The 72,089-nt window shown below is 38.6% G+C and overlaps 4 protein-coding genes and 1 long non-coding RNA gene across 7 annotated transcripts; 2 read left to right on the plus strand and 3 right to left on the minus strand.

Annotated features, from left to right (window-relative positions):
- The first annotated feature begins 2,243 nt into the window (after positions 1–2,243).
- LOC137071882 (Fc receptor-like protein 5) lies at positions 2,244–24,638 on the plus strand. Its single transcript, XM_067440124.1, has 11 exons — positions 2,244–2,256; positions 2,514–2,798; positions 11,962–12,205; positions 21,041–21,075; positions 21,170–21,454; positions 21,530–21,808; positions 21,896–22,159; positions 23,635–23,877; positions 23,976–24,083; positions 24,266–24,346; positions 24,583–24,638. The coding sequence occupies exons 1-11, from the start codon at positions 2,244–2,246 to the stop codon at positions 24,636–24,638; spliced, it is 1,893 nt and encodes a 630-aa protein (XP_067296225.1).
- A 272-nt stretch (positions 24,639–24,910) lies between these two features.
- LOC137080277 (uncharacterized) lies at positions 24,911–26,912 on the plus strand. Its single transcript, XR_010906151.1, has 4 exons — positions 24,911–24,967; positions 25,217–25,270; positions 25,458–25,517; positions 25,637–26,912. It is a non-coding gene; the product is annotated as an uncharacterized lncRNA (long non-coding RNA).
- A 10,061-nt stretch (positions 26,913–36,973) lies between these two features.
- On the minus strand, positions 36,974–38,662 carry LOC137079815 (histone H3). Of its 3 annotated transcripts, XM_067447540.1 has the most exons (3): positions 38,558–38,662; positions 38,145–38,150; positions 36,974–37,301 (listed from the first exon to the last, which is right to left on the minus strand). In XM_067447540.1, exons 1-3 carry the CDS (start codon positions 38,660–38,662, stop codon positions 37,002–37,004), a joined length of 411 nt encoding a protein of 136 aa, XP_067303641.1. In that variant the 3' UTR covers positions 36,974–37,001. The 3 variants fall into 3 exon arrangements, with proteins under 3 accessions (XP_067303641.1, XP_067303640.1, XP_067303639.1); XM_067447539.1 differs by lacking the exon at positions 38,145–38,150; XM_067447538.1 differs by lacking the exon at positions 38,145–38,150 and having other exon boundaries at positions 36,974–37,306; positions 38,557–38,662.
- Positions 38,663–39,172: 510 nt separating this feature from the next.
- Positions 39,173–40,127, minus strand: LOC137079916 (histone H2A-like). The gene has a single exon (XM_067447546.1). The coding sequence runs from the start codon at positions 40,107–40,109 to the stop codon at positions 39,723–39,725; it is 387 nt and encodes a 128-aa protein (XP_067303647.1). The 5' UTR covers positions 40,110–40,127; the 3' UTR covers positions 39,173–39,722.
- A 439-nt stretch (positions 40,128–40,566) lies between these two features.
- On the minus strand, positions 40,567–41,190 carry LOC137079576 (histone H1-like). The gene has a single exon (XM_067447522.1). The coding sequence runs from the start codon at positions 41,188–41,190 to the stop codon at positions 40,567–40,569; it is 624 nt and encodes a 207-aa protein (XP_067303623.1).
- Between the last annotated feature and the right edge of the window lie 30,899 nt (positions 41,191–72,089).

Below are 72,089 nucleotides of genomic sequence, written 5' to 3' on the forward strand. Positions count from 1 at the left end.
GTGTGTGTCCCTTTTACCTATACAACATTTGCATTGCTTTGTTTAGATTGTCTCCTCCTCTACTGTGTAAATCCCTCCCCCTGAAATGTGGATACAGTACAATGTGTACTGAATTATGAATTATGACGACTGCAGCCACAGACGGCACGTGTGTTTCTCAATAAAGAGGAACGCCTGCCCGAGAGATATACCCCAGATCTCCTGTCTTCACTTCTGAGTCTCCAACAATATCAGAAATTAACATTGTTACTAAAGTGACAATCAAATTATTGATATTGAATATGAACTTGTTACTAGTAATAATTCAATTGTTGATATCAAGAATAGTTATTTGCACTAGTAATAGTGTAATTATTGATATCAGAAGTTCCCATTTTTACTAGCAAGAATTGTATTTCTGATATCTGAAATTGAAAATTCAACTAAGAAATCAATTCTTGAATGGCCGCCTATGATGGCATTTCACTGGTGGAAATACAATTCCTGATATCAAGAATTAGAGTTTTTACTAGTGGATATTAAATTATTGATATCAAAAATTTGCATTTTAACTAGTGAAAAATAAATTGTTTATATCAAGAATTAACGTTGTTACTAATGAAAATGTAATTTCTGATATCAAATATTGTTATCGTTACTAGTGGAAATCTAATTCCTGATATCAAGAATTAATATTTTAACTAGTGAAAATGTAATTATTGATATCACAAATACATATCCTGAGAATTAATAAAAGTCAAAACGGCTTGCAGGGTATTAATTGTTTTCAAGAATAATTAGTTCAAATGTAATTCTTCATATCAACAATTCGATTTCTGCGAGTGATGATCTAATTTTTCTAATTTCTGATATCAAAAATGTACTTTGTTGATTTTAAGAATATATATCCTAATAAAAGTCAAAATGGTTTGTCTTAATCCAGGTCTGTCGCTTAACTTGCTTAAAGGGGGGGTGAAACACTCAGTTTCAGTCAATCTCATGTCAATCTTGAGTACCTATAGAGTAGTATTGCATCCTTCATATCTCCGAAAAGTCTTTAGTTTTATCATATTAATAAAAGAAATATGGGCTGTACCGAGTCTTTCCGGAAAAAAACGAGCGCCTGGAGGCGTATCGTGTGGGCGGAGCTAAAGAATGACAAGCGCGCAAAGCGGTGACGTCCTCAAGTGTGGAGAAACCCATCTATCTCAGCTAATACAGATAATGATCCACAATCAAATCTGAGGCTGAAATAAACTGAACAGGAGAAACGGCAACATCAGGACGTCCGTCTCTGTGGTATGTAAGTTACTGTATTTAATGGCCTCTCCACATTTCTGTGTCTTTACTCGCAGTGTATGAGGACATGATTCGGTTTATGGACTATTGTATGCGACTAGACCTTAGAGGTAGCAAGCAGAACGGTTTTGCACGTCAGACTAGTGTAACGTTATACAGAACAACAATGGAGTAACCGTTAGCGCATTTGAATGACGAAGCACGCGATCGTATCGTTTACTGATGTTTACTCATGCGACGGTAGCCAATAGCAGAGACATTTGAAGTTGATTTACTCACCGGCATCTTCCAAAGCAGGACCGCTCTGTCAAAAACACACTTCTTTGGTATGATTTGGTGAAGTCCTGTGACAGCAGTGACCGTGGAAATCCACTTTTAGACGCGACTGAAGCGATGCCTTGAAGCTTCCCGTCATTTCTGCGTTCAAATCGGTTCAAATGCAGCGCTGCCTTCCCGGGGCGCGACATAAGTGTTCACGGACGACTGGATCTGCACCTGAGAGACTGTTTACAGCGTGCATTTCCTCTCTCTCCCTCTAGTCACGCGCACGCGCACCCTACCGGGAGAAGAGCCCGTACAGCCCATACAAGGACCTTCCGCTCTATTTAACGTCAAGTAGACCCATACTCGAAAAAAACTCGCCGAAACTTGTGAGAAACCGGAAGGAGTATTTTTGACACAGAAATACTCCATCAAACGTCCAACATTAGTTTTTGAAATTTTGTCTATGTTTAGGATGAGAATCCAAGTCTTTAACAGTGTAAAAAGCTCAGTATGCATGAAACAGCATTTCACCCCCCCTTTAATACTCTGAACTATAACTATCACATCACATCACTTTAACCTGAAGACATTTACAGTGACAGGCTGATCAGATCACAGATGTTTTCAGAGTACATTATCAGATATTATGAAGATATTAGAAATGAGATGGTCTCCTTCGTGTCCTACATCGCTCTCAAAAGATGAGCTCAAAATGTGACGCATCGTGTGGAGAAATATAAAGTATATTTATGTGAACGTTTACAGGCTGTTGTTGTTTGACTGACAGAAGTGCTCAAATAAACACGCTCGTCTGTTACACAAAAGGTTGAGAGCCTCTGGTGTAAATCTTCCATGTTCAGTTCATTCGTGAGCTGCTGTCCTTCAGATTATCAGATGAATGAAGCCGTCAGTGTAGAAAACAAACTCAGAGACTTGATCATCTGTCACTTTGTGTTTGTGTTTCTTCTCAGCTTTACCCAAATCTACAGTGACTGTGACTCCAGCCAGATCTGTGTTCACTGGAGAGACAGTCCATCTGAAGTGTGTGATAGCGTCTGATCTCAGTGACTGGAGATATGAGTGGAATACAGACAGAGTAAAGTTACAGACGTCTGAGCGTTACACTGTAGACAGAGACACTCTCACTATCAGAGGAGCTGCTGAGTCTGATCGGGGTCTGTACGGGTGTAGAGGACAGAGAGATGGAAGACCAAACTCAACACAATCAAGATCTCCTGTTTCTCTCTCTGTGACGGGTGAGTTGAACATCAGAGTAACTCTCTCTACAGGATTGAGGTATCAGACCTGCGTGAAGTTTGCCCCCCACCCAACGCAAAACTTCGGCAAAATAGTCTCAATCGTTTGTGCTGGTTTGTGCCGGTAAAAGTTCCGTTTGTGCTGCTTCCATTTTTTAGATATTAAAAAAATATTAAGGTTGTCATTCTGAGGTCACTCAGCCCCCCGACCTGCTCCAAGCTGACCTCAAATAGTCTCAATCGTTTGTGCTGGTAATATTTTCGTTTGTGCTGGTAATATTTTCGTTTGTGCTGCTTCCGTTTTTAAAATATTAGATTTTGAATTAAGCTCCAAATTCACTCAAAATAATCTTGTTTGTTTGGGCTTCGTTTGTGCTGGTTTGTGCCATAAAACATTTTATTTGTGCTGCTTCTGTTTTTAAAATATTAAAATAATAGGGCATTTGTTGGTTATTCTGAGGTCACTCAGCCGGTAAAATTTCCTTTTGTGCTGCTTCCGTTTTTTTAATAATTTATTTATTGAATTACAGACGATGAATTCACCAGCGGAATCACATAGGATTAAGATGGGCTAGCCTAAACATTTAGCAGAAATATTAAGAATATGTTATTTAAAATAACGCCTATAGGCCTACTCTCTGTTTGAACAAACTCCTGTTTTCCTCCATTTTAGTGGCAAGCGCGTGTCAGAAATGGAAAGTTGTGCAGCATCTCAATTCTCATTCATTCAATTAATTAAACAAAACCACTAAAACAATAAATATAAATAAATAAATTAAATAATAATAATAATAAAAATTCTATGGTTTTCTGCTTAAAAAAACAAAACAAAAAATAAGACAAATGAGAAATGGATTGTTGTTGGGTTTTATTTTTTATTTTTAAATATGCTTTTAGGCCTAGCCAGCCTATTATTTGTTTCGAATGTGTGGGTGGCCCTGGAACGCTCCTTTAACTTTGTGATCTAAAACAACACTGAGGAAAATTTTATTAATTTTATTTATTTTATAACCAAAAGATCTAGCCTATCTTAAATACTTAAAATATTATAGCCTATGATTTCTGATTCTTCTAATAAGAAACTTGTCATCCTCTATAATTATGTGTAGGCCTATAATGTAGGCTATTTTAAAAACGGAAGCAGCACAACAAAAAATAAATAAAAAAATACCGGCTGAGTGACCTAGAATTAGAGCCCTGCACGGGCCTCAAATCTAGACCTATAGCCCGGCCCGTGTCCGACAGCTTATCGAAATTCTCGAGTCCGACTTGAGCCCGTTTTTCTTTTTTCTTTTTTTGCAGATAAAATCCATAGAACACTTCAAGCATCACAATGTTAGTTAATTTAGCAGACTAATTCATTTATAATAATATAATATAATAATTTTCAAAAATGAAAAATCTGTCATAATTTCCACACCCTCAAGTTGTTCCAAATCTTTGACTTTGAATCCCAAGACTTTTATAAATGATTTTCAAAACGGATTTGGAAAAAAAAAAAAAAAAAAACATACACACAAAAAATGACTTATTTTAAATATTATATATTATATATATATATATATATATATATATATATATATATATATATATATATATATATATATAATAATAATAATAATAAACTTTATTTTATATAGCGCCTTTAAATGTTACATCTCAAAGCACTTTACATAGAAATACACATAACATTACAGGCATTAAAAAATAAAAAATAAAAAATAAAAAGACAGCAACAAAGTAGACAAATGAATCACATAAAAGCTATCCTAAAATAATATGTTTTGAGTGATGATTTAAAAACACTAAGGGATTCTGCATTCCTAATCTCAGAGGGCAGGGAATTCCACAACTTAGGAGCCAAAGTAGAAAAAGCCCTATCACCCATAGTTTTCAACCGTGCTGTTTGGACAGTTAAAAGACCAGCTTCAGAGGACCGTAAAGCACGTGTTGGTGTATAGAGAGTTAAAAGCTCACACAAATAATTAGGGGCCAAATTATTCAAGGCCTTATACGTGAGCATTAAAATTTTAAAATCAATACGAAAACTAACAGGAAGCCAGTGCAATTTTTGCAGGATTGGAGTAATGTGCTCCCTTGCACTGGTCCTAGTTAGAATTCTAGCAGCTGAGTTTTGTACCAACTGTAATTTATTCAGTGTAGCTTTAGAAACTCCAGCCAGCAATGCGTTACAATAATCAATGCGTGAAAAAACAAAAGTGTTGATTAACTTTTCTGCCACAGAGAAGGTCAACATGGGACGTAATTTTGCAATGTTTTTTAGATGAAAAAATGATGTTTTGACTGTGTTACGAACCTGATGGTCAAATGTTAAGTTGGCATCAAATATCACCCCCAGATTTTTCAGTTTAGTTTGAAATTGTAAAGCAGAGCCATCCACACTTAAGGTTATGGACTCTGCTTTACGCAACTGATGAGGTGAACCAATTAACATTACTTCAGTTTTGTCACTGTTTAGACAGAGAAAATTTTCAGACATCCATTGTCTAATCTCAGTAAAACATTGAGAAAGAAAAGACACAGGCATATTGACATCAGGTTTTGAATGTATATAAATCTGAGTGTCATCGGCATAAAAGTGAAGGTTAAGACCAAGAGTTCGTAAAAGTTGGCCAAGTGGAAAGATGTAAATATTAAAAAGTAAAGGGCCCAAAACTGATCCCTGGGGAACACCAGAGTGCACTACACCGACCTCAGACCTGCAATCACCCATCACAACAAACTGCCTGCGATCAGAAAGGTAGGACCTAAACCACTGTAATGCAGTTTCAGAAACTCCAAAGACAGTCTGTAAACGGGTGATTAAAATGGAATGATCTATAGTGTCAAAAGCGGCACTAAGATCAAGAAGAATCAGTAAAGACAGACGACCAGAATCAGAAGCCATTAACAAGTCATTAGTGACCTTAACTAACGCTGTTTCAGTACTGTGGAGTTTGCGGAATCCAGACTGTAGTGGCTCAAAAAGGTCATTGGAGGAAAGATGAGAAAGCATTTGAGAAGCCACGGTTTGTTCTAAAATTTTGGCGAGGAATGGAAGATTTGAGATGGGACGAAAATTATTCAGATTATCAGAATCCATGTTGTTTGTTTTTGGTATAGGGGTGACAGCAGCAGTTTTAAGTGCTGTTGGCACGACACCAGTACACAGAGAGTTATTAATGATTCTCAAAACAACAGGAGAGAGGGAATCAAAACATGATTTAAAAAGACAAGATGGTATAGGATCAACTCTGGAAGTTGAGGCTTTCAGTTTTGAAACCAAAGTAGAAAGAGACTGAGAGTCGTGAATAACAAAGTTAGAGAGAGAAATACCAGAAAATGCAGACATTTTTAAGGAGGAGGCAGCAGAAGTATTAGTGGAAACAATGTGGTTACGTATATTATCAATTTTAGTGCTAAAAAACTCCAAAAACATATTACAACGGTGAGTTGAAGCAGGAACATTAGAGACAGTGTGATTTTTGAGCAGCTTGTTGATTGAGTGAAACAGTTGTTTAGGATTTCTCTGGTTGCTGACAATTAATTGAGAAAAATGAACAGATCTAGCTGACTCAATTTCAGCCTTATATTCAAGTAAGCTGTATTTCCAGGCCTGGTGATGAACAGTTAAACCTGATATGCGCCACCTACGCTCCATTTTGCGACACAAAGCCTTCATAGCACGCAGATCATCATTGTACCAAGGAGCAGAGCGTGCAAAAGAGATGGATCGTGATTTCAATGGAGCCAGCGTGTCAAGGCCAGACAAAAGAACAGAATTCAGCACAGAAACGTTATCATCCTGATCATCAGAAAAAGAAACACAACTTAAAGAAGAGTCAATAAAGTCTGAAAAATCAGTGGGCTCAATAGATCTCCACTTGCGATAGTTAATGATACGAGAAGCATTGGTGTTTGTGACAGGTAATTCCATGTTAAAGAAGATAGCCCGGTGATCAGACAGACCCAAGTCCGAGGTTGACAACTGAGACACAAAGGCACCATTGCTAATCACAAGGTCTAAAATGTGGCCTTTGTCATGTGTGGGACAGTCCACAAGCTGGTTAAGTTCAAAGCACTCCAAAATGGACAAAAAGTCTTTCGTTATTGTGGAGTCTTTTATATCCATATGGATGTTGAAATCTCCCAGGAGAAGAACTCTTTCAAACCTGAGGCAAAGAAATGACAATATATCTGATAATTCAGATAAGAAGTCTTTATTTGCCCTAGGAGGCCTGTAGACTGTAGCCACTGCAGTAGAGAGGGACGCAGAAACACTCAAAGCAAGGCATTCAAATGAGTCTGTTTTGGGGACAGACACGGGACACATGTTGAACTGTTGACTATGCAACACAATGATACCCCCACCTCTACCAGAGGTACGCGGGAGATCAAATAATCCATAGCCAGCCGGAGTCAGTTCGTTAAAAAGAAGACCATCAGATTCTTTGTGCCATGTTTCAGTTAAACAGACAAGGTCGAGCTTTTGTTCTAAAATAATGTCAGATAAAATAACGGCTTTGTTGTTGACAGAGCGCGCGTTAAACAGTGCTGATTTCAGCATACATGGGCGAGCAGATGAATCCGGAGCAACCTCGGCACGCTTAAGTGCCAATAAGTTATGAAAATTAACCCCTGTAGGTCTTAACTGCAGTCTATGGGGTTTGCGCAGAAATCGCGGGTAGGCGACAGCTTTCGATATTGAGCATAAAAAACTACGCTTTGACGAGCGATGTATGTAACGCTTACGTCGCAGTATTCCAACATTACTGCAGAGAGCACGAATGTCACTCGCGACATCTAAATGACCGTTCAGGTTCAACAACTGGCGAGCAGTGTACCTGAGAGCCATTCGGGGAGGATCCACACCAACAGCAGCCTCACAGCGGTGTAAACAGTGTACGTCCTGGGCCAGGCAACAGTAGAGTATATTCCAATATACCGCACTCAGAGATAAAAGCAGTAATCCAGCATGCGATGCATAATTCCACATCACGAACGAATTAAATGACATTGGCTCATAAAAATAAACTACTAAAAACGAGAGAGAGGAGCGGCAACCAAACGCGCCAGCGTGCCCTTTCAACCGCAACCGGAAGTGGTTTAGCATAACATTGCGACCTCAGACACTTCAATTTCCTGGTCACTCGCACGGTCAGCGAGTGTCAGCGACTTATATATATATATAAGTCTTGGGCATGTCAAAGATTTGTAACAACTTTAGCTTTGATGCATTGTTAGTTTTTGTGCAGCATCAGATTTTTTTCTCGCTCATTTACTGTTCGTGGCTGTTTTTGCCCCATTGACTTCCATTATAGCCATGACACCATATAATCATGCATTTTTGATTGTTGGTGGTTTTCCCTTTTGGAAAGAGGTAAAATGTGTAATTTTTACAGTTGATAACCAGGTGGCACCATTAACCCTTTAGATAGGCCTGTGCTGAAGAAAAAAAAGAAGAAGCTTAGTTTCTGGCATTTGTATAGAATATAATAACTGCATATAAATGAGGGATTAAAAAAATGTAAATCTGATGCTGCACACAAACTAACAATGCATCAGAGCCAGTGTTGGTACTAATCTTTGACATGCCCAAGACTGTGATAAAAGGTCAAAAAATATCCAGTCCACAATCAATTTTTATATTGAAAATAAGTAATTTTGTGTGTATGTTTTTTTTTTTCCAAATCAGTTTTGAATCCGTTTTTGAAAATAATTTATGAACTTGGCAATTAAAGAGTGATAAGAGTGACAATGAAACAATGACAACAGCTCAACAATAAACATGGAATCAAGTAAACTTGCAACAGAACACATTTTAAATTATTTTACTTTTGATTATTTTATTTATTTCTGAAGAGCTCTTTAGTAGCCTGTATTGGTGTACTTTAAAGGGATAGTTCACCCAAAAATGAAATGTCTGTCATCATTTACTCTCCCTCATGATGTCCCAAACCTCAGAATGACCTATAAATGTTCTTTTAATATCTTAAAAACCAAAGCAGCACAAACGAAAATTTTTACGGCACAAACCAGCACAAACGGAGCACAAACGATTGAGACCATTTTGCCGAAGTTTTGCGTTGGGTGGGGGGCCAACTTCACGCAGGTATCAAACCTTACACAGAATGCAGACGTCTGAAAATACATTTTAAAGCTAAAGTATTTTTAGTTGAAGTGTGATCGTAAAAACACAACACTCATGAAGTGCTGATGAAACAGAGAACCGACACAACAGCTGAAGACGTCTGTCTGACACGTGAACACACACCTGGGGCCGTATTCACAAAACATCTTAAGGCTAAAAGTAGCTCCTAACTCGCTGATTTAGGAGAAACGCTTAAAAATAATAGGCATGTCAGTCCTAATTTTAGGACTCGTAAATTTTTACTCTAAGTGTATTTCACAAAGCAGTTTAGCACTAAAACTAGCTCCTAAATCCATGAAACGCTAGGAGTAGTGAAGAGGACTCGTAAGTCACTAAGACCAAATCACAAACAATCATAACGGCTGTCGCCTCAATCTGCCCAAAGACACTATACAACACTGAGATAATTAATGTATCTTTAATAAAACAAAATAATAATGTCAGATAACCTGTGGTGGTTGTTTTTATGATTTCACTTACACATTTTTGAATAAAGTAAAACAATATAAGCGTATTTGACAGGCAGACCGAGAGAGAGGGAGATGCAGAAAACTGTGGCGGTAACTAACGTTAGGCGAGTCGGCTCTCGGCTGTGTATATAAACCTCCTCTCGCGCCGATTAGATGGACAGTTTGAACGCTCCTCACAAACTTGGTTTATATAAAATCATTTTCGCTTGAATTCTGCAAACTCTTTGAGATACAGACATGTTAGAGTCTGACAATTAGGTGAGTAGGCTATACTAGTTTAATTAGTGACACTTAGCCTACTTTTTACATTTACATTACATTTACATTTAATAATTTAGCAGACGCTTTTATCCAAAGCGACTTACAAAAAAGGGGAGAGCAATAGAAGCAACGAAACAAACAAGGCCAACAACCTGTAAGAGCTGTAAGAAGTCTCAATTAATTAGCACAGTACACTTTTTTTTTTTTTTTTTAGCCATCTACAACAAAAACTCACTTACGCAAAATACAGAACACTGGATTTTGATAGCCATGATATAATTTTAAAATTTGTATTTGAATATGGAAACATTTTTATTTTAAAATCTTTATTTAAATATGGCAGTATTATTATTTCAAACATTTTATTTGAATATAACATCACCTCGCTCAACAAAATATTTGTATATTTAAATCACAGATAGAGAACCCTCCCCTATCAGCCAATCACTGTGGACATAGCGTGATGACATCATCCATAGCAACGAGGTCAACCCCGCCATTACTTTTAGCTTAAAGGGATAGTTCACCCAAAAATGAAAATGTTATGTTTATCTGCTTACCCCAGTGCATCCAAGATGTAGGTGTCCTTGATTTTTTAGTTGAACACAAATGAAGATTTTTTTTAATTCCAACCGTTGTAGTCTGTGAATGGGTAACAATTCTATGAGAGTCAAAAAAAAGAAAAAAGAAAAAAAAAACAGCTTAGACAACATGCACAAAAAACATTGATGTGTCGTCATGAGCAGCAGGGTTTTTGTGCATGTTGTCTAAGCATTGTTTTTTTTTTTTACTCTCATAGAGTTGTTACCCATTCACGTGCTTATATTCCTGACATAAATGAGATAGTCAACGCTTGCAGGTTCGGCGATTCCTCAAGTTAATTTTACTTTACCGAGCCGTTGTAGCAAAGGCTTCCACAGACGGCGCCCCCTTACAGCTCGCTCGGCGCCCTTACGTTACTTCGTATCAGCATAACGCCTCACTTTCCTCCTGACTTTTCATGAGCTTTATGTCATGAATATACATCGAGAATCGCTCGGAGCGGTCGACATCAGCATGTCTCCAAAAAAACATATTTGTGCGCGGGTGGGTGGGGGGGGGGGGAGATGCTGTTTCATGCATACTGAGCTTTTTACACTGTTAAAGACTTGGATTCCCATCCTAAACAGAAAGTTTCAAAAACTAATGTTGGACGTTTGATGGAGTATTTCTGTGTCAAAAATACTCCTTCCGGTTTCTCACAAGTTTCGGAGAGTTTTTTTCGAGTATGGGTCTACTTGACGTTACTAGAGCGGAAGGTCCTTGTATGGGCCGTACGGGCTCTTCTCCCGGTAGGGTGCGCGCGCGTGACATACGCCCATAAACACTCTCTCAGGTGCAGATCCAGTCGTCCGTGAACACTTATTCCCATACACTCCCGCCGCGCTCCACTTTATTCCTATCTGTGACATCAAGCGACTTCAACGCTTCAGCACAGCAAGTCACTGCTGTCAGGACTTCACCAAATCATACCAAAGAAGTGTGTTTTTGACGGAGCGGTCCCAGCGATAAAGGTTCGGTCCTGCTTTGGAAGCAGCCGGTGAGTAAAACTGCTTCAGATGTCTGTGCTGTCGGCTATCGTCGCGTGAGTAAACATCAGTAAACGACACGATCGCGTGCTTCGTCATTCAAATGCGCTAACGGACTTCATTGCTGTTCTGTATAACGTTACACTAGTCTGATGTGTAAAACCGTTTTGCTTGCTACTGCTAAGGTTTTGTCTCATACAATAGTCCATAAATCGAATCATGTCCTCATAAACTGCGAGTAAACACACACAAATGTTGACAGGCCACTAAATACAATCCATACCACAGAGACGGACGTCCTGCTGTTGCTGTTTCTCCTGTTCAATTTATTTCAGCCTCCGGATCTGATTCTGGATCATATATCTATTACCCCCCCCCCCCCCCCCCTCCCTTAATGAGTACCCTTAGTGTTTTCAATGATGTGCAGCTTATACATATCTGTTTACATCTCAAAAAGTGTCTTGGGGTTTCATGACCCTTTAAACATATTTCTGTATGAAATTACTTATTTGGTATTTGGACATTCTGAGAATCTGTGAGTCTTTATACAAATGCAGCTTCGCTTTCCAGACGATCTTGTCGTCATTTTGTAATATTATGATTTACAATTCTTCAAACAGTAGATTTAAGATGTATAATATTTTATACTCAGTGATGTACCGCAGCTGAACTCTGACTCTTGAGGATCTGAATCTGTTCTTGTTCTCCTGCAGATCTAAAGCCGAAGCCTGAACTCACATCAGATCCTGCAGGAGCTGCACTGACAGGAAACACAGTGACTTTGACCTGTGGCATGGATCCGTCCACTGGACACTGGGACTTTTACTGGTACAAACACACACTGAACCCTGAGACAGAGAAGACAGAAACAAACCCCTACAGCCTGAAGATTGATTCAGTGTCTGATGGAGGCCAGTACTGGTGTAGAGCTGGAAGAGGGAAACCAGTCTATTACACATGTAGCGCCTCTCTAGCGTGCTTAACTATAACGAGAGGTGGCTATCCTGAGTTCTTTAACTAGCTGTACTATCCAATAAGTGAGGTTTCACTAATAAACGTATAAATGTTTAACTTGTGTGTGTGTATTTACTTACTTATTATATTAAATACTTTTCCCCTTTAAATCACTATTTAAACAGTAATATTTACACTTGAACAGGAAATTAAATGCCTTGGACTTACTTTTATCCTATAAACACTTTCACATTTAGTCCAAATATACTTTTTTTCTGAATTAACTTAAAATATCAAAAGAATCAGAAACTGCAACTGTTTTATAAAAAAGTAAAACAGGATTTACTTAGGAAATGTTAGATATGTTCTGTCAAAATCACTTTTCAGATCACACATGCATTAAAAATCACATTGAAAACATAAGGGCCCAAAAAAAGAAAATAGCCGGCAAATCCCTAGCTTAATATTCAAATACACGTCAAATGTTCAAATGATGCAGGCCTGAATGTAGCTTGGGTGCGTTGTAGCCTTAAACCAAATGGCTGCTTCACCACACAGGCCAAACAAAAAAATACGGTACCTTTTACTCAATGTGAATGTAACCTCCCTCGCACAGGATCAAAGGCGTCAGCAGCAGAGGGCAGAACGAGAAGATTCACGCTGAAGAGAAAAGTCTGAAGAAAAGATGCACATGACGATCTCAGCAAAGTCCACCACTCGATAGCACTATCCGGCTCCGTCAGGGTCTTTGATCTTCATCGGTCGCACAGTTCAACACGGGCTTTACTAATCGAGGTCGCTGGTCGCTAACTTGTCAGCAAAGTCCATGCACAAACACTAGTCACTTAATCAGCGGCTAATTTAAACTTACTTCTGTCTTACAGTGATGAGTTTACCACTCACACAGACGGAACTATCACCACTCACGTTCTAAGAGTCCTTGTGGAACCCTCTCACTCACACAGTGCGATACATTCACCACAACAGTCTTTTCTTTACCGCAAACAAAACCACCTGCGTTCGTCTCTCTCTTCCTTGTCCCTTGACCTCTACTCTCATTGGCTCATACACATACTCGCAGAAATAAAATAACTTAACAAAGCATTTGTGTAACTTTATATTCCTATTTTTACAGGCATGTTTTAAAGTATTTTCACATATTATTACTCAACAAATATTTAACATTTTAAATGCTGTATTAGTAAACCATGAACATTAACCAATATGCATTTTTCTCATTGAGCAAAATCATAACTTCGTCACTGGTCAATGAATCTTAACTTTTTTTTTTTTTACCTGGTATTCTATTTATTAAACTATGAAATTATTTATTCAACTTGTATATCTTATACTAATAAATATATTTCAACAGGGTTACACCCTCCCCCTTTTAAATGTCTGCGTGTCCTCATCAGACACCAATAAACTATCAAAGGAGTCCTAATGGCATAATAACTAATGTATCTAGTGTTTTCCTATTTTAATGACTATCCCTCTGTGTACTATGGTCAAAGGCTCATCTCTTGATTTACCAGGCTCATCATAGGTAAGTCTAATAGTTGGCTTGGCAGTTCTCTTAGGTCTAGGCTCAAAGCTGGGCTGCCTTTTCACCTCCTGGACCTCAGATACTCCTTCAGACTCCGATCCAGCTTCACTTGTATCTTCCCGAGCTACTTCCGTATCACACTCATGCTCAGGTTCGGGGTCAGAGTTGTGGTCAACTTCTTCTGAGTCTGAATCATTTCCAGGAACATGTTCGGGTCTAGGGTAATTTCCCTGTTCATCTTCTAACTCAGATACAGGCCTGGCAGGATTTAGCACCCTTGGGACAAGCTCTCTCCAACTGACACAGTGAGGAACATAATACTCCATGTCAGAGGACGAATCAGAAAACTCCTGTGACTCTTGAGTTTTTGGTTGTGAGTCACTTTGACTTCTTTTTTGAGTGTCTGCTCTGGTCTTGGGTTTCTTAGGCGGATCAGAATCCTGGTCAGTGCATGGTATTCTCACCAGCTGTCCAATCGGAAGAAGGTGGTCTCTGTGCATAGTCTTGGTTCCTAGCCTTCCATCCTCCCGCTTGATCTTGAACACTGGTAGGTTTGGCATCTTTCCCACGACAACATACGGATCAGGACTCCACTTGCTTTCTAGTTTGTGCTTGCCTCTCAGGCCTAGATTCCGAAGCAGTACTCTGTCGCCAATCTCAATAGACTGAAAGGTAACTCTGCGATCGTACAACCTCTTATTTCTCTGGTGCCGTTTGTCTGCGGCATCAGAGGCTAACTTGTAGGCTTGCTTCAAGTCTTCCTTTAGCTTTGTTACATATCGGGTGTGAGACACCTCTTCTATGCCATCAGGGGATGTTCCAAAGCACAAATCAACAGGAAGTCTCGCCTCTCTGCCAAACATTAGACGGTACGGCGAGTACCCTGTGGCATCACACTTGGTGCTGTTGTAAGCATGGACCAAGTGTGGCACATGTTGACTCCACGTACGCTGCTTTTCTCGGCCTAACGTACCTAGCATCGATAGCAGAGTTCTGTTGAACCGCTCCGGCTGCGGGTCTCCTTGCGGATGATACGGCGTGGTCCGCGACTTTCGTATCCCCATCAAGGTCAACAGTTCTCGGATCAAACGGCTCTCAAAATCTCTTCCTTGATCCGAATGGATCCTTGAAGGCAGTCCATAATGTATGAAATATTTCTCAATCAGGACCTTTGCCACAACATGGGCCTTCTGGCTTTTAGTGGGGAAAGCCTGAGCATATCTCGTAAAGTGATCCGTTACAACCAACACATTACTTATGCCTTTGGAGTCAGGCTCCATGGAAAGAAAGTCCATGCACACTAAATCCATGGGTCCATGGCTTACAATCTGGTGCAACGGAGCAGCTCTCTGTATTGGGGTCTTGTGCGTGACACACTCCCCACAGTTCTTGATATATTCTTCCACTTGCATCGACATCCTAGGCCAAAAGAATCTACTTCGGAGCAGGTCAACGGTTCTTTCGTGTCCCAGGTGTCCCAGGTCATCATGCATTGCCTTCATAACCATCTCTCGGAACTCTCTCGGCAGGAGGAGTTGACTGATCACCTCTCCGGATGGTCTTTTGCTATACCGATACAGTAATCCATCTTTCATTTCCAGCTTTCCAGCTTCCCTTTTCAATCTGGACAATTCAGGATTCATGGTCCCCTCCTCTTGCCAACGCCCATGCTTGACTGCTTGTATGGCCGGTCCAATGGCTTCATCCTCTTCTTGGGCTTTCCTGAGACTCCGTTTTGACATGAGTTCCAGCGACTTTAACTCCAGGTGTGTGGGAAAAGCATACAGGTCAGGCACACAGTGGGGAGATGCTCCGAGCTGAGCAACACAGACAGATGTACTGCATGCAGACTCTGAAACGCAGATTCCTTGACATATGGATTTCACTCCAGACTGAGGTATAGTCACCCAGCCATTGCCATCCTCCTCCGGCATGTTCCTTGACAACAGGTCGGCATCAATGTTCTGTCGGCCTGGGCGATACTGCACATCAAATTCATACGTCGATAGGGCAGCTAGCCAGCGATGCCCCACCGCATTAAGCTTGGCTGTGGACAGCACGTATGTAAGCGGGTTGTTGTCAGTACGTACGGTGAATCTTGCACCATACAAATAGTCGTGGAATTTGTCGACTACTGCCCACTTGAGTGACAAGAATTCCAGCTGATGTATGGGGTAGTTTCTCTCTGCAGAGCTCAGTTTTCGGCTTGCAAAGGCAACTGGTCTCAGGCCTTCAGGATGTTCTTGGTAAATAACAGCACCCAGACCCTTCAAGCTGGCATCCACATGCAGGATGTATGGATGTTGTGGATTGGCAAAGGCCAGGACAGGCGCATGTGTCAGACAGTATATTATGTGATGAAATGCATCTGTACAGGATTTGTCCCATCTTTCCCCGAACGGCGCAGATTCTTTCAAGTAGACTTTGTTCACATTGTGGGTGTCCTTACTTCTCTTCTGAGTTGGAGCATACCCCTTTGTGAGTTCAGTCAACGGTCTAACAATTTCAGAATAGTTCTGAATAAATCGGCGGTAATAACCACAAAATCCTAGGAAAGATTGTAACGTCTTCAGATTTGTTGGCATGGGCCATGTAATGACTGCCTCAATCTTGTTTGGATCAGGGGCAACTCCATCTGAAGACACGATGTGGCCCAGGTACTTGACCCTTGGCAGACATATCTGGCACTTGTCCACTGAAAGTTTCAGCCCAACTTCACCGAGACGATCTAGGACCTTAAGCAGTCTCTCTTCGTGTTCCTCAAGAGTTTTTCCAAACACTATAACATCGTCCAGGTACACCAGTACTTGTAAGAGGTTCATGTCACCGACAGCCTTTTCCATCAACCTTTGAAAGGTTGCTGGTGCCCCGGTAATGCCTTGAGGCATTCGTTCAAACTGGAAAAATCCTAACGGACAAATGAATGCCGTTTTCTCTTTGTCCTCTTCGGACATAGCTATCTGATAGTAGCCCGAGCGCAAATCCAGTACAGAAAACCACTGACTCCCTGTTAATGCATTCAAAGCATCTTCAATGCATGGTGTTGTGTACTGGTCAGGTATGGTGCGGCTATTCAACAGTCGGTAATCTATACACATCCTAATAGCCCCAGTCTTCTTTCTGACTACAACTATAGGGGATGCATAGGGGCTTCGCGACTCTGTTATGATTCCGGCCTGCAGCAATTCTTGTAAATGCTTTCTCACATCTTCGATATCTGCAGGGGCTAATCGGCGTGATCGTTGACGGAAAGGGCGGGAATCAGAAAGTCGAATTCTGTGCTCTACTCCTCTTGCTAATCCCACGTCCCACTCGTGCATTGAGAATACATAAGACTTCTGAGCTAGTTTCTTACGTAATCTGTTCTTCCATTGTTCTGAGATAGGAGAGTCCCCAAAGTTGATCATGCTCTCATCAAAGTCAGAGGAAGCAGTCTCCTTAGGGGGAATCGTCGCAACTGAATCAATGTGGTACACACATCCAATCACTGTTCCCACCGGTATGGAAGTTTCTCTTGAAGAGTCATTTTTTAATTGTATTCTCAAACTGTTGACATCCAATGCCCCACTGGGCACAACCATGGGATGAAAAATCACATCAGCAGGTAAGGCAGCTGCTGGTGAGGAGTCTATCATCAGGATTTCTTGAGCAACAGGTTCCTTCAGCTCGACTTTGCACACAACCTGAGTCTCACCATCTGGGGGTAAGACTAAGGGACCAGGACCCATCCATCGGACACAACCAGCTTCCTCCTCTTGGACTGGAACCGCACCACCCTGTAGAGCAGTTTGATCTTCCTCAACATGAACACGAAGGCCTAGTGTTCGGGTGACATCAATGCCATTATCTTTGCATTGATTCACCAAACGTCTAACGTGGCTTGCATTCGTGCCCACGATGACCGACGTCTCATCTTCAGTCCTTGGATTAGGACATATGAGAGCTAGGACAGTTACAGTCTGACTGGTTCCTAACACCTCAGCTGGATATTCCACATCAACCACCACGTAGCCACGGTAAGGGTAACTAGCTCCAGACTCACTTAAACCCCACAGGGAAAGACCAGCTACTGGCTGAATGGGGATCTCAGACAAGTGCTTCAGGTACCAAGGTTCAAAAATGATCGTCACCTGAGAGCCACTATCTAATAGAGCAGTGCAGGGTTGTCCATTAACCTTCAGTGGCACCAGGCTAGGCGGCCCAACTAAACCTTCAGGAATAAGCACACCATCCGGCATGTCAGCTGTACTTTTCTCAACAGAACAGTTAACAGCATTGGTGGAGGCATCACTTGACGGCTGGTTGTTCTTGGACAGCTTCAAAGCTTGGATAAGTTTCTTGATAACTTTAGCCTGGTTTTCTGGGCTTTGGCACTTCCTTGCGAAATGCCCACTCTCACCACATCGATAACAGAAGTGTTCCTCCGATACTTTCAATGATCGCTGTGGGGAACTGGCTACTGGTTTCGAGGTATTCACAGCTGAAATGGCAGCTTGAGGTTCAGTTACTTTATTGGTTACCTTCTGTTGCAAGCGCTTCATTTGTTTTTTCAAAGCCGTTATCTCACTGTCTGAACTGCACTCACTGCATACTATATTTGAGGGAATTTTCTCACTGCTAACTGATGGGTTGTGGGCTGGCTTAGACACGACAGCAGCAACCAAGGCTTTAAGTTCTTTAATTTCAGACTTCAAGGTCTGAATCTCCGTCTGTTTCACCTCAGCATTCTGCCTTACATTTCCACTTTGCACGACAGGAGTAATCTTCTTTCGTGAGGCCTCATATTCCTCTTCTGTTCGAATCTCTTTTAAAAGCTGGAGAAAAGTCGGGGGATTTGCTCTCCTCTCTCTCAATCGAAGGTTAACTAACATCAGATCAGAGGTTATCGAACCACGTAACAATTGGTCAAGTCTTGCTCTATCTGCACATCTAAGGGGGAGACCATCTCTCTGCACCACCCTATTCAACGACTGTTCGAGACGTCTGAGGAAGTCAGACAGCTTCTCACCTGGTTGTTGCTGCAGTAGGCGAAATGCAAAATACAACTCTTCTCCTGACTCTGCTGTCCCAAAAGCATGCTCCAGGGCCTCTATACAGTCTTCGGGGCTCACATCAGGATCACTGGCTCGTACTGCCTTTACAATGTCAAGTGCCGGGCCTCTGAGACTTTCCATTAGTCTCCGCCTCTTCTCTTTGTGAGAACAGTCACACTCTTCCACCATGAGCCGTGCTTGACCCAACCAGTGGTCGAACTGCTCTTCTCCAGTTGGGGTGGGCAACAACCCAGAAAAAGTTCGTAGGCGGCGATAACTTCCATGCTCACTTGATGACTTGGATGTCTTGTCAAGTAAATCACTCACAGCTCGCAGGATTGCCTCTGTGGACTTGGCAGCAGCTTTATCTTCAGGGAACAATGTGCGAAGGTCTTCGGCATGTCTATCTGAAGCTGGTTGCGTTCCGGACATATCAACTTGTGTACTGGCTTGTGTAGCTGCATCAGCTATGATTACCGACCACGGGCTTCCACCATCAATAGGAAACACTTCAAAGGGAACAATTTCGCCTTTTACTACTTCCTTACATTCACACAAGACCAAGTATTGGTTTAGTTGGTTGTTGAAAATTCGACCTCTGACTCGCACTCGTCCCAAGCACTTCACAGTTTGCATTGTCTTTTCAATTGCACTTATGTCTACATCATCTCGGATGAGCACCATGACTGCATGAGCCTCGTCTAATGCCTCCCCGCGGCACCAGCCTTTTAATTCTGTTGCTAGCTCTTTCATGGGTTCCATATTGGCTTATCAAATAGCACTATGTAAAGCTTCAGAAGGCTAATTTTCAATAAAAAATAAATAAAATTAAAATAAAACGAGAAACCCACTCTAATTATCCCAGCGGTGCCTCCATTTTATGTAGCGCCTCTCTAGCGTGCTTAACTATAACGAGAGGTGGCTATCCTGAGTTCTTTAACTAGCTGTACTATCCAATAAGTGAGGTTTCACTAATAAACGTATAAATGTTTAACTTGTGTGTGTGTATTTACTTACTTATTATATTAAATACTTTTCCCCTTTAAATCACTATTTAAACAGTAATATTTACACTTGAACAGGAAATTAAATGCCTTGGACTTACTTTTATCCTATAAACACTTTCACATTTAGTCCAAATATACTTTTTTTCTGAATTAACTTAAAATATCAAAAGAATCAGAAACTGCAACTGTTTTATAAAAAAGTAAAACAGGATTTACTTAGGAAATGTTAGATATGTTCTGTCAAAATCACTTTTCAGATCACACATGCATTAAAAATCACATTGAAAACATAAGGGCCCAAAAAAAGAAAATAGCCGGCAAATCCCTAGCTTAATATTCAAATACACGTCAAATGTTCAAATGATGCAGGCCTGAATGTAGCTTGGGTGCGTTGTAGCCTTAAACCAAATGGCTGCTTCACCACACAGGCCAAACAAAAAAATACGGTACCTTTTACTCAATGTGAATGTAACCTCCCTCGCACAGGATCAAAGGCGTCAGCAGCAGAGGGCAGAACGAGAAGATTCACGCTGAAGAGAAAAGTCTGAAGAAAAGATGCACATGACGATCTCAGCAAAGTCCACCACTCGATAGCACTATCCGGCTCCGTCAGGGTCTTTGATCTTCATCGGTCGCACAGTTCAACACGGGCTTTACTAATCGAGGTCGCTGGTCGCTAACTTGTCAGCAAAGTCCATGCACAAACACTAGTCACTTAATCAGCGGCTAATTTAAACTTACTTCTGTCTTACAGTGATGAGTTTACCACTCACACAGACGGAACTATCACCACTCACGTTCTAAGAGTCCTTGTGGAACCCTCTCACTCACACAGTGCGATACATTCACCACAACAGTCTTTTCTTTACCGCAAACAAAACCACCTGCGTTCGTCTCTCTCTTCCTTGTCCCTTGACCTCTACTCTCATTGGCTCATACACATACTCGCAGAAATAAAATAACTTAACAAAGCATTTGTGTAACTTTATATTCCTATTTTTACAGGCATGTTTTAAAGTATTTTCACATATTATTACTCAACAAATATTTAACATTTTAAATGCTGTATTAGTAAACCATGAACATTAACCAATATGCATTTTTCTCATTGAGCAAAATCATAACTTCGTCACTGGTCAATGAATCTTAACTTTTTTTTTTTTTACCTGGTATTCTATTTATTAAACTATGAAATTATTTATTCAACTTGTATATCTTATACTAATAAATATATTTCAACAGGGTTACACACACAATACAGTGATGCACTGTGGGTAAATGTTACCGGTGAGAGAGAATGTGTGTGTGATGCAACATATACAGATCAGAGACCATATCTACACGTCTAAAACTATAAATGCAATAATCTGTGTTTGTACAGAGAGTCCTAAAGCTGTGGTGACGGTACGACCTGATGAACGAGTGTTTAGAGGAGAAACAGTCACTCTCAGATGTGATATAAAGCGGAGAGGAGACACTGAGTGGACATACAGATGGGAAATAGAGGAAAACAACAGCCGGTATAAAAACACTGTCAGACAAACCTCAACACAAGAGTTGATCATCAGCAGAGTTAAAGACTTTCACAGCGGTAAATACACCTGTACAGGACAGATGAAGACTCAACGCTCTCAGCGCAGTGATGCTGTTACACTGACTGTATCAGGTGAGTTTGTGTTTGTTGTGATCCGCTTCTCCATCAGTTTCTCTACGGCTCTGTAACTCATGATGTTTTGTTCAGCTGAAGCTCAGGCAGTCGTGCGAGTGTCTCCACAGCCGTGGCTGACTGAAGGAGAATCAGCGACTCTGATCTGTGAGGTTTCAGGCTCCTCTACAGGCTGGACGTTCAGCTGGTTCAGAGATCATGATCATCTGTCAGACAGCAGCAGAGGAGCTGGAGGATCTTACACTCTCAGTCCTGCGTCTCTACAGCACACAGGAGTTTATACGTGCAGAGCAGAGAGAGGACGACCAGCCTATCACACACACAACAGCAGCACACAGCCACTGTGGGTCACCGGTGAGGATTTGTGTTTGTGCTCGTCCGTATTTCTGTTTCATTGCAGTCTCTGTGTGTCAGTTTAGATTGAGATTTTGCTCTTTTCAGGAGTTTCTGCTTCAGTGTCTCTGGTCATCAATCCCAGCAGAAGTCAACACTTCTCATCTGAGTCTCTCGCTCTGAGCTGTGAGGATCAGAGTAACTCTGCTGGATGGACAGTGAGAAGATCCACAGACAAAGACACACAAACTTGTTCAAATCAAACAGGATCTTCATGTGTAATGGACTCTCTCAGCACATCTGACACTGGAGTGTACTGGTGTGAGTCTGAATCTGGAGAGAAACGTCGTCCTCGAAACATCACTGTACACGGTGAGTCCGGTTTATAATCACATAATCTGCTAATGTTATAATCTAAATTATAATTACAGTCTATACACATTTTCCAGTTTTCTGTACAGCTGATCGTAGAGTAGGCGGAGTTTCATTTGTGTGCTTGGGGGGGAATCTACCGGGCCGGCAGACCACGAGCTTAGATTTTTTATATATACCATATTCATATATCATACATTCTACATTTAAAATACATTTACAATGAACAGGGACTGTATACAAAGAGTAGTGTTAAAAATATATTGTAGCGCACAGTTAGGCTCTTTATAGTTGTAAAACTGCTGTTTCGTTTCGCATCGGCAGTGATAGGGTTAACACAGGGAGTTCAGAGGTGCGGGAACACAAGCGAGAGAGGGTGCGCTTGTTACTAGTCACGTTTACATGCACTTTTTTGTCATTCCGATTAAAATCATTCAGATTGAAAGATTTAATGGACTGTTTACATGAGACGTTATCTAAACCGATCTGGTGTTTACATGTGCTGACTTTCAATCGCAATCATTTTGTGACGTGAGTGCCGTATCAGAAATGTCCACGCTGTCCTCTTCAGCAGCTGATGGAAGTGTTTACTGTTGCCATAGCAACTCTCAACAACCACCAGGATTTATACGGTTTTATAAAAGCTATTTGTGTTTTAAAGTGTAATAATCATGCATACATTCTTCTCCGAGGCGCAGTTGAAGTAAAAAGAGCCAGGGACAAACGCTGTCAAGATGAGGGTGCAGCCAGGCTGTGTCTGTCATTATTCCAACATTATCTCCATAACTTCTTATGAAATAAAAAGTTTAACGTTACCCCTCAGAAAATGTATCTTTCTAGTCAACACTCAACAGTACTGGTGTGAGCGCGGCGCGCGAGCTGTATTATATCACACACACTCAAAAGTAATCCAGTCAGGTCGTTTACATGGTGACATTTTTCGTTTGATGGGTTCATGAAAAGGTTTATCCCACCCCTCTCAAACCGATTAACGGATACACTTTCATTCGGTTGGGGCATTTTTATTCCGATTGAGGTGTTTATATGGAGCATTTTCATTCGGATTGGACTTTTAAACCGATTTCAGTGCTCCATAAACTCACCTGTCATTCTTCTGACATTACAATTGGCCTTACCTAATTCAGAAGAAGCCGCCTCTTTTGCGTAACGTTAGATGTCCACTATCTTCTCTTCTGATAGATTTGCAGTCAAATCATTCTCTCTGTGCAATAGGGAACGATCCGAGAATCTCCTGAGCCATTGCAGCCAGTTTCAAATTATTCTCATAACTGAGAAACTTCTTTCTGAGTCTTACGTAGCACAGCCAACAGGCAAGTTGGCAAGTAGTTATTTCCACATGCATCTTGAGATGTTTCATTAACCTGCCGCTGAATGGTATATAAAATCAAAGCAAAATGATTAAGTTCAGCCTGTATGATCACTGCCGTCTGTTGGTGTGTGTCTTGTGTTTGTAGATGGTGAAGTGATTCTGAGTTCTGTTGATCATGTGATTGAGGGAGAGACTCTGACTCTACACTGTTTACATCGATCTACAAACCCCTCGATCCTCAGCGCTGGTTTCTATAAAGACGGATCACTGATCCAGAATCAGACGACAGGAGAGATGAGCATCACTACTGTCTCAAAGTCACATGAGGGTTTCTACTACTGTAAAACAGAGAGAGGAGCGTCACCCCACAGCTGGATCTCAGTCAGAGGTCTCTGAATAATCACTGATTTTACTTTTGTAATGTTATCATACAGTATCATCTCACTCACGGACAGATGTGTGTGTTTGTCACGCTCTCCTCAACAGCTCGTCCATCATCTTCTCTTCTGGCCGTTGGTGTGTCTGTAGGATTGAGTGTTTTCTTCTTGTTCTTCATCTCTCTGGTCCTGCTGTGGAGACACAAACACAAGAAAGGTGTGGAGCAGTTCATGACATGATGAAAGATTAAACCACATGAACAACAACAGATGGAAGATCCAGTTTCTGAAGTCTAGACAGAGACTGCATGTTTATTAATAAATGAGCAGTTAATGCATCAGATAATATGAGTGAAAATACTCTTAAAGTGACCATAATGATCTTTGTCTCTGTTATAGATCAGCACCGTAACGTTCAACCGACGTCAGTCCCGAATCCATCTGGAGGATCGAGAGCGGAAAACTCTCCTCTGCAGTCCGGTCAGACTCAATAACAAATGATTTATATTTATTTATTACTGTGTTTTTTCCTCTTTACGACTCCTTTGCTTTTCATATTTTTCATTGTTTGTTGTCCTTTAGATTCTGATCACATTTATAATGACGTGACTCCAGTGAGAGACTTAAGAGTCTTAAAAATTAGTATATATATAAAAATAAAAAAAATCAACAGAAATCATTAAATCCTTGACCAGTTCCTTGTTGTGCCTTTTCAGACGTCACATATTCAGAGGTCACTGCTAAGAAAAAGAGACCCGTGGATAAAGGTTAAAACCCTCTTGGACTAAAGTCATCAGTCATTAACCGATAACATTTAATATTTAGTTCATAAAATAAAAATAGATATTTCTTTCTAATTGACTTTTTCCTTTTTATTTCAGATGATACTGTGACAGAGCTAAATAACGTGATGTACTCAGAAGTCAGACCAAAGAAGAAATGTAAATCCAAAGGTGAGGTCCTGTTTTTCCTACAATATTTCCAGCATGTTCTGCATAATCTGATGATTTTGTTCTGTATTAGATATTAATACTGCTGGACTCAGTGATGTGACTTACGCACAGATCAATATACAGGACAAAAAGAAAAGCAAGGGGAAAGGTAAACGACAAAACAACAAACTGAACATCAGCTGTCTGAATGAACCATCACATTTACTAGAGAATATATAATGCTTCTATTATATCAGGAAACCCTTTTACAATCATAAACTGATTAAGGCAACTTTATTTTGGAAATGTAACAATTCTGTGTTAACTGAAATTAATTAAACAGAGCAAAATTAATATTGGAGAAGATCAAAAACAGGCCTAGAGAGTCAGATAATCAAGCTGCTGTTTCTCCTGACAGGCGCTCGATTTGGTGATTTTCTGATCGAAATGAAATCGAAGGAGAAACACAGAGGTAAATAAAGAGATGCTGTGAAACAGCAGCTTACAGATCATGTGAAAGTAAAGTATTTAAAAACATATACAATATTTGAACATGTATATTATTTATGACATACAGTATCTCTCGTGATATAATGATGTATTGTCAGTTATGAGTGTATCTGTAGATGTGAAGCGTTGTGTGTGTTGTTCACTCTCAGGGAAGAGCAGCGCGTCTGGAGACACTTTATACTCTGACCTGAAGCTCGACACAGATAGAGGTGAGAGAAACACACAGTCATGATCATCACTGTTAAAGTCAAACCACTAACCGTAACTATTACACATCAGCAGATCACGATGATTCATGTGTGACGATCATAACCTTTGTGTTCTTCAGGCGCTGATGCTGGAGCCGCGGATGCAACTTATGCTCCAAACAAGTGTGCTACACAAGTTTTCAAGAAGAAATATTAGTGTGCTTTCAGTCATTCAGTTATTTGAGAGGATCTGTAAATCAACAGGAATACATTCATTCATCCAGAACATTATTTCCCCATAATCATAATTAGATCCATCAGTATGATGACAAGTTCAATGATTTCACGCTCATTCACTGCGTCCTCAATCTCTCCACCAGAGGTCTTCAACCCCGCTCCTGTGGACCCGCTGTCCTGATAAGTTTATGCCCAACCTGCTTTAGCCCGTGTACTTTCAACATGTGCTCCTGAAGATCTTGATTAGCTTCACCTGTCTTTAATTACGGTTGGAGCTAATGCCACGTCCCGTAACCTGTGTTTTTCCAACCTTCTACTAGGGCTGTGCAATATATCGAAATATCGCAAACGGACATATCGCAATATGCATATCGCAATGGCTCGCAATATCTGACTGATGTTATTAGCCTACTTCAACTGTGAAAAGTCTAAGTTTTAGGTCACACAATCGGCAGAGAATAGACGGCACATTACTATTACTTATGTGACTTGCTTGATGTTAAAAACAATTATTAAATCCAAAAAATTGGCGAAAAACAATAATTTGCAATCTGACGCTGTCTGAAACGTGAACAATTTGTAACTCAAATGTTTGCTAAAACACTGCTGGTCACTTTCAGAAGTTGTAGCAATACTTTCTTTTCCCAGAAAGAATGTGAAACACAAATGGTTTCATTCTCATTTTTTTTGTATATATTTTTTAAAATATAATTGAAACAGATTTTACACACTAATTGCAATATGGTATCGCATAATGAAGATCGCATTACTTAACAAGACATCGCATATCGCATTTTTCCTCAATATCGCACAGCCTTACCTTCTACCCATGAAAATGCTCTGGAACGGCCGTTAAACCCGTGACGTCCCAGCCGTGAACTCGTACTAGATCGACGTACTCCAAGTTACGAGTTCTGACATTACATAGCCTGTGAAAAAACAACGGCAGCCCCTACGGATGCGGTGTTAATGGATTAAAGTGCATTAAAAACCAATTAGTTTATTAAAATAAGGTATTGCTCTAACATTATTATTAATCAGCACGTTATGCATTATCAGCAGCTTTTCTAGCGTTAGCTAGTTTTCAGTCCATTGAGTGCAAGAATATATTAATACCAAATATATTTCCAAATATACAAATAATCTAAAATAAAAGGTATTACAGCTTCTCTTGCCTTATGCGCCATTTTTTCTCCTCCGTTTCCCTCAGATAAGCCATGAGTAAGCACTTTTGGTGAGAGAAATGATTGTAAATGAGCATAAGCACCATAAGGTCCGGATGGTTTGTTTATATCTCAGTACTGCAATTCCTGGAGCTCCGGCAGTTTGGCGTGACTTTGACTAGAACGCTACAAAGTCGTGAGTCGTGGTTAAGTCGTAATTTACAGGCTTAAAAACCTGCACGGGACGCAGCATAAACTCTGCAGGACAGAGGGTCCCAGGAGCAGGGTTGAAGACCTCCGATCTACACCTTCGGTGTTGGTTTAAAGAGGTTAGTGACCCCTTGTGGCAAACAAATACATATTGTAGCTTTAAAAGGACATTCAAATGTGACATCACTTTGTAGGGACCAAATGTCCTGTTTTCCCAGGGCACGGACACTTGGTTATAGATAGTATTTTGTAATATAACAATTTTCTATACATACAGAGGGAGCATACTTTAAACTATTGACATTAATAAGGCATCTTTGAGTAAACTTCGAGTATTTGAGTATCTTATTGCCGGGTCGAGTGTCCTGGTTTTCAGTCATCAAAATACGGTCACCCTAAAGACTTTGCATACAGACCTAACTCTTTTTTCCTATCTAACAAACTCTTAAACTTTATAGTAAACACATGTCAAACACTTAACATATAACACAGTCAACATGGAAGGAGAAATAAAGCACAATACATTTTCAGACTTATACGCCTCTCATCTTCACTCCGCCCACACAGAACAGAGAAAGCTAACTAGTCTCAGTAAAACATGCAAAAACGCAGTCCATTACATTAAATTATCCTTACCAGACCTTAGAAGAACACCTGAGCCCGTCAGCGGCAAATGTGCGTCTAAAGATGGCGCAGTTAGCACAGCAGGAGGTGTCGTGCGTCACCAATATGTGCCCCATATAGAAATGTTCTGCATGAATGGTTCCTACTATAATTAATCATTTATATCGCGCCTTATAACACAAATATAAAAGCACAATTTTTTGATGATGTTCACTAACAATATTAATTACATTTTATTATTTCTGAACCAGCTACAAGTGCACTATATTATCTGCCCATAAATGATGTAGCAAATGTATCTATAATATAGTAAAGCATTTTCTCTAGTGAGCATTTATATTTAACACATTACCGTATCAAATAGTGCCTGTGTTTTGGCCAAGACAAGATTATGTTACTTATATCATTATATATATATATATATATATATATATATATATATATATATATATATATATATATATATATAGCCTTATATTATACATATTATTTTCTTGTTTTCATTCATTTTATATTTGCTGTTTTTTGCTGCAGTTAACAAAGCGTAAGATTTCTATTTGATAAATAAAGAGTGACATAACATTTTCTTTTCATGACTTTCACATTTGTTAACCTAAAGGTTGAAATGTTAATAAAACTTTTGTTCCTAGATTGTTGTTATTCTTCTGAACAAAATGAATGACCATATGTTAATCAGTTCAGGTTCAGTTCAACACAAAAATAATGTTTGCGGAGATTAAATCACATGTTAGTTTTTTTTTGGTGTAAATCAATAATTTAACACTAAACTGCCAATAATGTAAACCACTGGGAGACCACCGATGGTTGTTGTTTACTGCATTGCAATAATGTATTTTCTGAAAATTTCTACGCGTTCTCACTCCCAACTTCTCACACATTGACGCTTGATCAGGACCCCATAAGCACCATTTTTCAACACGCAGGTACTCCATTGCTTTCAATGAGAAACCTTTAGCGTCATACAGACGCATTGAACATGTTCATTTCATCATCATTATTTTTTTTATTTTTGTTTATAATTCAAATATTTATTGAGTTTTTAATTTTATAACAAACAAAAAAAACAAACAAACAAACAAAAAAAACAGATAACAACAGTGAGGATCCATGTAAATCTCTATAAACAGCTTATGTTCAGATTACATTATAGACATGTATGTGCAGAAACTATCCCATTGTTCTTTCATGATTTCATTCGTACATTGTCTTCCCAACATCTTTTCACATGAAGCATTTTCAGTCATTCTTTCTTTCCACATTCTAAGCGTTGGGGCATGAGAGTCCTTCCAGAATTTCAAAATAAGTCGGGCACATGTTACCAAAGCAGTATTTAACACTCTAAAAGTATGTTTATTTAACATTGGCACTTCTCTTTTGTCTCCAAGTAAACACAGTCTAGGTGATTTGGGCAGGATACAGGATAACCAACCCTGCATGTAACTTAAAACACTGCTCCAAAAAGCAGAAATCACCGGACATTCCCAAAGGGCATGTATCAAAGTGCCTTTAGCTATTTGACATTTCCAACAGAGATGTATACCCATTTTATAAAGCCTGGAAGGAGCATAATAATATCTGTTAGGAATTTTGTATTGAATAAACTTACCCCTAGCTTCTCTAATGTGCAACCCATTGTTTGACAGAATTGAATCCCATGTATCATCATCTATTATACAGTCTTGTTCAAAATAATAGCAGTACAATGTGACTAACCAGAATAATCAAGGTTTTTAGTATATTTTTTATTGTTACGTGGCAAACAAGTTACCAGTAGGTTCAGTAGATTGTCAGAAAACAAACAAGACCCAGCATTCATGATATGCACGCTCTTAAGGCTGTGCAATTGGGCAATTAGTTGAAAGGGGTGTGTTCAAAAAAATAGCAGTGTCTACCTTTGACTGTACAAACTCAAAACTATTTTGTACAAACATTTTTTCTTCTGGGATTTAGCAATCCTGTGAATCACTAAACTAATATTTAGTTGTATGACCACAGTTTTTTAAAACTGCTTGACATCTGTGTGGCATGGAGTCAACCAACTTGTGGCTCCTCTCAGCTGTTATTCCACTCCATGATTCTTTAACAACTTTCCACAATTCATTCACATTTCTTGGTTTTGCTTCCGAAACAGCATTTTTGATATCACCCCACAAGTTCTCAATTGGATTAAGGTCTGGAGATTGGGCTGGCCACTCCATAACATTAATTTTGTTGGTTTGGAACCAAGACTTTGCCCGTTTACTAGTGTGTTTTGGGTCATTGTCTTGTTGAAACAACCATTTCAAGGGCATGTCCTCTTCAGCATAGGGCAACATGACCTCTTCAAGTATTTTAACATATGCAAACTGATCCATGATCCCTGGTATGCGATAAATAGGCCCAACACCATAGTAGGAGAAACATGCCCATATCATGATGCTTGCACCTCCATGCTTCACTGTCTTCACTGTGTACTGTGGCTTGAATTCAGAGTTTGGGGGTCGTCTAACAAACTGCCTGTGGCCCTTGGACCCAAAAAGAACAATTTTACTCTCATCAGTCCACAAAATGTTCCTCCATTTCTCTTTAGGCCAGTTGATGTGTTATTTGGCAAATTGTAACCTCTTCTGCACATGCCTTTTTTTTAACAGAGGGACTTTGCGGGGGATTCTTGAAAATAGATTAGCTTCACACAGACGTCTTCTAACTGTCACAGTACTTACAGGTAACTCCAGACTGTCTTTGATCATCCTGGAGGTGATCATTGGCTGAGCCTTTGCCATTCTGGTTATTCTTCTATCCATTTTGATGGTTGTCTTCCGTTTTCTTCCACGTCTCTCTGGTTTTGCTCTCCATTTTAAGGCATTGGAGATCATTTTAGCTGAACAGCCTATCATTTTTTGCACCTCTTTATAGGTTTTCCCCTCTCTAATCAACTTTTTAATCAAAGTACGCTGTTCTTCTGAACAATGTCTTGAACGACCCATTTTCCTCAGCTTTCAAATGCATGTTCAACAAGTGTTGGCTTCATCCTTAAATAGGGGCCACCTGATTCACACCTGTTTCTTCACAAAATTGATGACCTCAGTGATTGAATGCCACACTGCTATTTTTTTTAACACACCCCTTTCAAATAATTCAACTAATTGCCCAATTGCACAGCCTTAAGAGCGTGCATATCATGAATGCTGGGTCTCATTTGTTTTCTGACAATCTACTGAACCTACTGGTAACTTGTTTGCCACGTAGCAATAAAAAAATATACGAAAAACCTTGATTATTCTGGTTAGTCACATTGTACTGCTATTATTTTGAACAAAACTGCACATCCTAAATCTCTTTCCCATATTACTTTCAGACTTTTACTTGTATTGCTTTTAACCCAGGGGCAAATATTGTACCATTTTGAGGCTTTACACAATATTGGAGGTAGTAGCAGAAAGGTCTCTACAGGATTTTCCCCATTTAACAACTTAACACTTCTTTTCAAACAATCTCTAATTTGTAAATACTTCCAAAATTGGTCACGACCCTCCAATTTAAATTTCCTTTTGATATCATCATATGACATAAATATGTCTCCCTCCAATAGATCACCTATAGTTCTGATACCTTTTCTTTGCCATTGCGCCCAGTAAATAGTCTGTCTATTAATTTTAATTTTAGGGTTATGCCACAAGGGGGCATATTTTTGCATATATGCAACCAGTTTGTATTTTTTATGTACCTCTAACCATACCATTTTAGAAAATTTCAAGAGAGGATTTTGCATTCGATTCCCTTTATTTGACTTTTGTGATAGAATATCTATCGGTGAAAATGGAGAAGCAAGCTCTCGTTCTATCAAAATCCAGTCCAAGTTGATTTCCCCGACCCAATGTTTCACCAGACTAGACATCTCAAAAGAAATACTGTAATGTTCTACATTGGGCAGGGCTAATCCCCCTTCTTTTTTGGGCTGGCAGAGTCGGTTAATGTTAATACGAGGTCTACCTCCATTCCAAAGAAAGTGTTTTATCATGTTATTATAACTTATTAGTATTGGCCGTGGTATGCACATAGGTAACATTCTAGTATAGTAATTGATAAGAGGGGCTATGACCATTTTCACTGTACTTACTTTCCCCCATAATGTTAAATTTAACTTGCTCCATTTATCCAAATTAGTCTTAATTTTGATGAGCATTTTTCCATATTGTTCGCCATAATATCATCAATATTTGGGTTCAGTTCAATTCCAAGATATTTCAATCCTTTATCCACCCACCTAAAATTGAAACCAGTTAATATACTATGAGTGCAAGCTTGTGAAACTGGCATCGCCTCAGATTTATGCCAATTAATTTTGTACCCAGAGAACAGCGAATAATTATCAATAACTTCAAGTAAGGTTGTGATAGAATTAGTGGGGTCTTGACTTATTACCAAAATGTCATCTGCGTACAAAAATAATTTGTGTTCCCTGCCCCCAGCAAATACACCTTTAATTCTTGAGTTTTCTCTAATTTGAATGGCCAATGGCTCTAAAAAGATAGTGAATAATAGTGGACTTAAACTGCACCCTTGACGTGTTGATCTGGAAATATTAAAACAAGAAGAAAGCACCCCATTTGTAAACACAGCTGCCTTTGGTCCCGAATACAAGATTCTAATCCATCTGCTGAATTTTCCATTTAAACCGAATTTCGCCAGGGCTGTAAACAAAAAGCTCCACTCTACCCTGTCGAAAGCTTTCTGGGCATCCAGAGATATAGCTAACACGGGATTAACATTATTTCTATTCATCCATAAGAGATGCAGTAATCTTCTCATATTATCGGACGCAGATCTGTTCTTGATAAAACCTACCTGGTCTTTATGAATAATTTGTGGCAATACAATTTCTAACCTTGTTGCTAACACTTTGGATAATATTTTACAATCGACTTTTATTAAACTTATTGGTCTATAATTGGCTGGATCAGTTAAATCTTTGTCGCCTTTTGGAATTAGAGATATTACTGCCTGGTTAAAACTTTCAGGAAGTGATCCATATTCAAACGCTTCATGAAGTACTTCAGTCAAAAATGGGCAGAGTATGTCTATAAATTTTTGGTAGAATTCAGCTGGAAAGCCATCTATCCCAGGTGACTTTCCAGATTTCATTGCACCAATGGCCTTCTTTACTTCAACCTCTGTTAAAGGAGTTTCCAGTTTGTCCTCATCATTTTGTGAGATCTTTGGAATTGTTATTTTTTTAAAAAAAGCATCCATCTGATTCTTATTAACCATGTTCTCAGATGTATACAAGTCTTGATAAAACATTTTGAAAGCCATATTAATATCTGAGGAAGATGTAACCAATGTATCATCCTTTTTGATTGCAGTAATCACATTCTGATTATCTATTTTTTTAAGTTGTCTTGCCAATAACCTTCCCGTTTTTTCCCCATTCTCATAGAAATTAGTTTTAAGCCGGAAAAGAGCATACTCTGCCTTCTTGTTATAGATTTCATGAAGACTAAACTTAAGCTGACAAATCTCTTTAAATTTACCATCATCAAATTTCCCTGCTATTTGTTTTTCCAAAGTACCTATACGTTCCTCCAAAGTTTGGATCTTTGCCTTATTTTCTTTAACTCTTTTGGAGCTGAAAGCTAAACATTTACCACAAACAAATGCTTTCAGTGCATCCCACACTGTGGCTAACCCGTTAGTAGACCCAACATTTATCTCTAGAAAATATTTGATATCCTCTTTTAATGTTGACTCAAATTGTTCATCCTGCAGTATGCTTGAATTCAATCTCCATCTTCCTTTACAGTTTTTCTCAACCTTTAAATTTATACGTAATTCCACAGGTGCATGGTCCGTTAAAGCAATAACACCTATTTTACAGTTCAATATTAAGTCAACACATGAATTAGAGATCAAAAAATAGTCTATTCGGGAATAAGTTTTGTGGCAGTGAGAGTAAAAGGTGTATTCCCTATCCAGAGGATGCACCAGTCTCCAAATGTCCACTAAACCAACATCTTCTTTTAAAGAATTTAATGCCAGACCTGTTTTAGTGATTGAAGTTACATTATTGACACTCCTATCAATATATTCATCCGGAACATTATTAAAATCTCCACCTAATAAAACATGTCCTTGCAAGCTTCCCAGCATCTTATTAACCTTATGTATAAAATTAGGTTCATCTCTATTTGGAGCACATATGTTGCATAAAACAACCTGAACGCCATTGATAAGTGCCTGTAGGCATAAATAACGTCCATTTTCGTCCTTGAATTCTTGTAATAAAACAAAATTAAGTCTTTTGTTAATAAGTATCGTAACACCGCAGCTTTTACTTGATACTGAATTATGAAATACTATCCCAACCCAATCCCTTTTTATCTTCAAGGCCTCATTTCCATTTTCAAAGTGTGTTTCTTGAATATATGCAACATCAGTGTTATGAGACTTAAGATAACTGAGTATTTTTTTCCTTTTGATTGGTGTGCTGCACCCATTTATGTTCCATGATACAATATTAACATCTATATTGCCCATTATTACACCATGGCGAGTTATGTATAAGCCCTGCATCTTCCAGTCTACAACCATTAAACAAATATTGACAGCTTTGTGTGAACCAAATAATAAATAAGAATACCTCACTTTGGAAACCATTACTGGAACAAACAAAAAGCAAAACTAGCACTGTCCTAAAAACAAACATAACAGTGCAGATGCCTTCCAGGCAGAATGAAAGTTATTTCTGGTCCGTGTGGGTCCCACAGACAGCGGCATCTGCTGCAACACCATTCAGGGTAGCTCCCATTTTAGTCATTTCGGCAAACAGAACGCTTATGCCCATCTTTGACGTTTCTTCTTGGTTAGCATATGCATTGTTAACTGTTGCAGAGCTAACATTGGCGTCACTCACCGTAACAGTAGGCAATCGAGTTTGTACACTCTTCTTCTAGGACCCCATGGACATGCTTCGCAATGATATCAAGTTTAGTGAATTAAGAAATTACCACCGACCAAAACCGTGTTGTTTGGGAGAGATTAAGTTGTTTAAAAGCAGTATTAGTTTGACGGGGTTCGGAGCTCTGCTAAAGCGCAGCCATTTCCTGGTACCTCACCACGTGACTCCCCAATTTCATCATCATTATTAATTATATATTGGGTTATGATTTTGCCATTATGACTTTTTGGAGTGAGATTCTCAATTGATTCAGCCAACAATTTTATTTACATTATTTATTTAAACTTACTCATTTGTGGATTATATAATATAAAAAACAGAATAAAACAGAATGTAGGCCTACTTATATATCAAGAGTTCTGAGGTCAAAAACGTTTAATTTAGGTGAAGAAAAGACCCAAAAGCAATCAGTCTCCATACGCAGCGCCCCGGCTTCACAATGAAGAGCCACAGGTACAGCACAGGCAGTGCCGGCCCGTGAGGTTGTGGGGCCCTAGGCATGATCATAAAAATTGGCCCCATTGGAGTAAAAAAAGAATCCATCCATCCATCTCGGGGAATCGACTCCTCTTTATTCACTTGTCTCTCGCTTACCAATAATGATTGGAAGTCTATTTATTTTTTGCAAAAGGTTCTTTTGAACACTTAGTTTCAAATTACGAGTTAAAAATAAAGCAATTCAGCGTTTTTTTGCGTCATTGTGTGATGACGTCACTAGAACGTAATTCTAACTACTTATTTTTATGGTATGAAACGTTCAAATCGAGCCATATGAGAACGCATATCGCTGATTATTACCATACCTTTCCTTCACTTAGTTTAATAGTGTTTATTGTCATTGTTTCCTTCTGTGATGCTGCATATCGTGGACAAGTTTGCTACATTTTGCACACAAAAACTCCATAATTTTAAATTGTGAAATGGTTCTGTTATCCACAACGGTAGGTTTTGAGCGCTGCTTACAGATGCAGATGTGAGGGTCTTATTTTAATTTTCTATTTTATTTTATTTTCATTAATCCATTGATAACAGAAAGAAAATGCGCCTAGTACAGCTTAATGACCGAGTCTATGTTGCTATAGTAATGAACGCAACTTGCTCGCGCATCTGATTGACAAATAAACTGCGCACTCTTATATAATTTTTTTTCTTTAATATTGTGGTTATTTTACCTCGTACATTCTGTGCAAGCACTTATTTGAATGTAGTCATTTAACTTAACTGTGCACATGCATTTTAGACATGTCATGTAGTTTTAAACATGCAATAAATGCACATCCATGAATAATGTGCTATCCTTTGATTTATTAGGCTAAATCGCATTTACTTCTGGGCTATATGGGCCATTTCAGGAGAATCCATCATTTAAAATTCATCAGAGTTATGGGAACGTATCATCATTTTACAAATAAAGTTTCGGAGAAGGATTCTTTCTACATCCTTGTATCCTGCGGTCACTCCTGAACTAGGTTCACCATCGATTTTGTTAAAAAAAAGAAGAATCGAAAAGGAATCGAAAACAACAGTGGGGAATCGATTCTTGGAATCGACTCCGTCGATTCCGGAAACAGGAATTGGAATCGGAATCGATTCCAAAAATTTCGGAATCGACCAGCCCTAGGTGACGGTCTTTCTCTTGGCGTGCTCAGTATAGGTAACAGCATCACGAATGACGTTCTCCAGAAACACCTTCAACACACCGCGCGTCTCTTCATAGATCAGGCCAGAAATACGCTTGACGCCGCCACGCCGAGCTAGACGCCGAATAGCGGGTTTAGTGATTCCCTGGATATTATCGCGGAGAACCTTTCGGTGCCGCTTAGCGCCTCCTTTCCCGAGTCCTTTACCGCCCTTTCCTCTTCCGGACATGTCGACAGATACTTTTCAAATCACAGCAACTGAAAAAAGATCAAATACTGGAGAAGAGGAGTTTATAATCAGCTAGCGGACCTGGTTGAAACCACAGTAAGGGGCGGACCTAGTTTACGTCACCAGTTAATTATTTCAAATATGATCAGACTTTTGACGCTTGATGGTGGAAGTATTAATATTAACATCATATTTAAATGTTTTTATATATATATACATATATATACACACACACATATATATAAAAAAATACACTTCGGAAAAAGAAAAAAAAATAACTTTGGTTATTTTGTTTCTAAATAAGATATTATATGGGGGACATTTTTTTCAGGGAATTAAATGTTAAATGTGTTTTTCTTTTAAATGGAAATTATCTTTCATTGAGTTGTTGATGTGGCTCTTAAAAGAGCCTTTGGTGTTTGTGTGGCTGATGCCGCGGTGGATCTAAGCGCGCTCTCCGCGGATGCGGCGGGCCAGCTGGATGTCTTTGGGCATGATGGTGACTCTCTTGGCGTGGATGGCGCACAGATTGGTGTCCTCAAACAGACCCACCAAATAAGCCTCGCTAGCCTCCTGCAGGGCCATGACAGCGGAGCTCTGGAAGCGCAGATCCGTCTTGAAATCCTGAGCGATTTCTCTCACCAGCCGCTGGAAGGGCAGTTTGCGGATCAGCAACTCAGTGGATTTCTGATAACGGCGAATCTCTCTCAGCGCCACGGTACCGGGCCTGTAACGGTGAGGCTTCTTAAAGGGTCATGAAACCCCCTCTTTCAGCTCAAATCCACCTCGTAATCTTTTTGAAAAATGCTACTTAAATGGGCGTGCATGCCCGTGAAAAGAGGGGAGGGGGTGGGTGTGGCAGAGCGAGGCAGGGGAAGAAAGAGGGGGGCGAGCAACTGTCATCTATCAGTGCAGAGCAGTGGCCCATGCCAAATCTCAACAAAAATATGGGGTTAAACGTAACGAAATGCAGGATTTTTAAAGCTGGCAAAATTAAAGTCCAATAAAATACACTGACAACCGTCTGTTTGACCATTTAAAGTAACCGAATGCCTTGCTACATATATTAGATTAATCGGAATTGTTTAAAATATAGAAATGCATACACAATTATTATTGTCATTTATAAATATAGAATTATGTTTGTATACACAGTATAAATGCATATTTTTTTAAAGAAAAAAAAAATGATCGAAAAAAACAACAACCGTTATGTACATATAGTTGAGATCTAACTTACGCGCGTCCCAGAACACCCATAATAAAGATGGACAGCGACAGTGAAGACTACAGTAAAAGCAGTACAGAGGGCTCTGCTGAGGTGGAGGACTTTTCTCCTCCTGAAACCCCAGGGGAAGATGGTACAGATAGAAAAGTCCTCCGGACTTGGTACAGCATTGCCGGCAAGACGCAAACTGCGTTGCTGAGCAAAACCGAAGTCCACCTGTCTCCAGTTCTCGTAACTTTCATTCGAAAAATGTTTGTTACACACATAAAGCTTTGAGGTGTCGCTAGTCGATGGCCAACCAACCGCCCGCAGCCAGAGACTAGCCCTGGCAGCATCGCGGGGAAAGCCATGCAACACACCCGAATCTTTACACCAGGGAAACAAACACTTACGACCCATCATAAACTCCTCTCATCTACTCCGTGAACACGCAGACTGTCACTTCTGTCATTTGAAAGAACCACGTGCTGTCATGAATAATTAAGAGACGGTGTCTTCTCATAGGATAAGAAAACTCAGTCTCATTAATAATAATGAGACACCGATGCGTCACGTAGCACTATTAGAGCGATGGTACGTCACAAGCTGTGACGTGGACGCAATGTAGTTTTTAAACCCGGAAGACGAAAATAGGGTGAAAAACATAAAAATTGACCAGATTCACCTTTTAATTAAATCTAACAGATGCTAACATTATGTTCAATGATGTTCAACACACATAACTCTGTTAAAATCTCAAAAATTTAGCTGTAGGGTTTCATGACCCTTTAACGCCACCGGTAGCTGGAGCGCTCTTACGGGCGGCTTTGGTAGCCAGCTGTTTCCTCGGGGCTTTTCCTCCGGTTGACTTACGAGCGGTCTGCTTGGTTCTCGCCATTGTTTCTGATGAGCTCTGCGGGCTGCGGGACTGCGGCTGCTCTGAACAGAACAAACGAATGAAGAGCTCACAGGAACACAGCGCTTATTTAAGCCTAGAGCTGCCATGCGCTGATTGGATGGAGTCGCTTCAGAGGCATTCGATTGGCTATTGTCGTTATAGCAGTTGGCCAATGACGTCTCCTGTTTTCCCGCTCAAAGTGTATATAGTTTTATTTATGTCAACACTGGAGAGTATAAGAACTATGGACTCATGAACATCCAGATGAAATATAAAGTAATTTCCTTTTTATAAAGATAGGATTAACTCCAGAAAAAACAAAATATAGAAGCAAGAACAAATTGTTTCCACCTTTTATTAAGTCATGTAATTCTGCATGCATCTCCAATGCAGAAATATTTTTTTTATATTACATTTACATTTGATATTTTTAGAAAGTCATTTTAGGGAAATAATATTATATACCGGTAATACTAAAAACATATAATATTGCAACGTTGGGCCACAGAATCTCATCAAATGTAGAAAACATCTGATGGATCACTTGCAGGGTTTACTGCTCATGTATAACAGTTGCCAATATTTACATTAGTATATCACAATATTAATCATTTGAAATGTCTTCATTTGATGAAAAATCTATTATTAATGTTCAGATTTTATATACAAAACCTGATGAAGTGAATGAAAACTTTGGCCTTTATGTGATTTAGCTCCAGGAACATCACCTGTGCATCGGTCAAGACATTTGGGCAAACATTACTATAAACTAAAATTGTGTTGGGCATTTTACTTAGTTAAATGTTGATTTATCTAGACCATTAAAACAAAACAAAAAATCCCCCAAAAGCAGTTCATGGCTGAACAATAGACCATTGTGTAAATATGGTCTTAAGAGAAAAAACACTGCAGGTTTATTTTAAGACCTAAAATTCAAGTAACACAACAGTGTGCCTTAGTTAAGTCAAAATGCTATTAATCATTAAAAAAACTCTCTCTGGGAGAAATTGTGTGGCTCTTAAAAGAGCCTTTGCGTTGCTAAAAGCAGGCTTTGGAGTATTTATTTGGACTTGGCGGGCTTCTCGGTCTTCTTGGGCAGCAGCACGGCCTGAATGTTGGGCAGCACGCCGCCCTGAGCGATGGTCACGCCACCCAGAAGCTTGTTCAGCTCCTCGTCATTGCGCACCGCCAGCTGCAGGTGTCGAGGAATGATACGGGTCTTCTTGTTGTCCCGAGCGGCGTTTCCAGCCAACTCCAGGATCTCAGCGGTGAGATACTCGAGCACAGCGGCCAAATAAACCGGAGCACCGGCACCGACGCGCTGGGCATAGTTGCCTTTGCGGAGAAGCCTGTGGACACGGCCGACGGGGAACTGCAGTCCCGCTCTGGAAGAGCGACTCTTGGCCTTGGCGCGAGCCTTTCCGCCGGTTTTGCCTCGTCCGCTCATTGCAGAGTTTAATTTGTTCTGAAGTCTTAAAAGAAATAAAGATAATGCCGTAGTCCAGTGAGAGGCGATTTATAAAAGAAAGCGTGCCAGTCTCCTATTGGTTCAAATCTGGAAACATTTCCAGCCAATCAGTGACCTTCACTCTAAACCCAACCCCTTTCTGCGACTGACGACACTCAAGGACGCCACGCTGTTGTATCATCTAATGCCGCTAGGATTCCTTTAAATGGGCGGCTTTTTATATAAATAAGTATAGTTAACATAATCATAATATAGTAGTATCAGTGAAATAAAATAAAAATAAGTGTATTTGAACAATATGTCAGGTCATTATCCTTCCCCTTCTTATGGAAATCTAATGACGTTCATTGGACAGATGAGATGAAATAAAGCTCCTTATATGAATCAGTGGGTGGCTCTTAAAAGAGCCGTTTTGATGAAACCATAAGAAATAAGTTTATCTCTTTTTGGGAGCTGCCCTTTTAGGCTTGGCGGCTTTAGGCTTTGCTGCTTTAGGTTTAGCCACCTTGGCCTTTTTAGGGCTTTTGGCTGCTTTCTTAGCGGCTGCTGGCTTCTTTGCCTTCTTGGAGCTCTTCGTCGCCTTCTTAGCGGCTGTGGCGGCGGGTTTCTTGGCCTTCTTCGGTGATTTCTTCGCGGCTTTGGGCTTCTTTGCTGCTGCAGCTTTGGGCTTCTTAGAGGCCGCGGGTTTCTTGGCTGCGGGCTTCTTCGCTTTAGGAGCCGCTTTCTTGGCGGGTTTCTTCTTGGTCTCGACTTGCTGCTTGTTGAGCTTGAAGGAGCCGGAGGCCCCGGTCCCTTTGACCTGCACCAGGGCGCCTTTAGTCACCAGACTCTTGACGGCGATCTTGACGCGGGAGTTGTTCTTCTCCACATCGTAGCCGCCGGCAGCGAGCGCTTTCTTCAGGGCGGCGAGGGACACACCGCTCCTCTCCTTCGACGCGGACACAGCCTTGACGATGAGCTCGCCGACGCCTGGACCTGATTTCTTGGCTTTCGCGGCGGACTTCTTCTTGGGCGATTTGGCCGGGGCGGCAGCAGCCGGGGCTGGGGCGGTTTCTGCCATCTCTATCTCTCTCTGATCGGAACTAAAGTCTTTCAAACGCTGTCTGGTTTGAGCAATGAATAGCGCTCGCGCGGCGCTGCTCTTGAATTACACATAAGAACCTCATAGACTCAGCCTGCCCGCTCACGCGTCTGTGCGCGTCCACGAGCTCCTCACGCTTGTGTTTCCTTCTCGAACATTTCAGGAAAAACTGAAGCGGTAAAATAGTTTGTCACAGTCGAATCAAAGTGAACACCAAGCAGAGGTTCTGGCCTTTCATCAGAGACTCAAATACGCGGAGAGGAAATGTTACTTTTGCCTTCGTCAGGTCAAATCCAAGGCGAGCATCAGCCACGGCGAAACTCTACGTGTAAACCCGATGGATAATTTGAATGAAAACGTTAATAAAATCCTAAACCCGTCCCCTATGTGTCCAGCAAACAGTCTGAAAGAGACTTTAGTGAAAGCAGCATCAGTGAGGGTGTGAGGAGGCTTTCATACAGCTGTTGATTTCAATAATATCTGTCTGCAGAGCCACAGTTTTACCCATAGACTGTAAAAAAATATGGACGTAGCGTCCGTGACGTCACCCATAGGATTCCGATAAGCCGTTCTGAAGCTGAAAGTATGGGCGAGCTGGGCGTTGCCATCTTGTGAGCGAGTCATCGCGTGTCACTCCCGGATAACAGAAAATGGGCAAAAAGGCGGGATGTGCGCGGAGCTGAGGTGACGCAATAACTATAGACGGCGGATAAATGGCTATCCACTTGTAACCACGCCCTTAATTATGCAGAACCTTAAGGCTTTATATAACGTAAACGAATGAGTTATAAAAAAATTCACCCCCCTCAGAGTTGTCATGAAGATCAAAATTAGCCTTATAAGCCAAAACCACAATTTGTACCAGGCTGTAAACATGTTTTTTTCTGCTTTAAAGTTGAGAATTTTAACATGGGGCTCAATGAGATTCTGCTCCCTTCTGGAGCCTGTCCCTAGTGGCCAGTTGAGGAATTGCAGTTTACATTACTTCCGTATTGGCTTCAAGAGAAATCGCGGGAGGTTGCCGCTTGGTTTTACCCCAGCCGCGGTTTTGACCCGCGCATGCGCAGTTTCACAACAGCGGATTTGACCCGCGCATGCGTAGTTTCACTACAGCGGTTTTGACCTATGGTTTTGACCCGCGCATGCGCAGTTTCACAACAGTAGTTTCATGCTGATACATTTGATTTTTAAATCTTAGTTCTGTCTTAAAACGATCTATTGGTTATTGTTGCTCATGCTATTATTTTTTTGCATCTGCTGTTGCTCGAAGGCCTTTAGGCTCCTTTACTGAAATAAAACAATGAACACTTAAATCTTTCTTTTATGTTTTTTCTCCAAAAACGATCATCCTGGTATAATAAACACACATTGTATTTCAAAGTTTGGTATAAAAAAAAATCTAACTTTAGAATAGACATTTAAAAGGTTTTTAGTATTTTACAATCAAGATAACTAATTCCTTAAGTTGATTAATTATGGCTGGGGTAAATGCATAAACTTGAACACACATAAAACTTACTTTTAACCAGGCTGAAAGTGTGAGCATATTATCAATTTGTTGGAGACATAAACAAGAATACAATTTAATTTATATTTATTTACAATTTACATTTTAAACATCTCATTATTGTTCCATTACAATTGATCACTAACTATAAAATTAAACAAGTGCAATAAAAAAAAAAAACAATCAAATTTCAGGGTTATAAAAGGATGACACTCCACAAGCATTTTTCTTGTCCCTAACCTCGGACATGACTCTTTGTTTTTGAATGTGAAATAAAATGGGGCCCTTATTTCATCATCCTCATCTAGAAGTTCCTCACAATGGCCCTCATTTATCAAAAGTGCGTACACCAAATTTCCAGCGTACACCTTGCGTACACCCAAACCCACGGTGACTTTGAGATTTATCAATATGGACGTTGGCGTACGGCACGCTCAAATCCTACGCCAGCTCAGGAGGTGGTGTACGCACGTTTGAGTTAGTGGGAAAATGCGCAGAAAAACAATTCCTAACACCACAAAACGCACTGACAAGATATGCTGTATTATGACTCACTGTTAAAAACCACAACAACAACATTCAGTGTTTATTTTTGTGCAACATGAACGTCAATGTTTAATTTGTGTGACTTTACCAAAGCGTTTGATCTGTAGGCATATGTATTCCTCCAGTCGCGAGCCTGTGCGCTTTATCTGACGTTTCAGGCCCGCCTGGCCCGGCAGCTGCGCACGGACTGGGGCTAAAATAATTCAGACTGACAAAATAATAAAAATGACATTCTTCTTTTAAATAATAATAGTTATAAAATCAATAAAAACGACACTCTTCTTCTAAATAACAAGCGTCATTAAGAATAATAATCATAATAATAAGAATAAGAATCTTACAAATTGTCATGTAGTTATTAATGTGAATGAATCTTACTCCACATCACATCATCATCACTATTGTACACCCCAATACATGTGCCGTGATACGAAATTAAATGCTAATTGTTTCAAAACGTGCTGTAAAATAATGCATTGTGATGGTAATTTATCATCCAAACAGCTTTAAACTGCTGGAGTGCGCTTCTCAACCTCCTAAGAGTACTCGTAATTTGGGTCCATATTTTGTTTTTGTGGGTGCCTTTAATCCCACTCTTTAAACTCCCAAATAAAACAATTTCGTTTTTTTTTTTCACTTCCCTGGTGATGGTCTCGATGGGTGCATCTCAATCATCTCAATAGTTCAGTAGTCAGAGCACTGATCAGGGAGTCAGCCCATTGACTTATGTCCTAATCAGTGCCCTGACTAGTGGACTAGTGAGATGATTGAAACGCGCCCGATCTCCACGTCGGAGAAGTTTCGCTTCTTTGCCGTCTTCTGTTTGTCCATGGCGTAAAATGAGGGCGTGGATGAGGCGGAGACTTGAATATATAGGGGCGTGTTATTCTAATGACGATCGTTTTCAGCCGCCGCATTTATCAAGGGCAAGTATTGCGTACACCTGGATTGCAGAGGTGCGCACAGTTTCATAAATCAGGCGGTGAGAGGAGTGTATGCATAATCTTACGCCAACATATACACCCGTTTCTACGCAAGATTGATAAATGAGGGCCAATGGATCTGAATTGAGACACTGAAATTGATTTGAGACATTGATTTTGAATTGAGACATTCAATGTTGAATTAAGTCACTGTTTTTTTGTTTATTATTTGACATTCCATTTGAACACTACTGTTTAATTAATTTCTTTTTTTGTAAAGATATATTTTTTGTCGCTGTTCTTTTATCTTTCATTTCAACAGTCATTAAGAAAAAGTCCTAGAAAACAAGAACTATCCAAAATACAATTTTCTTGTTAATATCTAATTTTGATGTCTGAGTAGTCATTCCCTTCTTGCTCTTGCTGTGCATCAGTTTTTTTCTTCCTCCAGAGAGTTGAACTTAGTCTTTTGTGACTGGTCCAAAAGTGATTTAACTACCCCGCAGTAACATGCTAAGGGTTACATAAAATTTGGCAAGCTCAGCCAGGAGGAAAATATATATATATATATATATATATATATATATATATATATATATATAAAATGGCCCTCATTTATCAATCTTGCGTAGAAACGGGTGTATATGTTGGCGTAAGATTATGCTTACACTTCTCTCACCGCCTGATTTATGAAGCGTGCGCACCTCTGCAATTCAGGTGTACGCAATACTTGCCCTTGATAAATCCCACGGCTGAAAACGATCGTCATTAGAATAACACGCCCCTATATATTCAAGTCTCCGCCTCCCGCACGCCCTCATTTTACGCCATGGACAAACAGAAGACGGCAAAGAAACGAAACTTCTCCGACGTGGAGTTCGGGCGCGTTTCAATCATCTCACTAGTCCACTAGTCAGGGCACTGATTAGGACATAAGTCAATGGGCTGACTCCCTGATCAGTGCTCTGACTACTGAACTATTGAGATGATTGAGACGCGCCCATCGAGACCATCACCAGGGAAGTGGAAAAAAAACCCGAAATTGATTTATTTGGGAGTTTAAAGAGTGGGATTAAAGGCACCTACAAAAACAAAATATGGACCCAAATTACGAGTAGCTACTGTTAGTGTGGGGGTTGAGAAGCGCACTCCAGCAGTTTAAATAGCTGTTTGGATGATAAATTACCATCACAATGCATTATTTTACAGCACGTTTTGAAACAATTAGCATTTAATTTCGTATCACGGCACATGTATTGGGGTGTACAATAGTGATGATGTATTGTGGAGTAAGATTCTTATTCTTATTATTATGATTATTATTCTTAATGACACTTGTTATTTAGAAGAAGAATGCCGTTTTTATTGATTTTATTATTATTTAAAAGAAGAAGGCCATTTTTATTATTTTGTCAGTCTGAATTATTTTAGTCCCAGTCCGTGCGCAGCTGCCAGGGCCAGGCGGGCCTGAAACGTCAGATGAAGCGCACAGGCTCGCGACTGGAGGAATACATATGCCTACAGATCAAACGCTTTGGTAAAGTCACACAAATTAAACATTGACGTTCATGTTGCACAAAAATAAACACTAAATGTTGTTGTTGTGGTTTTTAACAGTGGGTCATATAGCATATCTTGTCAGTGCGTTTTGTGGTGTTAGGAATTGTTTTTCTGCGCATTTTCCCACAAACTCAAACGTGCGTACACCACCTCCTGAGCTGGCGTAGGATTTGAGCGTGCCGTACGCCAACGTCCATATTGATAAATCTCAAAGCCACCGTGGGTTTGGGTGTACGCAAGGTGTACGCTGGAAATTTGGTGTACGCACTTTTGATAAATGAGGGCCAATGAGAACACAGTTAAGCAAGGGCATTCAGAGCATCTTCCTCCTCCATGCAGACAATACGTGGTGGCAAGTATTTGCTCTTCAAGAGCTGGTGATTTTCCTTTAACCATTCAACACCTTCTCGGATGCTGCTCATCACATTCTCGTTCTTTATGAAAAATATTCCAAAATGAACAGCAATTAGCAATTTTACAGTTTCAGCAAATTAAAACTTTGAGTAAAAATATACACTACAGAACTCTACATACCTCAAGATTCTGTGGTGGTGTGACCCCCTCCAGTGCTCCTATGTCATCCTCAATTTCTGCAGTTCCATTTCTTTGCTGTAGAATAGCACAATGTGATGTACTGTATTTCAATTGTCCACAAGACTACAATCATGTAAAAAATGTTTTATCATTTAAAGAAGTGTATTATTTTATGCATATGCCATGCAGACCCAAATGTACTTCAATTTCACACGAGAGAAGTCAAGTATTTGTATCAACAAAAAAGGCAGGTCCAAGGCACTCAGTTAAGTAAAGGATGAGGAAATAATTAAAAAGCCTTTATTTGGTATGGCTTAAATCATTTTAAAATACAAGAGCCAACATGTTTCGACCCAAATTGATCTTCATCAGGGCAGAGCAACACAATGAATGAGAATGTTAACAATTTATATGTTACACCCCACCCATAACCTAACAAACATCCAATTAGCCTAACAAGGACTAATACAATCAATTAATCCAATGAGGCAATCAGGTGTACAGGATTGGGGATACCAACGTAATAGAAAAAAAAAAAAAAAAAAAAAAAAAAAGGACAAACTCCCCTTTAACGTAGGCTACCTGGAGAGAAAAACAAAGCAAGTGTACAATATTAGAAACAAAACCCAAAGACCAGAAAAGCAAAAGTAAGAAAGACTAAAGTAAGAAAGACAAAGCAAAATCATCATAAAGACATAGACAATACATCATAAAAAACACTTGAACTCTATGTCCTCGTTCAGACCTGGATAACGAAGCGCGTCCAGCTGATGGATCCAAAATGACTCACGCTGATTAAGTTTGCGGATCCTATCACCTCCTCTATCCAAAGGTCTCACATGCTCCAAAACCTCTATTTTTAATAGAGAATCATTCTTATTGTGCACATATAAAAAGTGTTGGGCCATCTGATAATCAGGATTACAGGTACGAATAGCATACTTATGCTCCGCCAATCGATCACGCAGACGTCTTTTAGTACGACCTACATAAAACACATCCTTACATGGGCAAGATAAGCGATAGATGACAAATGTGGTGTTACAATTTATGAAGTCATTTAACTTAAATGTTTTGTTAGATTTAAAATCCACAAAGGTTCTCGAGGGGATGACATTACTACAATGGGGGCAAATTTGTATCAACACTTTGCAGGAAAACATCAATGTATATATATATATATATATATATATATATATATATATATATATATATATATATATATATATATATATATATATATATATATAATATTCTTTTTTTTTTTTTTTAAACATCTGAATAATTTGTCTTACAAAAGCTTACCTGACAGTCAGTGAGACAGGACACAATCGCCATGGCCTCCTCAGCCCAGTGTGCAAACTGCCTTCCATGTCTGACAAAACACAAAAAGATACTACAATGAGAACATGAAGTTATGCAGAATGCAGCTTGTGATGGTCAAGTGGTCAGGGTTCTGGGCTTCCAAATGGAACACCGTAAGGTTGTGTGTTCAATCCCAGAGGCTGTCACCAATCCAAACGGCACTTACCCGAAGTTGCTTCGGGGGGGGACTGTCCCTGTAGTTAGTTCACTACAGGGTCACAGTCACTCTGGATAACAGTGTCTGCTAAATGACAAATAATAATAATTCGGATATCCTACCCTCCAAGCGCAAAATTCTCCATGAGGAGTAGGCACCACCACCTCCTGATGACTGGAATGTCATGCTGAGAAACAAGAAATACTTAAATGAATACTATGAATAACAGTAACACTAATAATGTAATGTGGATAAATAGGACTTACAAAGTAAACAGAAGTTCAAAACTTGTGCTGTTCACAATAATTTAAGTTGCTAAAAATATACATCACACTGCATGAAAAGTTGGATTTTCGTCCCCGTAAACGGCCGGAAATCTCCCTGATTTTCGACAATTAACGTCAGTTTACAGCCTGTGAACGTCGCGTTCGTCTGTGCCACATATTGACGGAAACGAACCATGACGTATGTGGAGCTTGCGGAGGCATGCTGGCGCCGGCGCTAATGGCTCTAATTAGCATATGAATAGCAGCTCTGGGCGGCGCCTTGCCGGAATGGCTTGAATTTCCTCACTCAGTATTGGTTGAAACTACTACATTGAAACAAGAAATATCACTCGTGATTGGTTGGCAGATCTGTTACTATTGGTCAACCTGGGTAATAAATTAATAAATTTAAACCCCCAAATTATAATAATTTTACAAACGCATATATATATAAAATTATGATTTGCATATTATTTTTTAATTGTATATATTCATATTCATGTGATATGCTATTTTGTGTTATATTTATGTCATTGTTATCCTATGGACTACGCTATTATAACCATCAAGGACATTCATTTATTGAGGAAAGGAAAATATGCCAGGGACGTGCAGTTTATTCAAAGAAAGAGCTTTATTAGAACAAACACAAACACACAACCAAATGCAAAACGTTTGAGATCTGCCCACACAACAATAGGAAGCTCACGAGAAGCCCAAAATCCTACAGCACCATGAAGTCTCTGTTTACCGCTTCAGAGCTGTAGGTAACTAGCGCCATTCTGTCTGATTTCAGTCCATTTTTCAGACGTCTGTCGTGCGTTGCCCTGTTCTTTGGAATCGCCTCTAATCTCGATTGCAGCGTGGCACAGAGCTCGACGAGCTCCTGGCTGGTCGAACAGTCCATCGAGACACCGCGCTAACGATGCCGTCTTCCTCATCAGACATCAGGTCTATGGTAGCGCACTTCCAAAGGCCCACCTCATCCTCAGCTAACACACTCTTTCTTGCTTGTAGCAGCTGTAAAAACAAACAATAAAGACAATCAGTATTGCGCGATGTACTGCGTAAAATGCACCTGAAAAATAGTCACACTGACCAAAAACGGATCTAATCTAATAAATCTTACCCTCTTTCTTCTCAATCGACTCCGAGCTGAACTCTTCACAGCTTCTGCGCGCGATGCAAGAACTGGATGTTTGTACCTCCTGCGTACTGTCTCTATGTCTTACATGCAGCTGGAAAACAATTAAATGAGTGTTATGACGAAGTTGTGAAGACGGCGTGCTGCTTCCTGTAAAATGACCAGAAAAAGAAAACACTTTTATAAAACAAGGCTAATTTCAGCTTGTGCTACTTAAAAAGCTTTACTTTAGGTTACTTTAGCTTAGATAACAGTCTTACCGCAGTCTTAGGACTGGTCTTCTCTTAGGCACTCGTCTTCTCTTCTTAAAGTTAGTATCTTCCACACAGTTTTTCGACTCCAAAGCAAGCAACCTATCGTCTATGGACAGCAACCTGGAGATTACTAAAGTTAACTGCTCGTTAAAATCGGCAGCAAACTGAGCAAGCTGACGAGATAGCCCACTGATTGCATTCAGCTGTTTCTTCCCGCCGGTGTTACGGATCAACTGGGGATCATGTTATCTGGGGACGGGCGCGTGCACGCAGCTAGTTTTACCTGGATTTACAGCAGATGTTAGACGAGGACAGATTCGTAACAGCGGATTTTCCACTGAACAGATTTAAAACGCTTTCCACATTATTGGTAAATGTTTGCATAATATCAGGCTCTGTGTTTTCCTCTGTCGCTGCTTTGCTGTATGTTTCAAACGCAGTTTAAGGGAATTTTTAATGTGGTTTCATTTCACAACACAGACCACGCCCACATTTTGTTAAATTCTTTTCGATGAAAGTCGTATCCAATGACAATTACATTCAATAAATTACATTGTGTCGTATTCGTATCGGAATTTTCATTTTATTTTTAATAACTATTGTTTTTGTAATTTGCTTAGGGTATTTTTTAAATTATATATATATATATATATATATATATATATATATATATATATATATATATATATATATATATATATATATATATATATATATATATATATATATATATATATATATCCTAACTAAAATAACTCATAGCCTGTCATATTACCTTTCTCATATTAGCCTATTATATTCTATTATAATCTATTATATTGCCCACCCCTTGCCCACCTGCACATCCCAGCTGATATACAAGATTTGGGGGGTCATTCTGCATTTGAAAGTTTGAAAGGGTTTTAAATCTTCTAAATAAAGTAAAATGATTCAAAATCAAGTAATTTATATATGCCAAAATCAACTTTAAACATATACAATGTAATTTCCAAACAGCAAAATTGTGGCCAGTGAAAATGCTGAGTGACTAGTAACTTTGGAAAACCACTAGCCACGGTGGCCAGTGAGCAAGTTAATGTCAACCCCTGTATGTATATATGTGTATATATATATATATATATATATATATATATATATATATATATATATATATATATATATATATACACACACACACACATATATATATGTATATATATATATATATATATATATATATATATATATATATATATATATATATATATATATATATATATATATATATATATATATATATATATGTAGTGCCGTTAAAATTAATTTGCGTTAACACGTTAATTTTGACAGGCAATGATATATGATATATAAAGTTTGCTGATGTATGACGCCGCTTATTAGCAGGAGACCGCAATGATTGGTCAAAGTTGCGGTGATTGGTCAAAATTGCGAGTCGCACTGAATTCACGGGGACTGATTGCAAATGACACACAATAAATAATCTAGAATACTTTCATCAAATATATAAATTCAACCTTAAGTTTAAGATTTTACAATTAGGCTATACTGAGCCTGATCTATCTAAGAGATTTTCTTAGAAGGAAGTTAATACCTTTTAAATGTCACATGGGTTAAAACTCCTGCTACCCTGATTTGCATTTGTATAGCTCACAGCATGTTCATTTACATGTTAAAGCCTCCCCTGGAGTTAAGGGAAGGGGGGTCTTGGGGGGGACAACTGCCAAGCAAGGCCCACGTCAATTTCTGACAATTCACGGCAGTTTTCGGTGTCGCCTGCAAACTGCCGTGTACAGTCGTAAACCTGATCTTCCACGACAATCTACAGTGCCGCTTACTGACGAAAATCCCACTTTTCATGCAGTGTCACATTTGGTGACAGTATATGATTTATAAATTGTTATAGTCAAAATAATCCATCATGTTTTACTCAAAAACTAGTATTTTAGTACATTTACGAACTTGTTCATAAAAACATACATTGATATATAAAAAAGATCTATAACAACATTAGGTGATAATCAACGTATTATTACGAATTTATAATCTGCTATAATGGGGCAGTCATTTTGGACAGGGAACACAAAACTAGTTAACGTTACCATGAAATGAACACAACGGGGGTACAAAATAATATCTGTTAAGGATGACAAGAAATTGTACAGTTACTTCGTTATAGCTATTTATAGCTACTTATCGATAACTATTTCACGCAGAATACATTAGCATTAGCTTTCGAAAGTGTTTTTTTTTTTTTTTTTTTTGCTTTCGAAAGTTCTAACAGTTGGCTAACTTAAAGTTAGTGTCGCTTACCTTCGTGTTGGACTGCCCGGTTAAAATGTGATTTAAGATGGCGCTTGAGGTGATTTTCTCCTGATGGCTTATAATATTTAATCGAGCAAAACGGACAGTGGAATTGGTCGCAGCAATATGAGCATTTAGAATAATACGGGAAATTATTCCCCTCCAGTCCCGTTGTCATGACATTTCATCCTACCCGTCAGATTGTCCTACCGGGGCTAACTGCGCATGCGCACATCAATATTGCATCATTTTTTACACGCTGACCATCACGCCCATAATTTCGTGCTGCTGGCGCTCGTGTAAGGTAAGTTTTGAACTATTTTTGTTTATTTTTTATTAATTGCGCTTGAATTTCTGCATGTAGTAGGTAAGTTTATGAATATTTCTGTTTATTTTGTATCAATTGCGCTTGAATTTCTGCATGCAGTAGGTGTTTATGAAGGTTTCTGTTTATTTTGTATTAATTGCGCTTGAATTTCTACATATAGTAGCTAGCCTAGGTAAGTTTATGAATGTTTCTGTTTATTTTTTATTAATTGCGCTTGAATTTCTACATGTAGTAGGTAAGTTTATACATTTTCCAGGGCTTTTCTTACTATGTTTTATACCAACGGCTAACTTAGCTGTAACGAGAAATATTTACGGTCACGTTCTTCTTACGAAGCCAACTAACGTTATGTTTTTATTTTTCATACCAAAAATTTGGTATGCATGGTTAGTGGACAATTTTAAAATGATTTTTTGATAGATAGATAGATAGATAGATAGATAGATAGATAGATAGATAGATAGATAGATAGATAGATAGATAGATAGATAGATAGATAGATAGATAGATAGATAGATAGATAGATAGATAGATAGATCGATAGATCGATAGATTTTTTTATCTATCTGTTTATTATTTGTGGGTTTTTTGTCTTTCTTTTCTTTTCTTTTTAACAGATATGGAAGATAAGTGGAATTCAGTCTACAACTACATATCGGTAGGATCATACCCGGATGGGTATGATAAGTCAAAAAAGCAGAACCTACGAAGATATGCACTGAAATTCAATCTAAAAGGTATCAATCATAGCCTATTTGTTTAATTATACATGTTGGAATCTTGATTTTCTTTTACAACAATATCCTTTTAATGTAAATGTTCTTATTCACGCCCAATTTAGTGAACGTGCGTTTTTTTCTCTTTTTCACGCTTTTTCTAAGTGTTATGTTGCTTGTGTCTATTCTCAGAATAAACGAATTAAATGCAAATAGCTCTAATATACGACCGAAAATAGACTGTAAAAATATAAAGGCACATGAATTTCAGTATAGGCTAATTTCAGCTTAATAGATTTTAGCTACTTATACTTAAGACTTTTTTTTTCTAACTAATTCTGCGGGTTTTTTTGTTTTTTTGTTATTATTGCACATGTCCTCCTTTTTATGTATTAATGAATACATTTAATACACTAATTAAAACAATCTTTATAAATTTCAATATTACAAGGTAACTAGACATTATACCAGCTCCACCTTGGATCCAGCCTGTTATGAATGAAGACGTCAGATAATCCAACACCTTTGAATAAGGACTCCAGAACATCAAACATGGATGATTATGCAACATTATCATGTTATCTGATTACTTTCTGATATCATTTCGTAACAGACTTTTGCATTTTGAACATAGAAACATGCATTATCTGTATAGCTGCTCTGATAAATGTATAGTGAAAAGCATTATTCAAGTGAATGTGAATTAAATTGCATTTAATTGAAACTCTTGCATTGTTGGTTACTGTACCATTTTGCAGTTATGGAGTTAAGAGCCATCACATTATTGAGCCATTTAGGGTTGTTAAAGTTTCATTGGTGTCTTATGTCCAGTGTGCCCAATTGATTGTCACCATGCAACATTATGAGCAATTTTACTGTGACATTATGAAGATATGATCCCATGATTCTGAAAGGTATGATGACATACAGTTTCATGACAAATTGCCCTAGTGCACTTGACTGTCACTATACAACATTATGAACACTTTTACTGTAACATAATATTGAGTTGTGGTTCTATGAATTTGACAGCTGTGACAAAATAGTTGCATGAGAAATTGCACTATTGGCCCAGTTGGAGGCGCTTCGCTGTCTTTGAGGGTAAATCCAATTCTAACCGGAGCCTTGTTCCTATAGTGCACTTGACTGTCACTACATCAGTACACAAAATTATGAGCACTTTTATTGCAGCATTATTGTGTTATGATTCTGAGAGATATGACATAAATAATATTAAAAAATAAGTAAATTACTTTTTATTATTTAATTTGGAAAATGACAAAGGTCCTCCAATTCATGAGGATGTTACTTTGACACGTAGCCTTGACCTAAGCATTGTTGCAGACCATGTTCACCCTTTCATGTAAACGGTATTCCCTGGTGGCTGTGGCAGCACAAATGCTTCAGGAATGTTCTGAGTAGTACAAAGTGTTCATTTAGCCTCCAAATTCCCAGATCTCAATCAAATCGAGCATCTGTGGGATGTGCTGAACAAACAAGTCCGATCCATGGAGGCCCAACAGAAACTCACAGGACTTAAAGGATCTGCTCCTAACATATTGTTGCCAGATACCACAGCACACCTTCAGAGGTCTGGAGTCCATGCCCCGACGGGTCAGAGCTGTTTTGGACCGACAATATTAGAAAGGTCGTCATGTTATGCCTGATCGGTACATATGTTCACTCTAGATGGAGACCTATTTTATGAAAGCAGAAGAGTCATCAGAACCAAAGAAGAAGCCAGGGTGATCTTTGAAGAATTGCATTCCTCTCCAATTGGTGGGCACACCGGAATTGGCAAAACACGTGCTGCCATCTGTGCCAGATTTTATTGGTTTGGCATGTCAGTTGATGTTGAAAATTGGGTATGTGTTATTTTATATAGGTAGAGGTATATATGTGTCAGCTTACAACTATATGATATAAAATATTATAGAAATAGAAAACTTTTTTTCCTGAAAGGTATTGGAATGTGACCAGTGCCAAAAAGTAGGAAAGCCTTTGACTGCTGTGCAGACCTTACAGTGTATCAAGGTAAATAAGAGCAGCAATATTGTGTGTGTGTGTGTGTGTGTGTGTGTGTGTGTGTGTGTGTGTGTGTGTGTGTGTGTGTGTTGGGCTTATAAATAGATTAAACGCAATTAAGCACATCCAAATTTAAAGTGTTTGTGTAAATGATAACTATTTTGTACTTTCATATGTATAATATGAATTTATATATAAATACACAAATGTATGTATTTAAGAAATACATGTGAAATATATTACATTTAAATTACATATAAATTATATATGTAGACTCCTTGTGTCGTGCTGAGAACATTGATACCCATTTTACCATAGTCAGCCAATGCCCATGTAAACCTGAACCACACACACTAAACCTACTTTACATTTGAATTATTTTATAGGTTTCTGCTGTTTGGGAACTTGCTGGAATTGATTTAGTAGGGCCGTTACCTGAAACTACAGATGGATTTAAGTACATCCTCACAGCCACAGACTTTCTCGAAGTGGGTTGAGGCCTTTCCTTTAAAAACAAAAACCGCAACGGAAGTAGCCAAAAATCTCTGTTCTATTATTTATAGACATGGCTGTCCCCAAAGAATTCTTTCAGATCAAGGACGAGAATTTGTAAATGAAGTAAGTGCATTTAAATAGTATCATTACTAAAGTTAAAATCACTAGTTATTTAATAGTGTGCAGTGAACCAAAATCTAATGTGTGACCTGTTTTTCTTTAGCTTAACTATAGGCTTTGTGAAATGTTGCGTATCAAAAGAAGTGTGACAGCAGCTTACCATCCTCAGACTAATGGCCTTGATGAAAAGACCAATGATAACATTAAACGGTAAGTTTTACTAATTTTATTATCATTTATTACCCCCCCCCCCCCACACACACACACACACACACACCTTCTAATATCATACTGTTAAAAAACTGTTAACACACTGTTAACCATATACATAAAGCATAAATTATCCCAAGAAAAGAGGAAATATTTCTTCTAGTTCTTCTGTAATCTTCATGTTCAGTGCACTAAAAAGGCTTTCACACCAGGTTTATAAGCCATCTACAAAACTTGACTTTTTTTTCATTTTAGAGCCCTAAAGAAACTGGTTAACGACCAGCAAAATGACTGGGATTTTTATCTGGAGGCCACCTTGTTTTCGCTCCGATCTAAGGTCCACACTACCACAAAACACTCCCCTTTTCTTTTAATGTATGGGAGAGAGGCAGTGTTTCCTGCAGAAGTTCCTGTAGAAATGCCAGTGAGTGTGCATGTGGAGTCGTTCAGCAGTTTATTATACTAGCCTATGTCAAAAGGATTGTACACTGCAAAAAAATGCTCTTCTTATTTAGTATTTTTGTCTTGTTTCTAGTCCAAAATATATATTTTAAAAAAACTCTTAAATCAAAATACTTTTACTAGATAAGTAAAATGATGCAATATTTTTTCTTTAAAATAAAATCAAAATGAAGTGAGTTTTCTGCAAATGGGGTAAAAAAAATTATCTTGTTTCTGATTAAAATCTTGTTTCTTGTTTCTGTCCCAAACAGAAATAAGATTGTGACCTTTCACGTGTGTGAAAATCTAAACAGTTTGTTCTGCCTCTAGATATATAGTCCAATCAGTGTTAAGTCACATTCTATGTCTGTGGGGTACCGTCCCTTTTTGTGTCCATTTTATTAAGTGTTTTCAGATTAAAATGTTTTTTTTTTTTTTTTTAGCTTTCCACCATCAGTCTCCCTGTGGAATCTACTTTTAGTGATTACGTAGTTTCTGAACAAAAGAAGAGAGATGAGACCAAAGAAAAGGTGGAAGAAAACATGAATAAATCACAAGAGAAACAGAAAGAAGCATACGCAAAAAGAGTCCAGAAGAAGTACAAAGGTTTGGTTTACAGGGTTGGTGATGAGGTTCTTCTGATGAACATGAGGAAGCGTGGAAGAAAAGGAGGAAGAATTGAACCTGATTTCTCAGGACCATACACCATTGAGCGACTCAGTGGCAAACTTGTCACGCTACAAAAACTTGGAGGGATAACTTTAAAAACTAAATACAACATTGGGCACATTAAGCCTTACAGAAGAAATCAAACTGCAAACATGCCGGATGACATGTCAGTCTCCAACGGTTCTACAGAGTGCAATAGTTCTTCTTGCACTGTTGCACCGACACTCAGCTCTCACCATTCAGAGGTAAATGATCCTGAGAAGCTTCAAGAAGGTCCAGCGTTCCGACATTCCATTATTCAATTTGCCCCTAAACAGCTTGACCAAACATGTGGCTACATCAAGGATGTAAAATCAACATCAACAGAAGGAGAGGCAGCAAATAAGTTACCATCAGATGTAGAGCAATTCTTTGAAGAGCAAGAAGGTTTAATATCTACAGAAATCTCAGTTCGTCATCAGTTGCCAGTTTGGCCTACCTGACCAGTTTGGTCTTGTCGTTAGGGTTTCTGCAGTGTTCATAGTGGCCTTTTTGACCTTTTGGCATTGGTCCCATTTAGGAAGTGGAATAGGAAGTGGTCATAACTAATACATTTACAAAAAGGCACAGCCATTCTTAAGAAATTCATAAATAATGAAAGCACAATATGCCAAAAAAGACCAAACTGCATAAAAAAGTTGACTGAAAAACATGCACAACTGCAGCCACCAAATTATAATTTTTTTCTTCATTAATATGGATACTATAAATTAATTTCAGTTATTTCCACTTCCTCTTTCTGTCCTGTACAATTTTTGTTCTGCTTTCAAGAGCGTAGGTTTGCATAAGAACGTTTTAAGAGAATAGAATTGTCCCTCCTATTCAGCTAACAAAATCACATTATGTATCTTACACATTATGTAAAATCACATTATCTGATGTGGAGAGTAGGGCCTGGTTTGTTGTTGTTGTTGTTTCGTTCAATGTAAATACCAAGCCTACGCCCTTGAGTGTTCGGCACGTTCATTTTGCCCAGTTAATTTTACGTTGGCCTGTTGGCCCTGTCAGGTTGATTAATTAAACAATTTGACAACACTAACTTTGTCTTTCTTTTTCAGTTATGAAGGTCTGGGGTGCTAAAGTCACCAATCAGGTAGAAGCAGTTGTTGGGCCTTATAAGCTCTATGACTCTTCTTTTCACTCACTGCAAGGGACCAAGTGGATATCTGATGAAGTAAGACTCAAACTGAAAAACACATTATTTATTCATATGCTATAGGTGACTTTTGATTCTAAATAGCTTTTTAAATGGCTTATAAACCCAGAACCTGATTCTATGAGTCACACAATTACCAAAGTTAAATTATTTTCTAAAAAAAACATAGTTTATTTCTATTCATGTATATTTCTCTTGATATAGGTCATTGATGCATACCTGCACCTGGTCATTGAGAAACAACGGGTATGTATAGACTGTCTCTTTTTACATTTAGCAGTGGTGTCTGAGATAATAAACTTTCTTTGACTGATGTTGGCTTTCTGTGGTCATTTCAGTTGTTGGCCTCTATTTTTCTTTCTATTTGTGTTTCTTTATATCATTCTTTCTGATGATTTGTCCACTTACATACAAATTTATACAATATACAAACTATAAATAACAAATATATAAATGGAAGATAACAAATTTCTCACAAATTATATTAACCCAATGATAATGATGATGGGTGTACATATTGTTCTGTCAATCCCTTGTCCTTACAAAATGTTTTGTTATTGTCTTCAGAATGTATGCCATTTTTGTGCAGTTGTTGCATTTTCATTGTTCACTGGACGGTTCAGATGCCTAATGAAGGTAATTTTTGGCTTGTAAAAAGCAATAAAATAGATATTATTTGTGTTTTGAAACCCTCAAAAACTTGTTTTACAAACACTTTTCAAAGATGAAATTCCCCACTGAGGACATTTGGCTGTGCCCTCTGAATGTTGGAGAATCACATTGGATTCTTGTGGTGCGTGTGTATTTTTCAAAGTACATTGCATGTGAGATTAAGTGTTTCCGCAGTTGTTTGCATATATTTGGACTTGTTGCTTAAAGTTTTCGTGTAATTATTTTATTGATGCTGGAGAGTTGTTGTTTTTTTTTATTTTTGGTGAATCTATTTTTTTATATATTTTTTTTTTTTGTGTGTGTGTGTATTCTAGATAATCAACATGCCTGAGAAAACTGTCCTTCTCATTGACCCAATGGGAAATGAAATGTCTTATGAACGCAGAATTATGCGAAACTGGAGGTAACCTTTTTAGAACTCTTTCATCTTTGTTTAATTTTTTAGTTTCTAAAAAATTCTCTTCTTTGTTGAGACTGTTCATTTCTAAACAGTATAAATGTCTTGACCACACCTAGGAATTTCTTAAAACTGACAGGGTGGGATGACCATCCTGCCCAGTGGCAATTAAACACCCTGGAACACCACTTGCAAGAGGATTCAAGTAGTTGTGGAGTTTTGGTCTTGAATGTATGTGTTCAAATATCTGAGTGGCTTCAAGTCTGAAGATGTTGTATTGGATTGGATTAATATTGACTGTCAATGTTTTAGTTTGCTGAAGAGTATCTGCTGAGTGGAACAATCAGCAATACAAAAACTACATCTGAGGCAGTCAGCTCATCAAGGTGGAAAATTGCCTGCACACTGCTTAAATGTCGAGGTGAGTGCTGTTGTAATTTTTTTAATTCCTCATCATAAAATAAAAAAACTATTTTGTGTGAAACTTCTAACACATAAAATGTGTTTATAGGTAATGCAGAGGACTACTGCGTAATTTGCAGCATGTTGGAAGACAATTCCAACAAAAACATGATGGAAATGGTATACAAACATCTTATAACATTCATACACCAAAACACAAACAAAAAATCAATACTTTTCCTTTTTTTGCCATTCTACATTGTTTCATATATACTCATTTACTAATATGTTTATCTCTTTCTTATTTTTAGGTACAGTGCAAGAGCTGCAGGAGATGGGCACATTTTACATGTTGCAATTTTAAAAAGAATACCCCAAATGTGTTTATGTGCAAAAAATGTGTGGGGTAGGAATTAAATGTTTTATGTGAGGTATAAGTTAATTCATTAATGTGAGGTAGACATTAAATGATTAATGTGGGGAAGAAATGAAATGAAATTTTGTATGTAATGATTTATTAAATGATTAATGTGAGGTAAATTAAATGAAATTATTTATGTAATGATTTATTAAATGATTAATGTGAGGTAGAAATTAAATGATTAATGTGGGGAAGAAATTAATTTTTTTATGTAATGATTTATTAAATGATCAATGTGAGGTAGAAATTAAATGAAATTATTTATGTAATGATTTATTAAATGATTAATGTGAGGTACAAATTAAATGATTTATGTGGGGAAGAAATTCAATTAAATGTTTAATGTGAGGTAGAAAATAAATGATTTATGTGGTATGATAATCTGATGGGGCGTTTTGTACTATAATATCATCCTACATGTTTATTTCATAATGGTATGACAATCTGATGGGGCGTTTTGCACTGTAAAATCATCCTACCTGTTTATTTCATAATGGTATGATAATCTGATGGGGCGTTTTGCACTGTAAAATCATCCTACCTGTTTATTTCATAATGGTATGATAATCTGATGGGGCGTTTTGCACTGTAAAATCATCCTACCTGTTTATTTCATAATGGTATGATAATCTGATGGGGCGTTTTGCACTGTAAAATCATCCTACCTGTTTATTTCATAATGGTATGACAATCTGATGGGGCGTTTTGCACTGTAAAATCATCCTACCTGTTTATTTGACAATCTGATGGGGCGTTTTGCACTGTAAAATCATCCTACCTGTTTATTTCATAATGGTATGATAATCTGATGGGGCGTTTTGCACTGTAAAATCATCCTACCTGTTTATTTGACAATCTGATGGGGCGTTTTGCACTGTAAAATCATCCTACCTGTTTATTTCATAATGGTATGATAATCTGATGGGGCGTTTTGCACTGTAAAATCATCCTACCTGTTTATTTCATAATGGTATGATAATCTGATGGGGCGTTTTGCACTGTAAAATCATCCTACCTGTTTATTTCATAATGGTATGATAATCTGATGGGGCGTTTTGCACTGTAAAATCATCCTACCTGTTTATTTCATAATGGTATGATAATCTGATGGGGCGTTTTGCACTGTAAAATCATCCTACCTGTTTATTTCATAATGGTATGATAATCTGATGGGGCGTTTTGCACTGTAAAATCATCCTACCTGTTTATTTCATAATGGTATGATAATCTGATGGGGCGTTTTGCACTGTAAAATCATCCTACCCTTTTGGGCACTGTAAAATAGTTTCCCCCAATAGGATTCTTTGGTAAATTTACGCTGAATTATTTCACGCAAATTAGTCATATAGGCCTACGTTAACATGCAGTAGGATTTTTCGATGCGGTAGGATGGATCGATAGATATAGCCATAATTTTGCGCTACGGTAGGAAAATCTGACAAGGTAGGAAAAATCGACAGAACACCGTAACATCTTCTCGAAGAAGAGACTCGAGCGACGCAATGCGCATGCGCGGTCAGAACTGCTGTGGTAAAACTGTGGTTGGGGTAAAACTGTGGCTCTGCGGCTCTGCAGTCAGACCCTTCTCGTTGATTTGGGCAGCTTGAAGCACACGAACATCATCCGGAGTCTCGAGTCTGTCTGTGACTCTCATGTCCGGCCAGCAGAGTATCCATGTTTTAACTCCTTAAACCCATCGTTACTGTACATAATATCACGACATAAAATGTTAATTGCAATAAAGGATTTTTTTGTCTCCTGATTCGTCATTCATCTCATATATTGAACCATGTGAATAGAAACCATGGAAATTATTGCTCATCATTTAAAGCAAGAGACAGCACAGGTCATAATGTCCTTTCATCACTGCACATGCGAATCCACAACACAGTCATGACAACTGCCCATTATGTTTGATATGTTTATTCAGGCAGAAAGCTATAGGTTTGTAACAATAGCTTAATCTACATATGCTACACAGGACTTTTGTCATTTTATAATATTTTAGAGATGGGATGTAATACAAGCTTTCATACAAACAAACATCGAATTATGATTCCAGGCCGCATCACAAGTCAAATTAGATATCATTCAAACATTTAGTTTGAAATAAAGAAATTCAGCTTCTGAAGAATGACAGATCATCTGTGGAGCTAATATGAGTCACACACACACACACACACACACACACACACACACACACACACACACACACACACACACACACACACGTGTTGTTCATGTGCTCCAAACTGCACAAAAACAAAACTACACCTGTATATGAACGCCATAATAAAGAGCACAACTCTTCAACGTAACAAATATGACCTGGATTTTTTAATCAGGGACATTCAGTTATATACGGTTTAACAACTGTTGATTAGACTGTGAAGCATCAATGGGAAGAAGAAGAAAAAAAACTTTATATTAAAATAAATTACACATGTATTATGTTTTAAATTCTAATTTAATATGTCTTTAATTATTTATTTCTGTATTCTTGACTATCATAGTCACAACTTAAAGAGCATATTGCAAGTAATCTTTCTAAATGAATATACAATATAACCTTAGTATATGCATCTATGGAAAATAAATAAGTTTATGGTTAATGAAACTAATGAAAGTTAATGAAAAATTACAAAAATTTTAAAAGACACAAGGGCCATAAAGTGACCGTTTTCAAAAAAAACAGAAGTGTAGAACATCAGTGTGTTTCTCTCTTTCTCCTGCTCACCTTTTACATCACTTTCAGACACACACTCACACACATGCGCAGATCTCATCCTCGAATTACTGAAAATGCTCTGTGACGTTACAGTCAAAATATTTGAACAATAACCAGTCCATCCAACCACAATCAAAATCACGTTATAGACAATGTGTGACAGCATATTCACGCTCATCTGTACATATTGAGTCTCTGATGGTTTGAGTGTTAAAAGAGAAGTGACGCTGAATTATATTAAGAAGTCTAGTTTCTTCATATTGTGTCCAGGGCTCGGGGTGTGACCCAGATGAATTCAGCAAAATAAATATAAATCAAACTCCAGAAAACATTTAACTCTAAATATTACATAAATGAAACTTAGCCTAAATCAATACAATATTTCACAAGGTTAACTAATTAAAATAATAATAGATATAAAATTAAAATACATAAACAATAAATAGATTCCAAAACTCAAGAGACTGGAATTGGGACACTAAAGAAAGGAAAAATAAACTGACAACCAAAAATAAATTAAATAAATGATAACTCAAACTAATGCACTCAATTACAATAGGGCTTGGGCGCCGCGTTGCATTCTGGGACGTCGCGGCCATGTTGATGGCCTCGCGAATGTAAACATACAGCAAGTCGAATGAGGAGAAGCAGAGTTGGGAGAAAGAAAAAACATGTTAAAATCCTGAAAGGGATGTGGAATTTACCGGGATACGTTAAATAGGGAAGGCAGGGACCGCTATAGAGACAAAATCGGAACTATTAAAGTTTTGGATCCACATGAATTTCCAAAGAAAGAGCGGAGCACCGACGACGACGAAAACTTTGTTTTGTTGGTCCCCAACAGACATTCTACTGACTATAAGTAACTTTGCAACTACAATTCAACTTATTCTACTAACCCGAACCCCAACACATATAACCATAACCTAACAGTCTACTAACAGTACAGTTAATACTCTAATTAGTGTTAGTTGACATGCTGTTGAAAACGTACATAGTTAGTAGAATGTTTAAAGTGGACTATCGAAATAAAGTCTAACCGAAACGTATATATTATTATTATTTTTATTATATAAGAAATTGCTCTGCCTCCGTTTTTATTTGTTATTGCAATGTTATTGTTTACTATATTTATAATTTGCACTTCCTCCATTTTCTGTGTCTTTTGTTGTTATTTTATAGATACCTATTTATTTGCTTATATAGTATTGAAAGATTTTTTTTTTAAGTGTATTTATTATTGTTATATAAAGTGCACTCCGTTATATAAAGTGCAACAACTTGCACTCCGTTTTCTGTGTTCATTTTTTATTTGTAACCTTTTACCTTGAAGCATTCCACATTTCTGTGTTCTCAGGTTGCACTACTTGCAAATAAACACTAAAAAAAACATCTGGTTGTGTGACAATTCTTGCTTTTTGCACATCGTACTGTTATTACTTCTTGCCCGTGGTTGCGCCTCCAAGCATGAAAGCGGTGGAAAGTTAATCCATTTTCAACATTTCCCATGGTGATTATGTGTTGCGCTGTTACACCCCAAAATGCAGCAACGGTTTACCATAGTTGAAATAACGCCAAAATAATCAAATTAAGACACACGATTGAGAGGGAGTACGTCTATAAACAGTGCGCAGTAGTCCGAGTAGCAGTAAAGGATGCCATCAACATGGCCGCCACGCCAAGTAATGACGTCATGACGCCCAAGCCCTATACATAAGAAAATACACCGAATCAATACAAACAATTTACACAACCGCAACCAAAAGAAGATTCAAATTGCTTAAACATAAAATAATCCAAACTGATTTGAAAAGAGGAGCGGAGAATCAAACAAACGTTTGAAGGACTTTAAAGGAACACACACATTTTTGGACTTTAGCTTATTCACTGTATCCCCCAGAGTTAGATAAGTCCATACACACCATCCTCATCTCTGTGTGTGTGCCATAACTCTGTCTGACACACACACCGCTAGCCTAGCTTAGCACAAAGACTGGAGGTAAACGGCTCCAGCTAGCCAAATTCTCCAAAAGTGACAGAATAACGCCAACATTTTCCTATTTACATGTTGAGATGTGTAGAGTTCAGGGATGCAAACACATGTATGGTCAAAAAAGAGAGAGAGAATCGAAGCCCTCTGATTCTTACTCTAGGCCTCTTGAATTTACGCAGAGTTTTGTGTCCCACATAATTCCTACAAAGAACATGTTTGGACTGTATCTGTATAGGGAAGAAGCAATGACGATAAGCTTTCATCGATATCGATTTAATTGAGCCAAAAATAATTAAATAGGGAAAAAGACATAAAAAGGTGAAACAAATGATAACTTAGCTGGATTGGGATGCATTGGGCGATAGTAAAGACTATTAAACATGGCAAGTGTGATACTAGCGTACAAATATTCACAAGTGAAAGATAAATATAATTGTCTTTGTTTGATAAGAAGCTCTGGATCATGATTGTTACACGCCTGATGTGATACTTTAAAAAGACCTAGGCCTATTCCAACACCACAGAGAAAGTATTTTTTCTAATAGTTTGTCAAAAGAGAAAATAATCTGGTTTAGTTGTATTTTAAAACATCGCTTTTTCTTAAAATCAAATGTATTTGGTAGCGTGATTGTCTTGCTTCATAATGTATTAACTACATATTTATCAGGCTAGTAAAAGTAGCATGAAACGTTGCAGAAATAAGACTAGTACATTTTATAAAACAAAACAATGAATGGCATTGTGTCCGAACACAACGGGTATGAAGATGCATTTGGTAAACTTGTTCTTCAAATTTTAAAGCACGGTTATCTTTTGGAAAAGTGTAATACACTGTTTGATTTTGCTATCTTACATATGTAGTGTATCTTACAGTGGTGTGCATTGCAGCAAACATTATTGTCAACTAGGATTTTAACTGATATTGAAACTTTGTAGAACTAAGAAAAGTCAAATAAAGATCCATGGGACATGTGCCATCTTAAAAATGTAAGTTTAATTGTAAGGTTTTTAAGCACAATTTAAAATGTTAAAGATTCACTCTGTGCTGTTCTGTGAATAACAATTGAAATGAATGACTACCTTGTAGAGTCTTTAACACCGTGCACAACTGTTGGGGTCAAAGGGCAATCTCCCTGCTAGCGTCATCCGCTCTCTCCAAAGTCTGTTCATGCTGACCAACAGACAAACTGTTACATTTTCCAAACTCTACGCATTTTGAGTAGATAACTAATAGTATATTTTCTGATAAGGGTGTTTCCACACTGATGAAGGCCAGTTTGGAAGACGCAAGAAAAGTAAAATCATGTAAAACTTACAATCCTAGATCACGACGACCATAAAATGTTTGACTATTGTAGTACTACCCCAAATCGGAAAAAGTTGGGACAGTATGGAATGTGCAAATAAAATAAAAAAAGAAGTGATTTCTAAAATTACTTTGACTTGTATTTCATTGCAGACAATATGAACACAAAATATTTCATGTTTTGTCTGGTCAACTTCATGTCATTTGTAAATATGCATCCTTTCCTGTCATTCCAACCCATTCTCACTCCCAAGGCGTCAAAAACCGAAGCATGGTCAAGTGCCTTCCGCTTAACAATAAAGACGCTAAAGGTGCCCCAAGGCGTCATGTTTCGACGCGCTGGGTGTTCCATTCATTTCAGTGAGAAACCTTTGGCGTCATACACAGACGCGCTGGGTATGTTATCGTCATGGTGAAATTGTATTAGTTTATAATTTTGCCATTATGACATGTTGGAGTGTGTTTTTCAATTTAATCAGCAAGCATAATTTTATTTACATTTATTTTATTTACGCTATTTAGACATGCTTAACATGTAACCCAACCCCACCCCATCCCTAAACCTACCCATTTGTGTGAACATGATATAAAACACAGGATATATAACATACGACTGCATCCACGAGTTATTCAAAAAAGTTAAATAATCCAAGTTTTCCGAGGCCAAACGATTGATTTGTATGAAGAAAATCCCCAAAAGCGATCAGCATCTCCATCCGCAGAAGATCATGAACACATCAAATTTCAAATATTGGCGCCCGTTACGTGAGATTTCATAGTGAAATGTCATTGGCTCTCGTATGTCTTGTGACCAATTGCGTCATTACGTCAGCATTGATTGTAAAATGTCATTGGCTCTCGTGTGTCTTGTGACCAATTGCGTCATGCTCAGGAGTCATTTGAATTATTTGAATGAGATATGAATGAGTTCGTTCACGGGGCAGCGGGATCATCATTTCAGCGATTAAAACATCAAGATCGACTCTGTTCTACACATGAAGATATCGTATGACTTCAGAAGACTTGGAATGCAACATGAGTTAATACTTTTATACTGCTTTGGTCAGTTTTTGCAATAAATACCTGTGACTGTACATTTATTTGCCTGTTATGTGTTTTATTTTGTTTAGATATGGGTAGATTTAGGGTAGGAGTGGAGTTAGTTGCTCCAAAATATGAAAGTAGCCTTTAAATATTAATAAAATCATGTCTGCTTTTATAAACGCAAATAATTAAATGCGTCTGTTTATGACGCCAAAGGTTTATCATTGTAATGAATGGAGCACCCAGTGCGTCGAAAACTGACGCCCAGGGGCACCTTTAGCGTCTTAATTGTGACGCGGAAGGCACTTGACTATGCTTCGGATTTTGACGCCTTGGGAGTGAGAACGGGTTGGTCATTCAGACCTGCAACACATTAGAAAAAAAGTTGGGACAGTAAAGCATTTACCACTTTGTAATGTTGCCATTCCTTTTCACAACACTTAAAATACGTTTAGGGACTGAAGACACCAAGTGATGAAGTGTTTCAAGTGTAATTTTGTCCCATTCTTCCTGCAAACAAGTCTTAAGGTGGGCAACAGTACGGGGTCTTCGTTGTCGCATTTTGCGCTTCAAAATGCGCCACACATTCTCTATTGGAGACAGGTCTGGACTGCAGGCAGGCCAGTCAAGGCCAGGACTTTGTAATGTGTGCAGAATGTGGTTTTGCATTGTCTTGTTAAAATATGCATGGACGTCCCTGGAAAAGATATCTTCTTGAAGGCAGCATATTATGCTCCAAAATCTCTATGTACTTTTCAGCATTAATGGTGCCTTCACAGAAGTGCAAGTTACCTTTGCTAAGGGCACTGACACAACCCCATACCATGACAGACCCTGGCTTTTGGACTTGTTGCTGGTAACAGTCTGGATGATCCTTTTCTTCTTTGGTCCGGAGCACACGGCGTCCATTCCTCCCAAAAAATACCTGAAATACTGATTCATCTGACCACAGTACACATTTCCACTGTGTGATGGTCCATCCCAGATGCCTCCGAGCCGAGAGAAGTCGACGGCGCTTCTGGACACTGTTAACATAAGGCTTCCTTTTGGCACAGTACAGTTTTAACTGGCATTTGTGGATGTAACTACGTATTGTGGTACTTGACAAAGGTTTGCCAAAGTATTCCTGAGCCCAAGTGGTGATATCGCTAATAGATGAATGACGATTCTTGATGCAGTGCCGCCTGAGGGATCGGAGATCACGGTTGTTCAACTTGGCTTGCGGCCTTGTCCTTTACGCACTGAAATTCCTCCAGCTTCCTTGAATCTTGTAATTATGTTATGCACTGCTGAATGTGAAATATCCAAATCTCTTCCTATCTTTCTTTGAGGAACATTGTTTTTAAACATTTCAATAATTTTCTCACGTATTTGTTGGCAAACTGGCGATCCTCGGCCCATCTTTGCTCCTAAAGGATTAGATCTTTCTTGGATGCTGCTTTTGTACCAAATCATAATTTCAATCACCTGTTGACATCACCTGTTTCAAATCACATCATTATTTAACCCTTTTACCGCATTACTAGCCCTAAATTGCTCCTGTCCCAACTTTTTTTGAAATGTGTTGCAGGTCTGAATGACAGGAAAGGATGCATATTTACAAATGACATGAAGTTGACCAGACAAAACATGAAATATTTTGTGTTCATATTGTCTGCAATGAAATACAAGTCAAAGGAAATTTAGAAATCACTACATTCTTTTTTTATTTGCGTTTTTTCCAAACTGTCCCAACTTTTTCTGATTTGGGGTTGTAGTATAAGATATGACCGGTTATTATTTCAAGTTTAAAGTAAGATCATGCTTAGACATAAGAAGAGTAAAATTAAATATTCTTTAAATTAAACTTTACTTATGCTGTGTCTTTGACCACAGAGGAGGACAAACGTTGCCAATGTGTTTTATAGCATGGGGTAGTACTTGCTTTATAACAAGCAAGTAGTAACAAAGGATGCAATGACGTTACTACACCAGTGAGAGGCAGCAGTGCATTAAAGCGTGTTTAATGTGCAGAAAAAAAACGAAGAAGAAGAAGCAGCACTTGTAAGAGCATGCGTAATCCACAACTTTCCTGCAAGTCTTAGTGGGCGTCGCCATGACACTCGATACTTCCGGTTGACGGTATCTCAGTTCCGGTTTAACACACATAACAGTTATGCTGCGTTCACACCAGACGCGAGTGACGCCAATAAATAGTCCAATTCGCGCGAAGTTGGACGCGTAAACATTTTGAATCCATACGCTTCATTCACTACACATAGACGCGAATTTGCGTCATGGGAGGGGCTTATGCCAGGCAGCGGCAGTCGTCAGAAGGACGAGCCGAGTTAAGGCTGCTCTCGCTGGGGTTAATGAGCGCTGAGCGCCGATGAGCGCCTCGGTCTCACACCTCCGAAACCTTGCTTCCATAAACCACACAACATAAACAGACCCGTTTGACATGTTGCCTAGCACCCTACGCACTCCATTCAATGCCCAACGAGCTTCAAATAAACTCAAGAAATGTGATGTCGAAGTAATATTTCTATTTTAATTTTTGTAATTGTTGAAATGTTGTTCATGTCAGACATTGTCAGCAGACTTTTTTTAATCAACATGAAAATAGATGCATGAACTTCAATGAATTTAAGTACATTGTAATAAAAATTAACATTTAATTGCTGTAAATGAGTAATTGAGTTTATATATTAGGTAACTTATTTAAAATACTGCAGTAAAACTGTATAATTTTTTTGCAAGGGGTATGTGTATTGTTTTCAATAATTTACAGATTTAATGTGTAGCAACACCGCTCTAACAATAGAGACCTGCACTCCCGCGGGATCCAGCACAACCGGTGCGGCGCGGGATAATATTTGATGGGTGAATGTGGATGCGGGTGAACAAAATAAATAACAAGAAACAAATAAACTTTAATTTATAATAAAATAAAATCGATTTACAGGCGCATGGACAGAAGGTAACTCTCGCGTGGTTCATAGGAACAGCCAAGCCTACACACAGTGGCAAAATGTGTGCACCGCATAACTCAGGTGAATCGCTAAAGTGCTACTGATATTAGTAAGTTCTTGTAAGATAGTCAGATCCATGCGACCATCTGGGACATGTGATCATTTTGCCTGGAGCGTTGTTATAAAAGTCTACTCCTGAATCCTGATAATACAACCAAGCGTTTAGCTGATAACAGTACAGACTAACGTAAACCGGAAGTTCGTTACCGGCTTGTTCGACGTTGCCATAGCGATCATGGGAAAGGTCAGAGTTCGGGAAAGTTGTGGATAGGATCTGTACGTATCTCAGCGCCAATTTTGCAGATGTGGAAAGACGTTGACAGGCTGTCTACGTTTTTATCCGAGGCTTCGTTACGTTTTTGCAAGAAGAAAAATAACAATTAGGTAAGTAATCAAGCATGCAACATTTGTGTTAATGTTTTGTTTACTGTAGAGCCCTGCACGGGCCTCAAATCTAGGCCCTAGCCCGGCCCTGGCCCGAGACGCTGAGGCCCTAGCCCGGCCCGTGTCCGACAGCTTATCAAAATTCTCGGCCCGAGTCCGACTGGAGCCCGTTTTTTTTTTTTTTTTTTTTTTTTTTTTTACATTGTAGCAGCCATTAAAATAGTTCTGTTTTGTTTTTAATGTCAAAGTAGTTATTTTTCGTTTTGTTTCTTTATTATGTTAATTTAGAAAAATGTTTAGAGCATTTTTTTGTTTGTTAAATTAAAGTTTTAATTTTTTTAAGTGATGACCAAAAGCAGTGAGTTAACCGCATATTAAATCTATTTAGTCTCTCAAATCAACTCTTGACTTGTCTTGCCTATAATAAAATCCATAAAACACTTCAAGCATCACAATGTTAGTTAATTTCGCCAACTATTACCACCAGTAGCCTAAAAGGCATTTTTGACGAACTGAGGCAGGCTGATTCTGCTCGCGGCTCTCGCAAACGGAGCTAAACAAATAAAATAAAAAAAGCACATGCAGGTTGTCTTATAGCCTACCTTACACCTACGGAAATGAATATAAATCCCATCTTCAATTCCCGGTGTATATGCTCATTTAACGGAGTTTACAGCAACGGAAGCAAAAGATTAAGATGCATTTTATTCAGCAGCTTATTTCAGATTCAAATACCACATAAGAGAGCGCGACCTAAGCGCACTGGTAAGATAATGATCTCATTCATCTCATTCATTTTTATTGAAGATGATTGTGTTTTTGACCATCTTAGACGTATTTTAAGTTTCATTTACAGCCATTTGCGTTGGCTTGCATTAGTCATTTGCGGCAATGCGTGTTGCAGCACCATCATATCTATCTGACTACAACATATAGCCCATAACACATTGTGACACATAATGACATTTTCATGTTTGAAAGTCTGTAGGTTAACATAAATGCAGATAGGCCTAATTGTAATAATAAAAAACAACATAGCCTAATTATCGATTTTGAAATATTAAACCAGTCAATACAGAACGAATTATTCTGTAGCCTTTTGGCGTCAATACCATGGATATGGCATGGGCCGGCTACTGGATTGTCTTTGAAGTAAAGTAAACTCAGTAATTACAAGTTGTATGCAGAAAACATCACCTTAGCACAACTTTCATAAATGAGTTAGGAATACTCACAAAGTGTATTTTACTTGAAATGATTTAGTTGATTAAAATGGTAATTCTGAGTAGTCTATACTGAGACAAGTACATCTAAAGTAAATGATTAAGTATATGATACAAATTTGATTTAAGTTACTGGTACTCTCTTGTAAGTGTACAATACTAGACAGGCTCTTGTTAGTTCTACATACTATTCCTATTTAACTTTAGTTGGTTTTTTCAAGGCAATCGGATTGCACGCTTTTTTTAAGTAAGGTTTACTAATTGGATTTTACAGTGAGTAGTGTGTTTTTAAATGTGCTATTTTTGTGACTCCATTTTATTTAAAACTGAAATGGTTGGTTCAGGTTTTTTTTAATCATTATTGTTTTTTATTAAACTATTTTATAAACTTGGGGTTGATTTTGGTTTATATTATTTGAAAAGAACAGAAGGCTTGTGTGAGATAGACTTCCCAGTTTTTTCACAGTACAGCCTGATAATATGAGGAGGAGGAGGAGGAGGAGGAGGAGGAGGAGGAGGAGGAGGAGGAGGAGGAGGAGGA

Source organism: Pseudorasbora parva, chromosome 1 (assembly GCF_024679245.1).
Source record: "Pseudorasbora parva isolate DD20220531a chromosome 1, ASM2467924v1, whole genome shotgun sequence".
Lineage (NCBI taxonomy): Eukaryota > Metazoa > Chordata > Actinopteri > Cypriniformes > Gobionidae > Pseudorasbora > Pseudorasbora parva.

Bases quoted from the DNA above. Each gene is read 5' to 3' on its own strand.
- LOC137079916 (XM_067447546.1), bottom strand. From the start codon at position 40,109: ATGAGCGGACGAGGCAAAACCGGCGGAAAGGCTCGCGCCAAGGCCAAG.
- LOC137071882 (XM_067440124.1), top strand. The intron at 2,799-11,961 runs GTGAGTTGAACA...GTTCTCCTGCAG, and splicing joins TGTTTCTCTCTCTGTGACGG to ATCTAAAGCCGAAGCCTGAA. The intron at 23,878-23,975 runs GTCTCTGAATAA...TCTCCTCAACAG, and splicing joins CAGCTGGATCTCAGTCAGAG to CTCGTCCATCATCTTCTCTT.
- LOC137079576 (XM_067447522.1), bottom strand. From the start codon at position 41,190: ATGGCAGAAACCGCCCCAGCCCCGGCTGCTGCCGCCCCGGCCAAATCG.
- LOC137079815 (XM_067447540.1), bottom strand. From the start codon at position 38,662: ATGGCGAGAACCAAGCAGACCGCTCGTAAGTCAACCGGAGGAAAAGCC.